Source organism: Aplidium turbinatum, chromosome 11 (assembly GCF_918807975.1).
Source record: "Aplidium turbinatum chromosome 11, kaAplTurb1.1, whole genome shotgun sequence".
NCBI lineage: Eukaryota > Metazoa > Chordata > Ascidiacea > Aplousobranchia > Polyclinidae > Aplidium > Aplidium turbinatum.
The window spans coordinates 14,874,368-14,946,438 of record NC_137482.1 but is presented as its reverse complement, the minus strand read 5'-3'; the positions used below and the strand labels follow the sequence as shown (position 1 = coordinate 14,946,438).

Genomic DNA, 72,071 nt, shown 5'->3' with positions numbered 1-72,071 from the left:
ACTTATGACTTAAATTTGGTACTACCCATTACTCGAAATCGATCACTGGGTAGAGGCAATTATACTTATCGTGAAATTTTTTCCCCAGAGAAACAACAGCAAGTGCGGGGGGAGGTGGAGTCGAACATGCAGGCTCTCGACTGCTAGCCCAACGCGCTAACCACTCGGCCACTGCTGCCGACTAAGTTGGCAGCTAGTTGGCTTTTTAGGGGTTAGGGTTAGAAAGTAGTCATTTCATTGACGTGGGTTCGATTCTCACAACTGCTATTGCTCTTTTTTCTTCTGTAGGCTAATTATACCAAATAAAGTTCAAAACAAAGATTAACTCTCTGGCTAAGTGCGAGAAAGGTCACAATTGGACGGTAGCCTCTTATAGGGGAGATGCAGGACCTATTATACAGAAGGACCTATTATACAGCGCTGTATTTTCTTTACTTCAAAATGAATGTTTTCGGTTTTTATGGTTTTGGATCGAGATTTTAGTCCAACTTAGTTATATGAAGTTTCGTGTGATAAAAGCTTTCGGTTCAAGAGAAACACAGGCTTTTCCATTTTTGGGTCAAAATGTAAATTTTTGGAAGTTCAGCAATAACGCGATAAATTTTGTTATTAAAGCTCTTTGCAAAAGTTTGCATTTATTTACGGTTGTGTGGTGATTAACCTAGGTTGTCACAAAATTTCAGAGTGATTGCTTGTGTAGATACTTTTGTATTAACTAAGAAATAAAAATGATTCCTTGAAGGACCTATTATACAGTAACGTCCAGGACCTATTATACAATGAGTTAAGGCACTTGAAGAATTAACTTTTGTATGTTTTAAAATTAAGCCTTACTTTTCTAGCAACATTATATTACACGTAAGCTCCAAAAGTCATTTCAACAAAAATAGTGAATTTTGGCCGTGGCGGAAAAGAGTTTAACACCCCCCTTATGAAGACGCCTCTCCCCCAATTAAGAGCTATTGATGTAATGCTAATCAATCTTACTTTGGCAATTAAAGTGTTTATAAACACTAAGTATTATTATTTCACATTTTTATGTTCTTGTTTTTACTGTGAAAGTGAAAAAACATGTTTTGTTTTTCAATGTTCGCTTGTGTATAATAGGTCCTGCAGGGGCAGGACCTATTATACACTCTTCAAAAAAGTTTGTATAAGCTCTAACTTCACAAAAATAAATCCGATTATCAAGATATTTATACAGTCAATAACCATTGACCTTGGCCGTATTCTGTAAAAAAATTGTCTAATTTTGATATGAGCTGAAAAAATGAGAGCAAAAAAGAAAAAAATGTATAATAGGTCCTGCATCTCCCCTAACATGTTCTGATTGGTTGGCGGTGTCATTCTAGTCATTTGCAGTGGCAGAATTTTTTCTTGTTAGAGTGGCTACCAAGCAAACTAAGTTAAAACACAGTGTAAACGCCTGGCTCGTAGTTCAGGGTTGCCAAACCAAAAATCATATTGAAATGAAATATACTGTATATTCATATTGATAAAAAATTCAAAATGTGCTAACAGCGAAAATTTTTTTTTCAAAATTTGATCAATAAAATATCACAAAACCTTTTCAAAGCCAAATGAGTGGGGGGGGGGATTTTGCATTGACCACCCCCCACTCCAATTAGTGGGGGGTGATCACCCCCCTTGGATAGAGCCCATGCTATTTCATAGGCCTTCGTGTAATAACCTGTGGCCCTTAAGTTTAAAAAACTAAATACTGAACGTCTTGCCAGACATAAATTTTGCCGGTGTTTCCTGAATGATGCAGTGTTCGTGGTTGGTCAAGTGGAATGATTTCTGGATGTCTACATGTATGAGTTTATTGCAGAAAACAAATCTTCAAACCATCAGGACGCATTTACTCAAAAGGTTGCTATCGAAAAATGTCTAGCTAACAGAACGTGGTGAACTGAACCAAATCATGACTCGTAACATAAATTAAACTGACACCACAACTGAACTGGTATCATAACTGCGAACAAAGCGCGGTGAACTGACTGAAAGATGCAACGACTTAATGACTGAAAAAAGTCATCACAATGAAATTCAACACTGGACGCGTTGGTTTAAGAGAAAACCCAGTACCGGTATGGTTGAAATGTTCCAAGCGATGCACTAAATCACGACGCACAAACGCACTGTCATATGCAGCAGATGCACAACACTAAAAAGACGTAAAACTACGTGTAGACTATATGTATCAACCCACTGATTGCAAGTATGCGCTAGCTAGCGTTTCAAATTCCTAATCATGACACACTTGACTTACCGTACCGTATAGCAAAACTACAGAGACAAGGGAACAAAACATACAGTAACACAAATTTCTCATATTACTGTGACATGCCACTACTACATAGCCTAGGTTACCAGCTAGCGGGGCCTATCCTTTTTGCATTGATTCAACGTTGCAGAGGTGACCAGGGGCACCGGAACGGTTTTTGAGCAGGATTATGAAAAAAGGGCGCTTTTGTTGCTGAATGGCCAATTTTTTTGTAAAGTTTTAAGATATAGCAATAATGCTCATCAATCAGCTCATCATCAAGTGATGATACAAGTGTCCGGTATACAAAGAACAATGGCACGGGAGGGCATCATGCTATGTTATGATGATGTAGGCTAATTAACCTACTGTGATACAGAATTTTGTGTCGTGGGCAGAAATGAAAGATTATAATCAGACTAACAGCTAATAGCTGAAATTGTCATATCGTATTGCAAAATGTGCATTAGCTTACATGACCTTAAAAGGGCACCATTGCCCCCCCCCCAGCTTTCGGCACCCCTGGAGGTGACGAATTTAGCTGGCTGGGATCTTATAATTATCGCTTTATCGACGTAACTTTACATCAAAGCACGCTTGATATCTGCAAGACATAACTTACCTGGGTATAATTTGATTTCCAACATATTGATAATGTTGTTTTTGCTTGTTTGTTTTATGTCATTGCTTGGTGTTGTCAAATTGTAACTATTTTGTGAGTCGCGCAAGGCCTGGTGCGTTGCGCTTGAAATGGCTTTGCCCGTGGTAGGATTTCTTTGTGTGGTTTTCTTTGCCTGCCTTGCTCTTCTTTGCTATGAGCTAAACGCATCAAGGTGTGTTCTCCTCAGGGCCCTCACGACCATCAGCACTCTTGATAATGCACCATGGCCGATCTTCATAGCAAATGTTTATTTAGCCTGCCTACAATTCTTGAAAATATCAGCTAAAGCTAAGTGGCCTGTTTTTTATTTTTGTTTGTAACATTTTCTTTTATTTCCCTTTATATCTTAAATTTTTCTGAAGGTGTTGCGAGTTGCGACCGTGCCAAATCCTTTCAACTTAATGACTTACTTCGGTCACAAGCACGTTAAAAACGTTCGCGTTTTGTCGCTTTTACCCTTTTCTCGACCTTTGCTATATTGAAGTGCATTGTTTTGCTGTGATGGTCAGAAATAAAAACAACTGAACTGAACACAATAATGTCTCAAAGAAAAAGTCGCAGGAGCTCGGCTACACTGTGTCTTGGTGCAGTTGACTCGATGACTTTATGTCTTTGCTTCTTCCAGCTGGTTATTGTATTGCTGTCCGCCCGATAGCGCAGTTGATCAGTGTGACTTCGTGAACAAAGAAGCTTCAAGATCAAGCGGCACTGGTTTGACTCTTGGGGTGCGCGCTTGAGCAACGCTTTTTAAGGACTGCTCTCCATTCAGCGGCATCTAGTGGATGGTGTTCCGGACAATTTTTAAATCAAACGCCACATAAAACCGTTCAGGTCTACTGAATCTTGGCGTCTGACGTAATGGACTCCCAGCCAGCAAGCCCATATGGGCCCCATATACTATTTTAATGGGCTTGTGGGCATGTGGGTTTTTTTGTTTTTGCCATATGCGCCCAATATGGGCTTTCTTGCAGAATGTGTTGCTAAATGACAAGGTGGAATATAAAACTTCCAATCTTCAAATGCGTGATCATATAAATGCATTTTAAGAAATTTAGCCACATAAAATTATTGATCATGGGCTAAGCATGAAATATTGATGGGCTTCCCACTTTGTTTATGGGCAGACCATGGGCTGCCCACTTTGTTTATGGGCAGACCATGGGCTGCCCACATTTTTTATGGGCAGAACATGGGCAGCCCACATTTTTTATGGGCAGATCATGGGCTACCCACATTTTTCATGGGCAGGCCATGGGCTGCCCACATTTTTTATGGGCAGACCATGGGCTGCCCACATTTTTTATGGGCAGACCATGGGCTACCCACATTTTTCATGGGCAGGCCATGGGCTGCCCACATTTTTTATGGGCAGACCATGGACTGCCCACATTTTTTATGGGCAGACCATGGGCTACCCACACAGTGATTCAAAGGTTTGTGGGCAACCCATACTAATATGATATACACCTCGATCAGCATTTGTCTAGACTTTGAGATTTTTTAGTTGTCTCAAACGACTTTTGTTGATCTTTTAAACAAACACAAAATGAAATTGAACAAGCAAAATTACTGGAGGCACCTTGCTATGCATTGCGCAAAGCTCACTGCTTGCAGTTGGAGCACTTTGGCAAGGTTAGCAGTAGTACTATTTTTTGTGCTTACGTACCACAAATAGGAAAATGTCACATGGAGCTATATACCTACTCGTGCGTTGATGATCAAAATAAAACACATCGTGTGCACTGTCTGCAGTTGGCGCTCTTGGCTTACGCCGATTGAGCACTTTACTGGGGGCACCTTGCTATGCATTGCGCAAAGTTCACTGCTTGCAGTTTGGCACTTTGGCATCTGTCTGCAGTTATATACCTGATATACATATGGGCAGCCTGTATTAGATTTATGGGTTACATATGGGCAGCCCATATTAGATTTGTGGGTTGAGTGTGAGCAACCCACATGAAACCCATAAATGAATATGGGCAGCCTATATGGGGGCAATGTGATGCCCGCGGACACAATGTGTATGGGCCCCATATGGGCATCTCACATGGGGCCCGTACATCAGCCCATATGGGTCCCCATGTGGGGCCCATATAAGCTTGCTGGCTGGGAGCTATTGCTAGAAATTAGCAAAGATTGCATCACCTCTGGTCACACCTGTTGAAACATTACATCATCGTTAAATCTTGAATTACGAGATATGGTGTAAGCCAAAGCCAACAGGTGTTGGAATAGCTTCATAATGCTTATCATGATTACGTCACAGTAGCTGCCTACGTGTGTTTGAAATATTGCAATCTATTCTCGTCCTTTTAAAATTGTTGCTTGAAAGGTTGGTCGCATATTTAACCGTTTTGCATAGTGCTTGCCAGCTGGACGAAATTTCCGTCTTTATCTCAGTAATTTGTATTGTAATGACAAGTTTTAGTGGAGTACGGTGTTACGTCGCAATTTCGACAGCCTTGAGGCTAATTTTACAGAAATACAATTCTTGAATAGACGTTTTCAGAGGAGTGTTTCTTTTCGGTCATTGCATAGCCTACAGACGAACGGATCCGAGAATCTTATGCTACAATTTTCCCACGAAGAGATTATGGTTTACCGCTGTGACCAGATGGAATAATTCCCCGGCCACAACATTTCAACAATCGGAAACTTCACTCCGTCAATCTCGGTAGCTGATCCTGCGTCAGTGGTTCAACCTGGTTCAACGACTCTATAAGTATGCGAAACTGCCAGGATTAAGTTCACAAAGAAGCTTTCCCAGCCCGAGGATAAAGATTCAATTATGTGGCCTATTTCAATGTGATTCGCAATAGGAACAAAATAAAGCGTAACTAATATTATATTATAAAGTTTATGATTATTGTATTTTTTTTTTAATCCATGCAGGTCACTTAACTGATTTTTTCCTCTTTTTCTAAATCCATAACCTCGTAAGGTCGCTCATGTCAATTTGACGGAATGAAACAAACTAAAATTATTTTTCAGAAAATTGTATTTTGGTTATTTGGGAGTGCTTGCAACGAACCTCCGCTCATGGTTTGAATCCACTGCTTTTTTCTAGTTTGTTAAGTCATGGTTAGCAATCCGTTGCCGCTAAATTTATTTTGCATTTTTTTTTGTCGTGCCGCTGTTTTTCACGGTTCCAAGCGGGAAAAAGAAGTTACTATTTTCACTTCGAATCATGTTTTTTTTTGAAGGAAAGAAAACAGGCAAGCTCCCTAGGTCCAGCGGATTTTTTGTTATTTATATTATTGGCAGGGAATTGCCTCCTTAGTTTGTTGGCGATCATATTTGTTTTGATTGTGGCATATAAAGTAGTCTAACTTTTTTTGTTGCAATGAGAGATGTTACAATATATAGATATGATATCAGTTTGCTGACCATCAAAGTGGATGAGTATGAGACTTATTTTAACAGTTGTTTATTAGCCTGCATGTGTCATAAACTAGCCTAAATATGTATGGTATCCCTGATGGTACCGTAGTTGTTCTGTTATGGTTTGAAAAAATATTTTTTACTGAACACTGTTTACACTAGGTATTATCTCTAATAGAAACTTTTTCCGGATTTTGATTAGAAAAAAAAGTTACGGTATTTTTCATGAAAATCGGCACAAAATTTCCATATTATATAAATTTTTGGCCGTGCAACTGTTACCAAATATTTTGGAATGATATCAGCAGATACATTAATAGCAACAATAATATTATTTGTTTTTTATAATGGCAATCATTATCATTTTTGTCATGACAATGATAAGAAACTTGAGTTTAATAACGAATTTTTTTCAGATCTGATTACTATTAATACTCTATTCCTATACCTCTATATTTTGATTTACCAACTACCGTGTAACAAAGGAACTTGCAATGGAGACATGTAGAAGTGCATCAAATACCAAGGTTTTACATGGGTGCAACCTAGTTCGTACCTTGAACCATTCGTACAGTCAGTTCGTACCCTGAAAAGATTGAGAAAAAAAATTAGAAAAAGCCGAAGTCGCTGATCGCAGTTTAATAGCACAAACCCAAAGTCGCTGATCGGAGTTTGGAAACTGCGGAAAAATGTAACTGCAAAAATGAAACTGCGATCAGCGAGGGTTAGAGCATAGATTACTCTATGGTTACAGCTAGGGTAAGTGGAAACTGCGGAAAAATGTTTGCGGAAACTGCGATCAGCGAGGGTTAGAGCATAGATTACTCTATGGTTACAGCTAGGGTAAGTGGAAACTGCGGAAAAATGTTTGCGGAAACTGCGATCAGCGAGGGTTAGAGCATAGATTACCGGTACTCTATGGTTAGGGTAAAGGTTAGCGGAAACTGTGGAAAAATGTTTGCGGAAACTGCAATCAGCGAGGGTTAGAGTTAAAGTATAGATTACTTTATGATTAGAATTAGGGTAAGGGTTAACGAAAACTGCGGAAAAAAATTTGCGGAAACTGCGATCAGCGAGGGTTAGAGCATAGATTACTCTATGGTTTGAGTTAGCGGAAACTGCGGAAAATTTTTTGCGGAAACTGCGATCAGCGGACTTCGGTTTTGAGCTATTTTTTCTCTCGATCATTTCAGGGGGAAAATTTTAAAATGATTGCGGAAACTGCGATCAGCGACTTCGGCTTTTTTTAATTTTTTTTCTTGATCTTTTCAAGGTACGAACTGACGGTCCGAACTGTTCATGGTACGAACTAGGTTGCATCCGTTTTACACAGTGGTCATAGCTTCACCAGTATTGAAAGTTTTCCTCCCGGAATACTGCCAACAAATAGGCAAGTTATAAAACGAATTCTTCACTGGAAGAATTTTAGAATAGAAGATGCCGCGAGAGTGATTGCCAAAGAACTGTATGACAGATGGATCTGGTGTAATGTGTATCCACTTCAAATCATAACCATTACAAAGAAGATTAAGGCTATATATAGTTACTTTGTTTAGTTTGCTTGATCGCTGATCAAAAAAGAAGCAGGGTGATACATTCTTGGATAGGGAGTCCCAGTTTATGCAGGATGCCGACCAACTTTTTGATATGTACTGCACTACTGCAGTGATGCTGTGCAATGTAGAAAGATGCACCACATTAGATTTACTTGACCATCGTCGCCTTCATAGCGCAGCCACTTGAATTTTTTTTCTTTGATCCACTTTTCGATTGTTGCAATACTGCACACGTGTTTTTGAGTATTAATAACCGTAGCGGTGACTTTATTATTTTTATCCACTGCCGTAGAGCAAGTAGGTTCATCGCCCTCATTCTTACTTTCATAATTTTCCCTGGGCCTTTTCTTTCTTACTGTAATACCAAAACTTAACAAATTTTGCTGCATCTTGCTGTAATAGACTACTTATTAGGCTTGCGCAAAATCTCGAAAAAACTTTTTTTTCTTTTAAATTTTTCGTCAGTTTGGAATATTGTTCCTTTTGGTAAATGTATCTCCAACACCAAATTTCACAAAAAAATATTAACGTTTGACCCTGGTTCACCTGGTTTGAATTTTTTCAAAATATCGAGTTTTTGCTTATCCCTGAAACTGCTCACTCGCTATCTTCTAATGCACTCTAGCATCTTAATGGACACAATAAGAGGCAGTAACACAAACTTGTAGCAAGCAAAGTGGTTTAATTAGTAACTTCATGAACACTGACACGTGTATTACTCTCAAAATGTCGAATTCTACCACATTTCAGACATGATTTTCTTTGTGCACCCTTCACGTAGTAAATATCTACTGTATTCAGTTTCTTGAATCATTTGACGATGTTTATCGGTTTTCATAGGCCAACAAAACTTTTTTTTATATAAAGGCAGGACATGTGAGAGTCATTTTAAGGTATTTCGAGGCCCCTGATTCTGAAAATGCACTAATTTTTCTCGAATTGGCTTTAGTTTTTGAGTTACAGCGAAAAAAAATTTTTTTTCGCAATTTTGAGCCCCTCTCGATTTAACGTCGTGTCGTTTACTGCATAGACAAAACTGGAAGTAATCCCAGGCACATTTCTGAGTTGTATAAACGCTATTTGGAACCAATCACGTTGATTACAACCCAAACAAACAGCTATTTAACGTTTACTGGCCTAGTAACAATCAAAATATGATGTGAAGTAAGCCTGAGGATACAAGATGTAGAATATATAACTTGTGTTTTGCATTAATATATTTGTTGACTTCAACAGTCTCAGACTTACTAAGTAAGCTACTAAGTACAAACAAAATGCATACATTGTTTTGCTTACCGTAACAAACTAGACAAATAAGCAAAACAAAGCTATCGATGAACAAACGCAACTCTTAGCCTACTGAGCAACACCCATCAAGGTACGAAGGCCATTTATATAATTACAGAATACAAAGTTATGTTCTTCATTAAAGTAGCTGCTTAGAATTTTATCCTTGCTGCGGAAGAACGTAATCTTGGCCTTGGAGTCAAGAATGCCATGTTGATCGAGATGTGGAGCCAACATTGCAGCTACCACTTTTGATAACTAAATCTTTAACTACTGCAGTATGTGGTAGACTGGTAGTAATGGTTTTGAGAAAAAACTTGACCTTGCTCCAAAACATTACTAAAGGTATTGAGGTTACTCTCAGTCATGCCCGTTTTCCTATTGTTTCAAGAAAATCACCACTTGAAACTAGAGAGGGCAAACAAGAAACAGCAACGTCCAATCGTCCATGCAATGACTGCCTTGCACACTCCATGTAAACATGATGTTCCAATTTCCTTCGAACATCCTCACCGTGCAGAAGTATCAATTTTCATGGTGATTCCACGGCTCTCTTTATGCCATGGCACTCTGAACTTCTTAGCCTTGAGCCCAGAAACGGGTTTGAGTGCAATGTTTGCATACTGTAGGAGGAACCCAGGACTTATCTTGATCACCCAGCTTCATGTCAAAGTAATAATAATAATGCTTGTTTTTATGTAGCGCTGTATCTATCGCAGAATGCGTTGGTCCTCTGGGTTGCCTCATGCAGCAAAATATATCTGGTTTGTTTGTACAGCATCCTACTTGTCAAAGGCATATTTTATTAGCCTATAGACCAGAAAAAAACTTCTTGCAGCAAAGACTTGGCCTTAGCAAAGGCTTAGAATAAAACTTCATTTGTACAAGTATCCAGTTCAGTAGAACTACCTTTTCAATATAAAGCTGCATTCATAAGCACATGACTTTCGGGATATTTTTCTTGTGATGTAGGCCTACTGATTCACAACTGTTTTCATTGTGTATTTATGTCTCCCTTACGTTAAACACAGTTCATTTCAACCTTTGCTTGCGTTTTGAACTTTCGTGCAATATGAACCAATTGAACTAGACAAGTGCAATTATGACATCATAATGGTAAACAGGGCTGAAAATAAGTAATTTGCTAATTGAAAGCTTTTGAGAAACGATTTTAAAAATATTTTCATTGTCGAATATCTCGAAAACTAGAGCCAATTCGAAAAAACTAAGTGCATTTTCGGAATCAGGGGCCTTGAAATACTCTAAAATGACTCTCATGTTTTGTGCCAAAATTTTTTTGTTGGTCTATGTTATAGATTCACTGATTGCGAAAAGACTGTAAAATCAACTAAAATGACACTAAAAGCATGCACTATTAGTGACTCTCAGACTTGGAGTAGGGTGAAGATGTTCCACGTGGAAGTTAACAGAGGAACTGACGTCAAAATCACGTGATCAAATTTTGAGAAATCCTCTCTTCAGATACTACTAAACCACTTCGAAATTTACTAAGTTTTCAGAAAAAGTCAGAATTTCTCCTTGGGTGAACCAGGGTCAAAGGTCAAAACCCAACAAAAATTTTTGGTTTACAAATATCAGTGAGCAAAATGGAACGTTATTCCAAACTGACAAAAATTTTAAAGAATATCAAGGAAAATGAGCCACCCTACTACTCATATAATCTAATTTTGTAACCAACCTTTGTAACTAATTTTGCATCAATATTACTCGGAGATCAAAGCCAGAGATTGTGACTTAAGACTTGAACTAAGCTGCGCGGGATTAGTGTAGAAGTAGGCTACTGGTACTCCCATTGATTCTTACCAAAGAAATCACCTTTGTGACGCGGATTCAATGTTGTTAATCGTTGAAGCAACGTAAAAATCAAAAGCTTTCCTGCTTGAATTGAAGCTAAGGGATACAGTATCGGATACAGTAACAGCAACTAAGGGATACAGTTAGAGATGTGCCGATATATCGGTATCGGTGATATCGGCCATTTTTTTAGTATCGGCAAAATTTGGCCGATACTAAACACGTAAAAAAGGCGTTTGCTGCGGATTTTCTACAGAAGCAAAGGTATAATTTTTTTTAAAGTAGTAACTAACGTCACATTGATGTAGAAAAATAACAACCTGTTCAAATTTTTGATACGTCACACTCCCATGACTTCTTGCGCGCACGTTTTAACATTGGTTGCTTACAGTGATTCTTTCACTTAAACAAAACGTTTTGTTTCAGCAGTTTTGCGTTGTTCGATTCTTAAGTTGTGTAAGGAGACTCAATTTCTCCAATATTTATCATTTGTGTTTCTTTTTTACTCTCAGCAGAGTAGGCCTATAAAACTTGTAAAAGTTTTTCGTCCATACAACGTCATGAATTAAATTATATCTCAAATCGGCATAATGATGTGACATCATCTAAACGTAACAGAAATAGCAAGAGCAAGTATCACTATAAAAAAAAAGCACAAACATGTGACGCAAATAGGCAACATCAAAAGACATAGATGTTTTCTTTGACTTGTCAGCAGCAAGTAGTGATAACTGTGGCTGTGGGAGTTCGTTGCGCAATGCGCAGCCTACTTACTCTGAGATTATTTAAGCTTGATGAGTTTATTACAACGAAAGGTGGAAATTAAATCACAAACTGATAGAACCAGCTTACTAAAAACAACCAAGTTACATGGGTTTTTTAAACGTTTAGCAACGTAAAAACGATGCAAAATTATACATTTTTGGTACCTGGGTAGTCTTGGCCTGGCAACATTTTCTCAACCAAACGACAAGCGCCCTTAGGAGTAGGAACTTAAACATACTGATATCCAATTGAACGAACCACGAACCATCAGATGTTAGGTTGTCCGTCCAATTGTGACCATTTCAGCATTCAGCCAGAGAGTTAATTATTACTTTAAACTTTTTTTGGTAATTACACAACAAACAAGAGCAATAGCAGTGGTGGGAAGTTGCATTTTTCCTTTGTTCCGAGAAACGCAACCTTGATGACGTCATGAACAGCGTAGCTTCTGATTGGTTGATGGTTCGTGGTTCAATGGGATATCAGTATGTTAAAGTGCCTACCGCCCTTAGGTTGCACATTACTTGTCGAATAGTTTTTGTACGACTACACAAATGACTTGGTTTACATTTTACATCTTATTATCAATTATGATAGCCTATTTGGAGAGTTTGCGCAAACCCTTCATTAATTTTTCAGAAACCCCAATTATGATGTAATGTTTCTTCCCTTATACCCCAGTCCTCAATCACGGTGGCCTTTCATTACTAAAACCTACTATTATGACACAACATTGAGTTGGGATTGGATTCTTGAATCTTCAAGTGCCAAGGACTTCCAAATCCGTCCATTGTCACTCATAATGACGTAATATTGCTCCTTTGGCACCTAATGTTGCCCATTTGAAGTTCCCCTTGCTGCTCTATAAATTTCCAAAGTTGGTTGGTTTTGTGGCGTATTTTGGAATTTATTTATTGTAAGCGTCAAACTTGAACACAACTAATTTTGAATTTTAGGAGATTTTTTGGTTTTAGACTAATTTGTCACTGTGTCAGCCGCGGTGGTACTGTGTCAGCCGCGGTGTCAGCCTCTCCCGTACTTGTTACCTTGCCGTGGTGGGGAGGCTTGAGTACCTCAAGGATCCTGTGGGCTATACCGACGGGGGCTCGTAGCCCCTGGCAGGTCTAACCATGTTGGACAGGTGAGAGGTCAGACAAAAGACAGTACAACAACAGACGGAGCCCGTCAGCCTTGGACGGTAGTTCGTCTAGGGGAAGGCAAACCCTGATTCAAAAACCTCCGCTGTCTTGCGGCTACATCCAGTCCTGGAAAAGGCTACGGGAGTCAACCCAGACAGAAAATCCGGAGTGGAGTACGTGAGGCGGTCGACTGTCAAACTCTGACATCCTTCCAGCAATTCCTGCAGCCAAACCGTCGCCGAGTGTCACGCTTTGCGTTCCCTCGGACCACGCCGGAGAGGCAGGGAGGGGGGTCCTGTTGTGTTTTTGGGCAGCGCAAGACCTCCATACAGCTACCGCCCGCTTTAAGCCGGGCAGCCCCCGGCCAGTTAGGTGCTGACCCGTCACGACTTACCTGCTTCATTGGGTGTGTGGAGCTTAGAGTCTTACTCGATAGGTGGGTTGTATGCCATACACCAGACAACAAAGTAAGAAATGACAGAAGTAAACAGAAAACTCCAGCCATTTGTATTGCAAGCTGGAATGTACGAACTATGCGTACTGGTCTATCCGACGACTTAAGAGATATACAGGACTTTCGTAAGACTGCAGTGATCGATCGCGAACTCTACAGATTGAACATTGATATAGCTGCTTTGCAAGGAACAAGACTTCCTGACAGTGGGTCCCTAAAGGAGGACTCCTATACGGTACCTTCTTCTGGAAAGGGAAAGCAAGGGATGAAACCAGAGAACATGGGGTTGGCTTTGCCGTTAGAAATACCATGCTGCACATGATAGAACCCCCTACGGGAGGCACAGAAAGAATCCTTACACTGCGCCTTTCCACGCATGAAGGTCCTGCAAACCTCGTGTGTGTGTATGCGCCAACACTGCAGGCCAAGGATCAGTTCTATGAGCAATTAGACAAGGCTGTTCAGGAAATCTCAGCATCAGAGCACATCTTCGTCTTGGGGGACTTCAACGTCAGGGTGGGGGCAGACAATGAGTTTTGGCAAAATGTGCTGGATCACCATGGGATTGGCAAAATGAACGACAACGGGCAAAGGCTCCTCGAGCTTTGCTGCTACCACAACCTTTGTGTAACAAACACTTTCTTCCAAAACAAGGCTATCCATAAAGCATCCTGGCGACACCCCAGATCACAACGATGGCACCAGTTGGATCTAGTCATCACACGACGTACCTCTTTAAACAGTGTCTGCAACACAAGATCACACCACAGTGCTTCTTTTTGGCATATTATGCCAATTCAAAGCTTTTTTTAATAGTTTTATGCAAATAAGGTAAAACTTAGCATTTGATATAATTACTTGCAAATATCAAAATTGCTTCTTTTTATAACACTAAGGGATCGGCCAAAATATCGATATCGGCCAAAATATTGGTATCGGTACATCTCTAGATACAGTAACTTTTTTGAGATGCTCGCTAGAATGCGCGGAAAATTATATCTTGCAACAATTGTACATGCTATGCAATGACGATTTGTATCGCTAGCTCCTGTGTTATTTCTCGGCAGACAAATATGACCGATCTAGATGGTACTTCTCGCGGACTTCACATGCTGTGACGGCAAACATGACCGCCGTGAATTTCGAGGCCTGCATGGATCAAAGAATTTTTTCAATTTGATCCAGAGAATCTTCAAGGTTTCCAACAGGAAAGTAAGAGAGATTGTGTTGAAAGTTATGCAGAGAAATGCCTTTTTTGCACATCCAGAGAATGTCATACTTGCAATGTTGGGTGATAGTGATGAGGAAATCCGTAGACTTGCTGTAAGTAAAGTACAGGCATTACGTGGAAAGATACCCTCATTTGATATTCCAAATTGAAATTTTGAAGGTGGGAATATTGATCGTAAAGAGGAAGATTTTGGTGCAGAAGCTGCTTCTGTGCCTAGAAGTAGTAACATTCGATTATACCATCTGCCTGAAGTAAATCTCAATGCAAAGGCATACTACAAAATGGTAAATTTAAATTCAACAGACGTCCAAGAACCACCGGCCATCAAGATCTTGACTGATGCCAACTTTGAAAAAATCAGAAGTGATCAGCTGATTCTAGATCACCCATGCCACAACCAAGCCGTTGAAAGACACATCAAGTTGATTACCAAAGCATCAGCACAGGTAGCTGGCTTTGAACGAGGAGATGGTCTCATTCGCCAGAAAATCAAGTCCCGCAAGTTGATGAAAAAATGTGACACAAAAAAGCAGTTTGTTTAAGAGTCATTGTCGAGTATGATAGGCTAATCTTATACAATATAATTTGCTGGTTGTAATTAGCAAATGGGCGTTTTTTTAATTTGTTTTGATTCGAAAAGCATTTCAAATGCCTCTCTCCCCTGCAGTACATCAAGCACCTAATAAAATAGATTTTACTGGAAATAACACCTAAGTGACCACTGACCAGGCTCTGCACCTAAATGTCCTGAAGCTACAGTGTGTGCAACTATTTGGCAGGCACCTAACTGTCTGCACCTAAAAGACGTGCTCCGATTCAGGTATTGAAGTTGTTGACTTGCAAGAAATCGTTTTCGTTAGGACCATAAAAATGTCCCTGAGTTGCATGAAACGCCTAGTTATCCACTGTCAAGTTAGCTAAGCTGTGCTTGGACAAAACCATGGTCTCTTGTGAGGACCAGGAAAAAACTGTCAGATTGAGTAAAGTAATAATAAATATGCCATTTTTTGATGTATATACTTGATCAAATCAAGTATTTGTATTTGCAGATATTTTATTCTTTCATAATCTGAGTTTTGACTTTTACAAAATTTATTTAAATAACGTTCTTGAACGGTGTTCTTTAAACTAAGTTTTGTACAAATTTGAAACATGTTTTATGCTCACTTTGTATTGAGCAAACGTGGTCCACTTGCTCGGATATGGCTTGCTGCACATTGGGACAAGAAACTTACAAAAGCTCATGTGTTTGAAACTGACTTAGAAGATAGTGTCAAGACTATCATTAGCCCACAGGTTAGTCCTAGCTTTTGTGTTTGTCAATCGTCATATATATAATTTGCAGATATTTTGTGACTTAGAATTGTGTCTATAGACCAGTATTTTCAACCTTTGTTGATAGACCAGTATTTTCAACCTTCTTTGTCCCATATTAGAAAACTTTTTGCGTTAAACATATTGATCAAATAATGAATGAAAGGTGAGAAAAATCAAAACTGTAGTTAGTAAAAGAATAAATTCAACTACCGGTACAGTACACTGACTGTCTGTTCCTTTTCAGTGTTGTACCTGAAATTGTTTTATTGTTTCTGTGAGGTGTAACTCATAAAATGTAAACTACCAGTAAACAATTAGACTAAGATTTCAGTTTCACAAAACTATTGCACATGAACCAACAAACATGTGGACTTTTTTGCTATTATTGTTGAGCAATTGAGCCTTACTACAATCATACAATAGCAATGTTATCACTTGGCTGTTTTGAAGAACACCTTGACCTGCTTCCACAGCACACTCGCTGTGTCTTACAAGGAATATAAAACAGTGGTTGCAAATCGTTCCAACTTTTTAATGATTAAAAATATATTTGACACTAGTGTTAGCAGACGATTTTAGAAAAAAACTGGCACAAATGCAAAAGAGGAAAAAATGGCACAATGACATTTCCTTTCTTACTGAATTCGGAGATCAAGGAGATACCTCATTGTTTTGTGACTTTAATCAAATCAAGAAAAAAAATTAAGCTGCAAGCAAACTAAATTATTACAAAAAAAATGTGCAACTTGATGACAAACACATTGTATTGTGACATTGAATGGCTATGCAAAATAAAATGTTGAACATATATCTAATAACTGTTCACATGTCCATCCAGAATGGCCGACTGTTCATATAATTTACACTAAGCATTTCCAAAGCGAATACTGTGACTGGCACCAGACAAGAACTGTGCAATTGTCTTGCGCCCCACAATGTAGCCTTCACAGAGGTTCTTCAATCGTTGTTGTTCTTCAACATAGATCAACATTGTTGGTTCTGGGTAGCTGTTGACATGTGCCTGATGCGTATTCCAGACCTCAAGAGGGTGATGAGGAAATATATGATGCAAGTTGACCGTGGCATCATCTTGATGACATCGACGGTCTGGGCGGTAGGTGCCAATGATATAGGTTGCGTCAAAGTAACATAGGAATGGCAAGGCATCGGGTGGACACTGGACACCGGTCATGAAGATAGGCTAGGCCATCACATAAATCATCCACTGGAAGTAGGGCCAAAGAATCCATCTCACCACAGAACTGTCTAAAGTCCTCATTGTTTTTGTAAATGTGGGTGGTGACAAGGTCTTTTCTTTTTTTGATTAAAGTCGCAAAACAATGAGGTATCTCCTTGATTTCCACTGTTAGGTATGTCACACCTTAGATGATAAGTAACAAAACAACGCATTGTTTATTGTAATTTGTGTGCTTGCTGCTTAATTTCTTTTCTTTATTTGATTAAAATCACAACACAATGAGGTGTCTCCTTGATCTCCAAATTCAGCAAAGAAGGAAATGTCATTGTGCCCATTTTTTCCCCTAATTGCATTTGAGCTATTTTTTCCTGTGCCATTATTTTCGTGCCATTTTTTTCTGCCATTTTTCCTGTGCCATTATTTCATTCCCGTGCACCGTTAGCAGACAAGTTATGGTCATTAAGACCTTCGGTAAAAGTCATGAAGTTATGTAAAAACAAAGTTTAAATTTATTGGTAACCCAACCAATAGCCTTTAGTCAGTATTATAGAATATTTTATTTAAACATAATGATTTACCTCTCTGTTATGACAGTAGTTATTGTGTTACTTACTATTGAACTATTATATGTATATATATATGTTTTACGTCAGGTCAAGATGGCTCTCCGCACATCTGGTCATCTCCTTCTGGGAGTTGTGCGCATCTACAACCGCAAAGCAAAGTACTTGCTCACTGATTGTAATGAAGCGTTTGTGAAAATAAAAATGGCTTTCAGGTAAGTGCTTTGTGGCTACATTGCCAATAACACTATTAAATTGCAAGCACTCCATGAAACTGTTTTTGCTTTAGAAATTTAAAATACAACTCACAAAATGTATTCCACGTATGCTACAATTGGCATCATGGCGTATTCATTTGGTAAGTTTTATGAAAATACCGTAATGCCTTGTTATGTACAATTCGATAAAGAATTTTAAAATCTCCTGCATGGTTTTAAAATAAGTCTACTTTGCTTTCAGACCAGGTGTTGTGGATTTACCAGAAGAAAACAGAGAAGCACAGCACAATCAAATCTATCTCGTGGAAGAATTTCATAATTTTGACACACCATTGCCAGACATCACGTACGCGCAAGTTGCTTAGCTGAATGTAGCCTAACAATTCATCAGTTACATTGTTTCAAAAATTATCTTCGTAAACAAAACGTTGAATCAGTTCAAAACTGAGGCTATAGTATTGATTGAGCAGTAAAGTTTTTTTGCAGAGACTTCGACATTAACCGCCAATTGACTTTGAATCAGTCACGCATCGATGAGATCACAATGCCAGAAGAAGTTCCCACAGCTGTGAGGTTGGATGAAGGATTTGGAGGTTGTATGATAACTAATCCCTTTGTTTTTTCTTCACTTCTCTGTTAAAAATATAGTACATCTCGTGAATTCTAGCAGCAAGTATAATAATGACTATGAAACGAATTAAAAAATGTTGTTTGATTAATTTTGTGATTGCATCAACTTTAAATGTTTAGTTCGGCATGTGCGTATTTTACAAAGGCCCTTTGCTTTAAAGTTTAATCGATGCATGTGTCACTAGGTGGCATGATGGAGTTTGGAAAAGAAGCAGAAGACAGATACTCAGCCGGGGACTTGCAAAATATGTTTTATAAAGAAGACGACGACGGCAGTGAGTTAATTAGAAAATGAGTGTTGATACGAAAACTACTAAATTAACTTTCTGCAATACATTGCTCGGAATGCTCAGTTGCTCACTGATGGTTTTGTTTTAAATCAGTTATATTTGCACCATTTAACTTGCATCCGTTTAATTTAGAAGGAGGAAGCAAAAATGTCGGGTTTGGAATGGACTCATCTGGGATGAAAGAAGGATTCAGTGCGGGAATGGGAGATGAAGGGATATTAGGTTGGTGCTAGAAATAAGTGAAATCTTACCAGAGTAGTTTAAGCACGGCAAAGTGCAGTGTCGTTTGCTAGGTTCCTAATGTGTGCTTGTGAGAAAGTCTTAACCATAACAAATTCTCAATCAAAACAAATGGTGTGTTTCTTGTACAGTTTAATTCCTTATAATATATTTCTCAACTTTTTTATTCGGTATTGAGCCTCCTATTTTGCTTATTCGTGTTGTGTTTAATTTTTTACAAAAAAGTTCAATGCAAGCGAAATGTAACTGTATAGCCGTAAAACCCAATTCAGCATGATATATAAATGTCGAAAAATTCAGTTGACTATACAGCGCACTATGTATATTGCAGTGATAGGAACAAGTTTCTGTCAACATTCTTTTCTTTATATAGGAGGAAGCTTTATGCAGGGTCCTGGCTTGTTTGGAGAGGGGCAAGATGGAGGTTTGTTCGGGGAGAGATCGCCAAGAAAAGCAGTTGAGGAAGAAATCAATCGTAAGAGAATCTTTGCTTCTTTCAGTTAATAATGCACTTTGTCACCGTGAATTATAAAAAAATGTTTTATTTTCCTCGATCTTAGTGCTTATCCCTTATTACTCAAGGATATATGCTAAAGGGTGTTCATGGTGACGTTCTTATCATTACAGCTATGGAGAACGCAGAAGGAGCCATGGATAACCAAATAATGTCTCCAGCTCCTCCTCAGCAACCTCTTCAGATCGATGAAGAAGCAACTTTGAAAGAGAACGTACCAGAAGGATTTATGAATCAACCAGTTAGTCATTTTAAATTGTTATTAACTCACTTCTATTATTGTAAAGTAGCAATTTCTCCGAATTGCTGTTTGGAGAATCATTTCCAATTTCAAAATAGCCTCACAAAAGCTTCACCATCCAGAAGTTAGATGCCAGTCATTGACGCTCATCAAGTATCAATTTCTTTTTTGGTGGTTATGAAGTTTTAAAAATTTCAACTAAATGTTTTCAGATTGAGCAAATTGCAATGATGGATCAACAACCGATGGAAGTCGATCAACATCAAGTAGCTCAACATCAGGAAAACGTTGATCAACAACAACAACAACAGCAGGAGGATGTGACCAACCGGACGGAGGTTGTGGAGGATACAACCAGCAAGGATCAAACGACGTTGGTGGCAAACGAAGAAGAGGCTTTTGCTCTTGAACCTCTCGATGTTACAGGCGAGTATAGATCCAGACCAGTGCCCGTTGTTTTAAATGTTCATCATGACAGTTGACATGAAGCATCTAAAAATATAATTGTCATTGATCGAAGCAATATTTTGTGATTTAACGTTTATTGTTTTAGCCAGTCAGGTTATTTGTATTGGAGACTGATTCTTTCAATACTGAATTCAATTCTTCTACTTTGTTTGTTGTGAAGTGCGCATCTCACGTCAACCATGTTGTGCAGGTGTGCGTGACTTGCGCATGCGTCGAAAACGTAAGCTAATCGTTGATCACGTCATGGAGTTGGACGGACAGACCATGCGTGACCAGTTGAAAGATTTTAACGACATCGTTACCACACTCGACATGGCGCCACCGACCAAACGGCTCATGCAATGGAAGGAGATGGGAGGGGTGGAAAAGTTATTCTCCTTACCCAGCAGGACAGCAGGCGACGATATTAACAAGGTTTGATCGGTGAAAGTCGTTTTAAATGTGGTTTGATATTGTTTTAATCAAGTCATAAACCATTATTTATCATTACTTAAACGTTTCCTAGATTCGGCTGTTAAAGGAATATAAATTTTATCATTTTAACACAAGGTATTTTTTATTCTTTTTCAGTTATTCGGCTCCAACCTCCACCATTCAATTCCCAGCGATCTTCTTGATGTAACTGGAACACAGCTTCACCAACAGTTTGGCGAGGTTTCCAATGAACAAGAGGTAACCGGCTCACGTTGCTCTCGTATCTTCATGACGTTTCTGTTGGTGTTCGATTGACTCAGCATTGTCAGCCATCGAAAGATGGAAATCTCGATCTTTTTTGATTCAGTAGCCGCTTTTCAAAAACTTAACAGTCTGCAGCACGAAATGAATACTTTGTCACCTCGAACAGATCAGCTTAAATTTTTGACGGTTTTACATAAAAAGAAGCCGTTTAACTGGGATATCTATTATTTAAAGGCTTTTTCAAAAGACCTTTGGCCGACTACTGCCAGCAACCCCTATATAACCTACACCTGCCACAAGCACGAATTCTTGTTTATCTTACGTTTTACTATTTTTGTCAGAATAAAAAATTCTCGTCCAAACCGACCATTTTATTCGAAGTTTTGTTTTTCCAGATTTCCGCTGTCCCGGATGTTCGTGACGACAACATGGTCAACGACATGAGGATCGACCCTCACTCGCACACGACGGTCGACCCCACAGAGAGTGTCCTCATGCAAGACAAAGACCCTTCCATGAACCAAGCCAACATGCCGGTTTGTACAACAACGCCTTTTGTTTTTTTGGTTGTATTCAACTGGCATTAACGTATAAACGGTTTGGATGCATCAATTTATTGAAATTCACATGTGAAAAGAATGATAGGTCGACAGCAGCTTTTACATAGCGCACTGTCGTTTGCAAGAAGGTTAAGTTCTGAAGCGCGATAGTTATTGGTTAGTGCAGTTTGAGTCTGGTTAACCAGTTTGAGCAGTTATTTTTAACAAAAATTATGAAACGGATGGGCTATATAGACTACCGCCTTATGCACTTTAAAACATTTGCAAGTTACAAATATGCTCATGTGCTGAATCATCTGCTTCACAAGATGATGTGCATCATCAGTTTCCTGTCATTTCCAGGCCGCTTACAACTCTGACGATGACTACGAGGCCTACAGTGTGGGCCCGCAAAGTGTTGGCTCCAGCGTTGGAGATCGGCCTGGTCCACAGAATATTGGAGGCCAGACGCCTCATCCAAACCCCCTTCCCGAAAATACGATGCTTTCGGGGTTGGACGTCCCCGCAACTGACATGCCAAGCTTGAACGAGACTGGAATGAGCGAGTTTCCCATGCTGCCAAGTCCAGGTGCATGTTGCTTCATTGCATTTGTTTAGATGCCAAAATGTATTTCAAGAAAAAAAGTTCTTGCTTTTAAAACTAAGTTTAAATTTTTGTTGTGGTTTTCGGAAAGAGTTTCAACTGTTTATGTTTTGGTAAAAAGCTAGTGCTAGCCTCTAGCCTCAATAACAGTGAATTTGATAATTCTACTTCTGTTTCTCCGCTGTTGGTAATTGATTGCTTCATCCGCAGAAGGAGAGTCGTTTGCCGATGACGTCGATGATCTGCGATGGAACAAACGCACGCAACATTTGCTGCATTCACTGCAAGTAAGTATCGATCACTTGCAGGGTTTATAGCTGGATTTTCATTCAGGTCTCGTTCCAAAAAAGTTTTCTTTTTGTATAAGGTGTGCCTTTTAATAGCATAAAGTCAATACCGGTACACTATTCTTGAACTCCATTCAGTGTTGCCAAATGTGTATGTGCTGCACATTATTTTCAATCAAGGATTTTTGAACCTGAAAAGTTACATCTGGTCAAAAAACAGAGCCTAAAATGTAGATACTAAACTCATGTTTTGGAAACTAAACTGTCTGTCTTCAGTGCTATTAAATGAATAGCGTTATTTTAGCATTTATATTATTAATAATTCTAAACAGCACTAAAGATGAAGACAGTTTAAATTTCGAAACGCTTGCTGAGCAATAATGTGAACATAGGTTTAGTTATTAGGCTGCCGCATCTATATTTTGGGCTCTTTATTTTTTGATTAGGCTAACCAATAACCATGCGTTCTAACCATTTTGCTTCCTGAAAGTTTAGTTCATCAATTAATATACCACCTCTTTGACCAGAATGAAAGCTAAATCTTTGTATTTGAACGGTTAGTTTTAACCAAAAATTTTCATTCAATCAAATCCGTTCACGCAAAACTTCACTTTTCTCAGCGCTCTTTCAAGCATGAGCAAGAAGTTTCCCTATTCCAAATGACCGAAGGAATAACGAGGAAGCAAGCGGTCTCCAAGTTCTATTCCCTGCTGGTTCTCGCAAAGCAGGAAGCCACCCACCTTGTGCAAAGCCAAACATTTGGAGACGTCTACATTAGCCAAGGACCGAAGTTTGAGTCGATTCTAATGTGATGTTGCTGCTAGCGGTTGAACAAGAATTCGGTTTAGAATTGAGGATTTTTGGCGCCACGCAACTCTTTAGGGCTGATCGGCATCACCGATATCGATGACACTGATTTGCTGCCGACTGGCGTTGGAAGTGATTGTACATGCGGCAGCTGACTTCACCCGTTGTTGGTTTAGATGACACGTCATTGCAATTCGTTTTGATAGTTGTTTATGTTACGTTCAATGTTTAGTGCAAGAATTTTAACCTTTTATTTGCATTATCAGCACCACAATTTGTGTATTTGTATTATCTTGTAGTTGTAGTGGCCTCCGAAAAGACGATTTCACAGTAAAACAGTGGTTCCCACTCCCTTTATAGTTACTGACCTCTTTCCAAGAATTGGCATGTCTGCTAGCCCCTCCTAACGATACTCCTAAGAGTGACCAAAATGACGCTTTTTTCCTTAATCACTTTTAAATGTGAATGGATTTTAGTACTTTTCCTCTTGGAAGCAATGCATTTAACCACCCAGGTTGGGGACCACTGGCCTTAAAATGGCCCACTTTGTTTGAACTGATTCTTATTGGGAGTTGACATCACCTCAGTTTGCAAAATCAGATCCGTTTTACGTTGATCCAACTTCTGCAGACGTTAAATCAATGTGAAAAGGACTGATTTTGCTGCTGGGACGTTAATAGAGAAACAAACAAACAAACCAACGCAATTCCAAGTTAACACTGAAAGTGATTTTTCTTACAATTTGACAGTTGTCTCGTGTAGATTTTGCTTTAACAACAGGTTGCTAAGGATCTCGATGGTCCGTTGTTTTTATCACTAACAGTCACTCTGCTTTCTTGTACAGGTTTGTAGTGTTGTATATTGAAATAGCTATTTTTATACAAATAAGGGAGAAGTGTCTCAGAGTGCAACGCAAACCAGTGGTTGACATGAAATTTTGCTGCAGCTTTCTTGATAATTGGCGAAACCGTTTCGCCTTTATGGAAAAATTGTAAAATACAAGATTATGAAGAAAGGACAAAAAAAAAGAATTCATCCTCCTCCGAGCCTTCAATGTCGTACTATTGTGATATCAGAAAAGCATGCGACCAATGTGCGTTATTTTGTGAAGTACGGTAACCAAAATATCTTAACTCTGATGTAATAACTAAATGGTCAAAATCCACGTTTAGTGGCCTGGTACGGTGTCTGATTTCAGTTGCAGTGGTAACGATGCACATCGGGATATCGTGCAAACGTATAACGTGTGGATCACATACTATACTCTCACAAGTTTTTTTTTATGAATTTGTCATTTACAATTTAACGTAAACGTTTGTTTGTATTTGGGATAACCACTTGGCAACTCTAGTACAACAAGCAGATTTTCCAAGCTGAAAATAATTATAATACTGCTCTTGAGATTTTTTTAGATATTGTTAAATTGTGACACAGTCCGCCGGTGGGTATGACGACATATGTTTGCAATTTGCTTAGCCTCTTATTTTGGAGTTATCAACCGATTGCTTTGTCCGACAACCTCTATGTACCAGAGCTGTGTAGGACAATTTCAATGTTATTTACCGACCTTGCGGTGCTAAAGGTGCACATCTGCAACTGCCGTCAAGATGAGCTCAAAACCAATGGCAGATCAGTGATCACGTGACGTCTGCACCGCGTTCATAGAAACTACCACACTGCCAACAGCTAGTTGCTATCAACTGTACATACATCGAAATGAAATTTTCAAGCGTTTTGTTTGTATATTCGCATTCGATATTGATGTTCAGTAAATACAACATCGCAGCAAAACATGTGGTACGTCATGAAAACATCATTTGCGTCATTACATGGGAAGGTCTTCAGTCTTCACTGCCAACTATAATTATAGGAAACATTTGAAACGAAATGCAGTTCAACAAGAGGCTGTGCTTCAGTATTATTGTCATCGCAATACTCATTGGATCCGATGAAGACTGCCAGTTGGTGCTATACATATATTCCGACCCACAGGAGCAAGAACAGTATTCCAAATCCGTTAAAAACTGATCCGACAAACGCCATCAGCAATTCCTTTTGAAAGTCTCTCGTATATTTGGTTGATGTGACCTAAGAAGTTACAAGATTAATTCACACTCTTGTTATCTTTCAATATACATCAGTACAACAAAACCTTTACACGTTTTAAATTTCTAGTGTTGGTTGCAAAAACACTCCAAATGGTTAGACTACTTGGCATATGACAACTTGGGTTATCAGTTGCCGAGTTAAACTTTCCAACAGCTTCTGAGAAAATCCTAAGCTGGCTTTAATTTTGGTTAGTAGCAGCCCAGTTTTAATTTGGTGATGTTACTGACTACCGAGGCTGGCCAAATTCACCTTCAAGTGCCGCAATCTCTTTCACACCCTGCCTCCACATCGATCTGTCTAACGCGTCCTCTCTTGTCAAGCCCACCTTGCTACTTTCCTCCTCAACTTGCCTTTTCCACGTTTTCTTGGGTCTTCCTTGTTTTCTACGACCCATAACTCCAGCATTCTTCTCAAAACATCATCTTCATCCCTTCTTAAAACATGCCCATACCACCTCACTCCTTCGCCAACCTATTCTCATTTAACTCAAGCAAGTTCATCAGTTCTTCAGTATTCCTTTTGTCCGTCAGCTTCACACCACCCTCACCATTGCTCTCTCATTTCTACTTAAAATTGTCAATTCGTTTTCCCGGAACCCTGGTGTACACCACTACACCAACCTTCACTGAAAACTCGTCTGAGAGCAGATCCAACGCAAACTCTCACCCTTGCACCATCATGAAGACTCATCACTGCTTGCACGAGTGCCTCTGGTATTTCTTTTTTTCTCAGTGCCCATTCCATCACTCTTCTTGGAATTCTATCAAACGCCTTTTCCATGTCCACAAAACCTGGGTTTTTTTCGGTCATTTATCTGTCATTGACCAATTTTTTAGCAAAATGTCCAAAAAAAATACTGTATAGGGTCATTTCATTATAATTTTAAGAGAATTCATGATTTTTTCCACGGGGTTCTTTAATATTCATTATTTTTTTATATGTTAATCAGTGCAAAAAATGATGAACAATAAAAAAAAAATTTTTGAAATTTGTTGAGTGGTTTTCGAGATATAGTCGTTGGAAGTTTTCACCACTAGGTGGCGATTTTATGACCGAGTGAGGTGGTCCAGCAAGTCTTTTTGTTAATATATGATATGTTAGTGACATTTTAAAGTGTAAATATATGTATCCTCCTATTTTTGGGGTCAAGGAATCCAATTCTGAGGTCTAAAATGCATTTAGATCAACCCAAGTGGGTCTAAATAGCATTTCAAAATCAATTTCCAGACTTTGCATATGCCGAACTTCTGGAGCCCTTTTTGGCATGTTTGGAAAAGTTTGGGAATTTATTTTTTTTTTAATCATGATCTATTAATCCTATTCTATTAGGAAATACATGATTTATAATTTAGTATTGACCATAGAGAAAGTTAAGAGTCTTACAAGTAATCTTGTAAATTTCATGCAAAATTTATACAAGTATCATATAATTAACAGATGGATTACTTTTTAACATTGTTAAGAAATAATTTTTTTTTTATTAACTTATCAAATTTATAGGCTATTGCATGAATGATGTACCTGATGCCTTATTCACTATTTAATCATTAATTAAATTATTGTGACAGTATATATAATATTGTATTTTTCTAGAATTTAAGTCTTACATGATACATGAATTAATTTATATATAATATATATTCTGTTATTCTGTATTAAATTGTGTTGCAAACGTCAGTTTGAGGAAGATGGAACCCTGCAGTCTTGGAGTTATATTGGACGATGAAAATTGTCACAAAATGAGCTATGTGAGGAAAATGGAATTAAAAGCATTTGCCGAGTATGGGGATAGTGACAAAAAATTAATTTTGTGGAGATCTGAACTCAGATACACTCACAAAGAGTCAGACCTATCAACAATTTGTCTCCATCATGAAAAATTATTTCTTGGAATTGTCTTCGAAAGAAAGTTTTCTAAATGTTGTAATATACTTAATGCACACAAAAACAAAGCAAAAGGAACCCACAAAATATCAATAAAAATTGCTGAAAAAATGGAACAGAAAAACTTATTTGTCATACCAGGATGGAGAATGTGTGCGTCTTGTTACAAGACCATTTCAGCACTGGAAATACCACGTGTAGCTTCATCAGATGATGACAAGAGCATAACCTCAGACGATTCAGTGGATGCTGAATACTCCAGTGAATTGAAAAAGATAGTCAGTAAGGCTAAGGTTAACAATACGTTGGATGCACTTGACTTATCACCAATGCATAGCTCACATGGTCTCTCAAAACGCCGTAGAACAGATCAAGGGATAGAAAAAATAAACACAGTTAAGAAGAAGCTAGGGGATTTGTACAGTGGATTGCTTGAGGTAGAAGAGATTTCAATGGAGGAAGATAGTGTCATTAACATGAAAGAACTTGCCCTGTTGAAGAAAAAGGCTGCTGCACATGATAGATTAAATGAACTGATAAGAGATAAATTACAAGCCACCAAATCTTACAATGAGCAAAAACACATTCTCACATTAATACCGGAAAACTGGACAATTTCTGAAGCTGCAATTTATTTTAAAGTTTCTGAATATCTAATCAGAGAAGCAAATTTATTACGAAAAGAGCATGGCATACTGGGACATCCAACACGCAAAACAAGGTTTGGAATTGATGATGAAACGGTGAAAGCTGTATTGAAGTTTTACCAAGATGATGAGAATAGCAGGATAATGCCTGGAAAAAAAGACTGTGTTAGCATTGGTAAAAATATCTATGAACAAAAACGTTTGCTTCTTTGCAATGTGAAGGAACTGCATGCCAAATTTTTGGAAAAGCATCCCTTCAAACAAATAGGAATTACCAATTTTTTTTCCCTGAGACCAAAGTGGTGTGTTAATGTTTCGTCCAGTGGAACGCATTCAGTATGTGTATGTGTACATCATCAGAATGCTTTGCTATTAGCTAATGCTGCACACACATCAGGTAACGATGACTACAAGTCCTTAATGGCAAAGATAGTGTGTAATGTTGATAATAGAGTTTGCATGATGCATCGGTGTGACAACTGCCCTGGAAAGGAATGTCTTCGAGAATATTTGGAACAGGTCACACCACTTGCCAAAGATTCTGATGAAGAACAAGAGATTAAGTTCCAAAGGTGGCAATCAACAGACAGATGTAGCCTTGATACACTAATTCTGCCTCGTTCTAACTTCCTTGATTCATTAGTGACTGCAATAGATGACTTAACTTCCCATTCGTTTCTGGCAAAATGCCAAGCAAGATTTCTCAAAAAACAGAAGGAGGAACTTGATGACAAATCTGTAATTCTTTTGTTAGATTTTGCTGAAAATTATCAATTTGTGATACAAGATGAAATACAATCGTATCACTGGAATCAAAGTCAGTGTACACTACATCCGGTGGCTATGTATTATTTGGAAAATGGTGAGATTAAACAACAATCCCTGTGTATTATATCTGATGATTTGGATCATGATGTCGTATTTGTGTATCAATTGATGGAGAAATTGTCAACTTATGTTGCCACGCAATTTCATAACAAGGTCAAAGTTCTGAAATATTTCTCTGATGGATGTGGTGGACAGTACAAAAACTATAAAAATATGATGAATCTCTGTTTTCACAAATCAGATTTCAAAGTTGAGGCAACTTGGAGCTTTTTTGCCACAAGTCACGGCAAATCTCCTTGTGATGGGATAGGAGGTACTGTTAAGCGTACGGCCGCCAGAGCAAGTTTACAACGTCCATGTCATAACCAAATTTTAACTGCAGAATCATTGTTTAAATACTGCAAATCACACATGACAGGAATAACTTTCTTTTTCTTTGAGCATTTTACTTTGAAAAAACAACGTATTGTAATGGCCAAGCGTTTTGAACTTGGATCAACAATTCCTGGTACCCGTTCCTTTCATCATTTTCAACCCCTTTCTTGTTCTTCTATTGGATACAAGAGAACAAGTGAGGATGAACATTTTGCTGGAGTGCACACATTTAATGCTGTACCAAATGTTATTAATATATTGGATACAAATGTCAATGATTATGTTGCTTGTAAGTTTGATGGTCAATGGTGGATAGGTCTTGTTGACGAAATTAATCAAGAAGAAATGGATGCACACGTTATGTTCATGCATCCACCTGGACCAAGTTTAGATTTCAAATGGCCGACTGATAAAGATCAATGTTGGGTTCCATTTACAGAAATTATCTGCATAATTTCAATACCATTTGCAGCAACTTCAACAGGACGTACCTTTCGAATCAGTGACAGTGACCGGAGTAACATTGTTGCTAATTTTGATTAATTTGCACCTTGTCAAAATAATAACAATTTCTTCATTTGTCTGTTTGAACCGGGACCTTGTATTAGTTATTTGTTTCAAGATCATTGATTTACAGTGGCTTACAGCTACAGGTATGAAACTCATTATGACAATAGTAAAATGTTTTAACATTTCATATTCAGCTGTGTGCTTTTTAAGATAGCAGAAATGAAAATAAGACATTATTTGTATTTTCGGTTAGTATTTGATGACCGCTATTTACACAAAACCTTGGTATTATCACAATAATTTAATTAATGATTAAATATTGAATAAGGCATCAGGTACATCATTCATGCAATAGCCTATAAATTTGATGAGTTAATAAAAAAAAATTATTTCTTAACAATGTTAAAAAGTAATCCATCTGTTAATTATACAGTATGATATAAATTTTGCATGAAATTTACAAGATTACTTGTAAGACTCTTAACTTTCTCTATGGTCAATACTAAATTATAAATCATGTATTTCCTAATAGAATAGGATTAATAGATCATGATTAAAAAAAAAATAAATTCCCAAACTTTTCCAAACATGCCAAAAAGGGCTCCAGAAGTTTGGCATATGCAAAGTCTGGAAATTGATTTTGAAATGCTATTTAGACCCACTTAGGTTGATCTAAATGCATTTTAGACCTCAGAATTGGATTCCTTGACCCCAAAAATAGGGAGATACATATATTTACACTTCAAAATGTCACTAACATATCATATATTAACAAAAAGACTTGCTGGATCACCTCGCTCGGTCATAAAATCGCCACCTAGTGGTGAAAACTTCCAACGACTATATCTCGAAAACCACTCAACAAATTTCAAAATTTTTTTTTTTATTGTTCATCATTTTTCACACTGATTAGCATATATAAAAAAGAGAAATTTTTGAGGACCCTGTATTTTCTCTCTTAAAATTATAATGAAATGACCCTATAGTCAATTCGGTCAAAATGTCCAAAAAAAAAAAAAACAACGTTTTTCAGCGAAACTTAATGTTGTAGCAAGTCAGGAAGTGCAAATTTTGGTTTGTATCATATCAGCTACTTGAAAGGAACTATTTTCATCAGAAAAAATGACCGAATTATTTTCAAGTCATTTTGGACAAATGACCGAAAAGTCTCAGCAAAAAAAAAACCAGCACAAAACACATGTACACGTTCTTTCTCTTGTATCAACATTCTTCTTGCAACCTTCTCAAAATAAAAATAGCATCTGTCGTTTCCTTCCCAGGCATAAATATACATGGCATCTTGTCCAGCTTCACGACAGATCTTATTCTATTCTAACACCCTTTCCACTACCTTCAGTGCATGCATGCTCCAACAGTTTTATTTCCCTATATGACCCATAATCCATTACATCACCCTTTTCCTTGAAGATGGGTATCACGACGCTTGCCTTCCATTAGAACATTTAATTTGTTGTGCTACAAACACCTGGAACAATATAAACTGCAGGTTTCAGAGTAGAAAATCTAGGTGGAAGTGAACAAATTATAAAGCCGACAATGTGGTTGAATGTAGCGGACATAGTTAGGGGACGTCTGTAGCGGACGTAGGATTGTCTGAACATCCGCCCATATCTAGCTGTAAATGCTACAGCAACATCCCGAGTACCAGCTTGGTAGTGGGGATGATACTTAAGAAAAGTAACGAACTTCCAGATTGAAAACGTCGCAACCAAATAATGCCTTGATCACAAATAGAACGAATTGAACTGATTCAAAACATAAACAACACTAAACTATAACCATAACTAAATCGACACTGTGACTTCCAGGAAAAAGAATCCGTGGTGAGCTTACTAAAATAACACACCACCCAATTGACAGACCAAAACCATATCTATACAGACTTTGTTTTAGCACTGAGCGGTTGATTTTAATGAAGCTCAGTGTGATTTAGAATGCTTCAAGCAATGTGGCAGATGTACAACACCCAAATGCTAGTGTTTCAAATTCCTAACAAACACAGATTTCACAATGGCACTGAGATGCAAGGAAACATAAGAAAAAGCCGCAGGCCTTTAAGAAAACGCCCAAATTCTAGCCAGCGTTTCAAATTCCTAACATACACAGATTTCACAACGACAATAAGACGCAACGGAACTTGGGAAAAGCCACAGGCGCTACATTGAATATTGTTGCAAGACTTCACATAAACATTTAATATTTCTATGGAAGTCCTTAAGAATATTACGGTACTCACAAAAGGAAGCAGTCTGCAGCTTTCCTGTTCAGTCATCATGACATCCTGACTTGTTAATCAGTTTCACTCAATCACTTGCAAAACTGTCATTTGCTTAGTTAGCACTTGCTCATTTGCTAGATTGATAACTGCTGATTTATGAAAGACTCATGTCATTCAATAATATTATAAAAAAAAACTGTTTTGAAGACATCAACACTGTGGTCATTCTATGCATGAAAATACATGCACAATTTATTGTTGGTTTAGAAGTATTATATATATACTGATTTTGTTAAACATGATTGCACTGCATTTTGTACAACTGAAGCAGTACAGTGCATTCCAAATTGTGACCCAATCGATATCATATGGTACCATGACAATATCAAGATTGATACATCACTGCTCCATTATGCATGATAGATGTACTTACTTCATATACAAAAAACCATGCAGTAAAGAAAAGTCCAATCCCCAAAAGTACTAATGTAAGATGTGGATAAATAGCAGGGTTGACTGGTGAGACATAACGGCTCATAGTTGACAAATCCAACACTGCATCCTGAAAATGGTTTGCAAAGTGAATACAAAGATTTTACAGATTCTTAGTATGTTCGATTCACATTATTATAAGGTGTCAAGTATGTTGCAAAACGAAATGACACAAAATCTACAATGATTGCTCAATGCTCAAGAAACATGAATTATGGCAGCATAGAAGTTTGAAATTGATGAAGCTTTACTACTGTTGCTCTATGCACCCAGAGATACGCAAAACTATTGATATAAACTATTACTTTTCTAGTACTTAAAGTTTTTCCATCCCATTATAGAATAAAACCTGCACAATGAATTCTAATCACAATGCAAACGCCACTCTCTGTGATCAGGCCTAGGATGCCACTTCTGTAAAATATATTCTGTTTCTGGGCGTTTTGAGAAATGTTTGCATGATTAGCAGCAGTCAAATTTTCAAATCACATCTTTGAAACACTATTGGCTTACCATTTTTGTTGAATTTGTGTTATATCTCAACTTTTCAAAAGTAGCAAAAAATTTTTTTACTCAGAAAACAGATTTTCACTAAAAGCGTTCACGCTTGACCGCATACGTGTGTTGTTGACGTTGCAGCGCCTTATTTTCTGGTAACCAGTTAACTATTGTTTGTTATTTTTGCTGTTGGGGAGTACTTCGGAAGTTCAGTTCAGTTCTTTTTTATTTCTGACCATCATATCAAAAAAAATACACGTCAACATAGCAAAGGTCGAGAAAAAGGTAGAAGCGAACACAACAAAACTTATTCCATGAAAGACGATTTAAAATTGAACATTTGTTTGTTTGTTTGTTTGTTTGTTTATCTTTATCCTGCATTGCGGGAAAGCGGACTTGAGCGCTATGCATCGGTGTACGCCTTCCGACATACACCTGACCCACGCTGCAGCCGACGGCAATGTCTGTTTTCCGGTTGTCTACTTTACTTATGACTTAAATTTGGTACTACCCATTACTCGAAATCGATCACTAGGTAGAGGCAATTATCGTAAAGTTTCTTGCCCAGAGAAACAACAGCAAGTGCAGGTGGCTGGAGTCGAACATGCAGGCTCTCGACTGCGAGACCAACGCGCTAACCACTCGGCCACGGCTGCCGAGTGGTTAGCGCGTTGGTCTCGCAGTTACATAATTCTCAAGTGATAACCTTAATTCGAAAAAAATCAAGACAAGTAAATTTAGCATAAAAAAAGTTTTGAAAAACAATTTTAGAAGCCATGATAAAAAATAAATAAATCCGTCAGGTTCGGAAACTTATATAAAATATTGTTGGTTTGTTTGAATCATTATCCTTAGGCTGAAAAATTCTTTGATATGTTATTCCTGACAGTTTTCATACTTGTATATACTTAGAACCACTAACACAGTCCAGGTTGCCAAGATTGTCAGAGCGAAGTTTTTGTATGTTGAAGTGTTGTTGTGTGTGAACTATTCCATCCAAACGGTGATACTGAATGGAGATCGATCTTTAAAATTTTTTGCTCAAATGCACACCTCTAGACAGGGATTCCTTTAGAGCTGAATCAAATCTGCTTGATTTGAGGTTTCTTCGTGCACAAAGTCGATTCTTAACCAACTGAACTATCGGGGCGGACAATATTGTCAAAGCTTTTGCCACCGTAAACGCAGTATCTTATTCCAACATAAATATTCATCTCATATTTTTATCAGCACTAAAATAGATTCCAAGTAAAACCTAACCAGTTGAGTTAGCAATGTGTTTACTTCAAAATATTGCATAGTTTCTTTGTTTTTGAGGGACACATAAAATTTCCAACCCTTAACCTGTTAAGCGTCACCAGTGTTGGGCGCGATCAGGGATATCTAAAACAACGGGATTGCTGACTTTGCAAATTTCGATAAAGCGATGGACACTAGAAGGGTCAGCGCTGTTAACGCCCGAAAATGAAAAAGGCGAAAGCGCGTGTCAATTACGCTGTTGAGAAGTCGCCTTTTCTAGATATCCCTGCTGTGAAGCTAAAATAAGGTCTTGAAAGTGGGCACTCCTAGGCATCTTCCCTAGCAACGCCCATAGCAACAACTAATGGCTGACCTTGTCTATATCTTAAGATAATCATTTTAAAGCAAACTTTTGCTGTTAGTCATCCAAGACTATTGAGTATTGAACACAGCTTTAGTTTTCATATTTAATTGATTATTGCATCACTTTTGGGCAAGTTTTAGTCATCAAAAACAGGAAATAAAAAAAACACGAAAAGAAGTAAGAAAATTCAATTTCGTGGTATTGCTAAACAAAGAAAGTTTTATAAGGTTGGTTGTAAGTCTAACAATGGTGGTAAACTTGATGAACTGTTACTGTAACACAAGAGTAACCTTTCCGGTACACCAGAAAGCCATCCAACAACAGAAGATCAAAGCCCTTTTTGCCAACCTTCTACTTCAGCAAAAAAAAATTAGGAAAACAAGACAGTATCAAAATCTCTGCATATTCAGAAATCTGCCAAATACTCGACAAGTTTTGACTTGACAAATCAAGAAAAAGAAGCTTTGACACATCCAAGGCCAGGAGAAAAACATTAAAAGCACTTAAGAAAAAATTACAAACCCAAGCAGAGGCAAAAAAGGGTCTACTTATGATAAAGGAGGCTTTAAGGTGTTGAAAATGTTTATTGTTGTTTTTCGTAAAATGTGATTTTTGACCAAGTACCAAATTTTAATCCGAAATTATCTCTTTCATTTATTTGACAATCGCTTTCAAATTTTTAACACTATCAGACAGAGTAAACATGCAAAGCCTCTCGTCAAAGAATTTTGGAAATTTTGTCCATGATGCTGTCGGTACCCATTTGTTTCATGTCCAAGGATCAAAAATTTTTGAAAAAATGCAACAATTCGAATAACTTTTTATTTTCTTAAAATATCTTTATTTCCTTCGATAGAGCTTCAGTCTTGATACTTATAAACATTCTGTTAAAATTTAATTCAAATCCAGTAAGTGGTATTAAAAATATTTGTGTTTAAAATTTGTATATTTTTACCACTTGGTGGCGGTTTGGGGAAAAACGGCCACGTTTTCAAATTTTGTTTGCTTTTTTTAAATTATTTCATCTTCAAGCATCATTTTAAAAACAAGAAATGGGTTGTATGTTGAGAAATCCACATTTTAGTTTGTGCAGTAATGATGCAGTAACCCTCCTATTGTCAGTGTTGTACGTTGACGCCGTCAATTTGACGGCGTCATTTGACGGCGTCAACTTTTTGTTGACGCTAAGGCTAGCGCCGTCAATTTATTTTTCAGTTGACGGAAGTGATAGCGCCGTCAATTATTTTGCCGATTTTAAGCGTCAAGCGCTAAGCGTCATTTTTTGTTTTCATGGAAAATCTCGTTTCACAATAAGAGTTTCACAATGTATTCTGGCCAGCGCGACTCATCCGAATTACCGGCTTTTGCGTTGGTTGGAATGGCTCCCTGGAATACATGCGGAAAAAGTTCGCCAAATGGTGAGCACCCATGTATTGAGAACGAGGGATCACAGACAAAAAGCGAAAAATCCATGAATGGCATCGCGGACGTTGAATATACTTTATTTCAAGAGCTCTATGCCCCTGAAAAGAGCGATGTTGGTGGAGTGGACCTCGTTAAAAGAATTATACATGCTAAACATGCTAAACAACCCACTAAACGTTTTCAACTTGTTTTGGAAATACAACCCACCAATACCAACCAGCGCTGCTGTGGAACGCATGTTTTCACTTGGAAAGGACAATATGCGCAGGTGCACCGGAAGCCGGGGGGGGGGGGGGGGGGGAGTAGGGGGAGCGGATGCCCACCTGCCCTCAAATTTCTGTGGATGGGGAGGGAAGAGGGGGCAATGGTGCCCTTTTAAGGTCATGTAAGCTACTGCACGCTTTGCAATATAACAATTTATGCTATTCGCTTTTAGCCTAATTATAATGTTCTATTTTTGCCTCAAAATAATAATCACGACACAAAATTCTCCATCACAATAAGTTATATTACATCATTATAAAATAGCATGATGCCCTTCCGTGCCATTGTTCTTTGTATAGCGGACACTTGTATCATTACTCGATAATGAGCTGATAGATGAGCATTATCACTATATCTTATCTTAAAACTTACAAAAAAAATGGGCTTTTCAGCAACAAAAGTGCCCTTTTTTCATACTCCTTCCCCTCCAGTCAAAAATCGCTCCGGCGCCCCTGAATATGCGTCCCAAACGCAGCAGATTATCAGACAAAGGTTTGAAATGCTTGTTTTTCTGCAAGGAAATAACTAATAGGCTGAGCAGCTAATTACAATACAGTCTCAAAACATAATACTTGCTCTTTATTTATAGCTATTGTTAGCATGAACTTGGTTGAAATATTTCCATTTTATGACACGCTGGCAAAAAATAGCGCTAGAAATTAGCGCTGACGCTGACGCCGTCAATTTCTTTCAGAGCTTACGCAGTCCTTTACGCCGTAAAGTTTTTAGGCAATTCGCGCTGACGCTGACGCCGTCAAATTATTTCAATGACGCGTACAACACTGCAGCAATCCCGTTGTTCTAGATATCCCTGGGCGCGATAACTCATTTTTCAGTTAAGCGATAATCGATAAACGAAAAATGCCTAAAGCGATAACGATAAACGATAAATCAAAAAAAAGTTAAGCGATAACGATAAACGATAAATTATCGCCGATAATGTCCGATAACGATAATTTTTTTTTTCTCGATTAGCGCTGCCCCACCCCATGCAGCACGAACTGTTTTCATCAACATGACGAAAAATCGAACATAATGTACTGTAAAGGGACAAAACTTTTTGGAAGTTATGCATGAATAGAATCGCAACAGCGGCAGTAGGTATCGAATCTTCAACCTCTTGATCCAGAATCAAACCACTGAGGTAACCGCCATGCTTATAATTATATTATAATTAGATATTAGTTGGATGCTTTTATCAATTGAGTTACACTGCCGCTTACGTGCAGTAGGCAAAATAATTAAATCAAATGAAAATACCATAAAAAATTCCAAACTTTGTATTTTGCTTTCTGCTTAAAGGGCTGTTTCCAGCAAAGTCAGCAATAATTGAAAAAATTCCAAAAAACGCAAAATGGTTGAAAATTTATCAGTAATCTTAAGGGTTATTGGTAGTAAAAATGTGCATACTGTGAAATCCATCAAGCTTGTCAAATTAGGCGTGTTTGTTCAAGAACAATAACATAATTATCGTAATTTACTGATAATTTCAGATAATTTTTGTTGTTTTCTTTGTGAACACCATCATTAAAGCAATGGCAGAACGCTGAGTTGTTGAGATAAGAATTACAATATAGGCACTGTATTATTAGCGGGAATAAAAATATTTGATTAAGCGTTGGCTATGTCGCATAGGTAAATCGTCGTCGTATCCAGGCTTACGCCCGGTGGTTGAAGATTTTGATTAAGTGGACGGAAGGCAAGGAAGCCAATCTTCATGTCCACCTTCAGGCATGCCTTTAAGTGTCCTGCGAAAGACAGTGTCTTGCCCTTTCGATTGCCGTTCCAGCGCTCTCACCACTCGTCTATGCAGCATAGGTAAATGAGAAAGGTTATACTGTATTTAGCATAATTTTACCACGCAACTCGATGCGCCTATTGTCATGCAAAAACTACTACAAGATGCAAAAAGTGTGATGTCGGTTTGCATGTCAAATGCTTCAAGCAATATCATATTCTGCAATGACTTGTTTTAGTGATGGTGGCGCGAAAGACCATGTTTCCGATGTAAAAGCGGCCTCGTATTGCGACACTTTCATAAACCACTTGCCAATTTCTTTCGCTTCGCTTCAAAGGAATCTGTACCGCCTGTGCGCTTACATTTTAATTGTAAAATTCACTCGCGATTGCCGATTGCAGCAAAACAACAAGAGACTTGTTGCATGCATTTCATTGCATTGCAATTTGCAACTATAAAAATTATTGTGTTGTCAGGGCCGTCGCTGCAGGGGGCGTGCCCCTCCCATGACAACGACCTGTGCACACACACTTTAGACACTGAAGAAGAACTGGTTTTAATTTTAGTTTCATTAACTAGGTGGCTAGTAAAAATATTACTTTTCATGTTCTTTACGCTTGTGTGTTGATCCGAAATAAAATTTATTGGCGATTAATTATCGGCGATAATCAAATATTGCCTTTGGCGATAACGATAAACGATAACTGAAAAAATAATTAAGCGATAACGATAAGCGATAAAAATTTATCGCCGATAATTATCGCCGATAATGCCCATCACTGAGCGTCACCAACTGCATAAGCCGTTTACAGTTGTTCACTTAGAACTGGCACCAACGGCATATGCCGTTTTCAGACTTGAGCTGTTTACAATGATCTGTCAGCCACGACATATTACGTTTCTCGCACAGAAAAGAGAAGTGATGAAAAAAGGAAACTCTCTGGAAACTCTGTGATCAATCTAGCGTGAAAAAGCGTCATAGCAACAATGCAACTGCAAATGCAGTTTGGCAGAGGTGCTTGTACGGCCTAGCAGGGGTGGAACCAGCAAGTAACCTTTGAGGGGGGATTTCAACAAAAACAATTATGTAGGTCTACATTAATCCGACTTTGCAAATTCGCCTTGATTAAAGTTACTCTTCTGTGTTTTAGGAGGGGGGGGGACGATCGCTCCCCCTGGATCTGCCATAGTGTACACTGTTGATCCGTTTTTAGACTAATAATAAACTGTGCCACAACAATGTTCAACGTTTTTATTTATTTATGATTGTTTAACATAAAACAACAACAATTCGTCATTCTGCAAGAAAAAACTGCTATTGTAAGCACACAAACCAGTCTCTGCGCGTTGCAGGGTTGCCAGGTAATGCTGAAGGAATTCAGACAGTATCAGTCTGAAATTCGGACATTTTAGAAAAAATGATAAAAATTGTTTTATTTATCATCCAGCACTTCACTGTTTTCGCAGAAAAATGAAACATTGGCACATAACCATTAAGCACATCCAGAATGTGACAGAACAGAGAAAGCAAAAGGCGATTATTAGCCTACCCTAGCCTACATCCTTTAGCAATTTACACAACAATGCACAAAACTGCGTTGTTGTGCATAAAAGTTGCGTTGTTGTGCATAAACTGCATAAAACTGACATAAGCTTTATAGAACACAAGACATGGCAGAACTCCAATTCCTATTGCATACTTTCGATGTTTATTGCTAAATTTTCAATTTCTTCTTGGGTTGAGTAGCCTACATCTCTCATGTGCAGAGAACCTTTCATTCATCTCTTTAGCATTTAGACAAGAGCATTTCTTGGCAAAATAAATAAAGTAAGATCGATTTCATTTAGTTTCTGGTGTTTGTCTTTGTAAAATGTGAATGACAGCATGAAGAAAAGCCGCACGATTGTAGCAATTAATGCAGGGACAGACAGGCAAGAAAAAACATAAAACTCAAAATAGCCTTTCGTTGCACCCTTTGATTTGCTGATACCCAGAAAACAATCTGCACGGAACTGGTGCTAGGAATACGAACTGAACCAAAAAACTTTTCAGAGGTCATAAAAATTCAGCCAAATTAGGACACAAGCTAAATGTCCGAATGATTTGATAGCTGTCAGACACAGTAAATGAAATGAGGCCAATTTATCGATTTTAGTCCGAAATTTAGGCCATCTGGTAACCCTGACGCGGTGCACGATAATTGGCAAAAAAGATGACAATACGAAAGCAACTTCATTTAATCATTTCCCAGGAGTGACGCTTAACAGGTTAAGTTTACTGCTGAAAGCAAATAGGCTACCGGTAACAAATTTGACGTAACAATTTTTGTGCGGTAAGAGCTTTTAAGGCATAAACCTATCAAAACATGGTTTAAGTGGCTACCGTCCAATTGTGCCCCTTCTAACACTCAGCCAGAGAGTTAATCAGTGCTTTGAACATTGTTTGGTAATTACAGAATAAAAAAGAGTTATGACAGGGGTGGGAATTGAACCCACGTCATCGTGGCTATGGGATGGCGCAGCGGGTAAGGCGCTCGCTTTCCAATCATGCAATCCTGCTTCGATTCCCCGCTTATGCTGGTTGTTGACAAACACCGCTCACCTCTACCCAAGGTGTAATAAATTGGGAGGGCGTAGTTGCTGAAGTAAAGGCGGCCGAGAGAAAGGAACTGGCCACCCTACTCTCGTTAGTGCCGAAGGCTTAGTATAATAAGAACCTTATCTTCTCATCTCCTGATGGTTGTATTGAAGTATGGGACTCACCTTTAATTATCTGTGTTTCATATAGCCTTCTAACAAGGCTGCCATGATGAAATATTAGACAAACAGCAATTTTTCTATGAATAGACCGCATACAAATTTCGCAAAATCCATGTAGGAACTGGGACCAATGGTCTGGTCAGTGGTTCCGAGCGGCTTGGAAGCAAATTTATCATTTCATTGTAACAAAAGATCCAAACATTAATTTTACAACGCAATAATGCATGGTAATCCAAGACGTCAAGTGATAAGTCATGCAAATTCACAAATGCTGTCGTCGTTAACCAAATAACGCTTTCGCACGCATTGTAAGATTTTGGTTTATGAAGTAAAGCAGGCTACAGAAGCCTATTTGAATATTAAATTTTCTTGTTCGCTTGCCTGCGAGAACTTTTGTTCACAGAATACGAGCATTTGTTAAAAACCCGTTTTGGTTGCTTCAACTGGCAGAGTCTGTACTCGATGATTCTAACATCATAACGAGACAAACTTTGTCGCTTGTAAGCCAAAGCTGGTCTCATAACCTTTAGCATAATCAGAAATTGTTCACAACTTGTCTTTAAACGTTTTCAGTATCTTTTATTAACACGTGAAAGTGTTGTAATCATACAATTGCACCCAAAACATTACAACTGTTTGGCGTTCTATAAATACACGAAAAACCATGTAAGGTTACATAAGATTACTGTTTTTTAATGAAGACATAACGCCTTGGCCAAACAACTAGTGACATATTGCAGGCCAGTGAGCACAGAGTAAAAATCTATAAGCACATAGAATAAATTTTTGTACGTGAAGTTTGCAGCTGCACGAATTAGAGAAAAGAAAATGGAAGCAGCCTCTGATAAAATATTCTTCAAACTATATTTCCCTCAAAGCCAATAAATCTAAAGTTTTTTGGCCGAGGCTGTTCAATGTTTATACATGGCAAAATCAACTCTGCAAAAGAGCTTAATTTTATACAGTAGATGTCACAGCAGAAAGACAAAAGAGAACTTGATTCCAACCCCGTAATTATCTTCCATTTCATCGAAATTGAATTGGACTGACGCGCAGTCCGACACAGTCCTTCCCGATCTCTGTACATTTTGTGACCCGGCAAATTTGACCCTTGTATTCGGGAACGTAGCAAGCTCCGCTGAGTGGACACTTTTCAACAGGTTTTCCTCTGAAAACAACAAATAAAATTATGTCAAAAAAGGAATCATTAAAGCTGGCCATTATAATACACTTGTAGCAAACAAGGATTAAGTTAAAAATCAGCAAAAAATGTGGAAAAAAAATTAAGAAACGTGTTACTTGCAAAACATAAATACATCAGAAAATAACAAAATGTCATCGTCTTACCTATAAATTGGAACGTAAGTAGCGGCGCATATGTCGAAGGGGTTGTGTGCATCGTAAACGAGCTCTTGCGTGTCGCGCGGGTTTTTGTCACAAGCAGCTATGATCTTCCTGGTCTGGGCGGCCACGTCAGGCTTCGGGCCAAGCTCGAGAAGTCGACGGGCGAAACTGGCTGCGCTCTGGGGGGGAAAACACAAAATTGACGTTGTGAATTCTGTTGATAGCTTTTTGCTGCAGTTGGTATTCCTTTTTCACAGTAGTGAACAAATGGACAAAAGTAGTTTCCATTCCTTCTCAATTAAACCTTCCAATTGACATTTTAGACTGTATCGTATTTGAAAATAACCAAATGAGAACCACCTGTGATTTTCCGCAAAAGTAAGTTAAAATAATAAAATTCAACCTTGGTCAAGTCATATCTCCGTAGATAACAAACCTTTTTAAACCATGTCAATTTGTTTTTCGATATCTCAAACATGTAAAGTAAACCTATTACAAAAAGTGCTAAAGTATTAAAATAATCATACTTTCAATCTACAGTACATAATATAGATACGACTGGTCGGTGAACTTATAAATTAGCCTCCTTTTTTATAGTGTATTTCAATCGATTAATTAGCGCTAGCGAGATGTAGGCCTAGTTGTTTGAATGAACTACCTTGTAATTTTTGATCTTGAAAAAGAGATTCTGCGCCGTTCTCAAGGCAAGCACCAGATGGACAGGCTGCCACTGGCAGTGGGTTAGGTAGGCAGCCATCTCGCATATGCGCTTCTGCTCCTCCAAGTTAGCCTTGGGAAGCCGCTTTCGTTCCTGTTCCATTGACAAGCCAACGAGATATTCACGGCAGATGGAAATAAGCTGTTGGGCCTGCACAAAAGATACGCAAATCAGTTATGAACTCGAAAGCATGCGCATTAGATGTGGCTAAATGTCCACGCAACCAAATCAAGCGACCGCTGTGCAATGCGCAATTGTGCACGCAATCACCACCTTTTGAATTGTTAAACCACCTGTCAAAGCTTTGATAGTATTTACTTCATTGTTCCAAAAGAATATATTGAATTTCATCACAAGGCTAGAGAAAGATTTATTTTCAATTCAATACATAAATAAATCCAAAACAAAAGTTGAAACAAATCTGTACCTCGCTAATTTCTTGTTTGTTGTCGACAACCAGCAGCGGCACAGACAACAAGATGGTCCGGAACTTCACAATGGCGTCTTCAAACTTGCCTTGAGTGGTCAGCTTATAAGCATCCTGCAAACGCATCGTGAAGTTATTTCCATGAAACCACAACAATAGTCACAGCATCAAAGAAGCGATCGAACCTGTAGTCGGGATGCCAACGTAGCCAAGGACAGTCCAACGTGAGGAAGGCCACTTTTGGCGCCGGCCTCTCTCCAGTTTCGGTGTGGGAAGGCGTATATCGGTGGCAGGGAAGGTAAGCCGGTGTAAGCTGATCGAGAGCGGGCGTAGGTGTGAGTGAACAAATCTTTGTAAGGTTCAAAGTTGACGACCCCGACTTGATCATGTAGAAGCTGGAAGAAAATCGGGATTACAATGCGACTGTTTACAAGTGGAAACGGATTTTTCGAAAATTGACCATATCGTTGTCAAACCGACATTTCATTTGCAAACCGATGTGATACTCCACTCACCCTGAAAGCTGTTTCGTAGGAACCGGACATGACGTGATCGACCGGAAGTTGGGAGTTATTGCACCACACTTGTGTTTGCGGTGTTCCTGAAATGGACGTCGAAGTATGAAGACCGAAGAATAAGTGAAAAACATTTCCTCAACTTTTTGAAGACTAAAATCGCAAAATAAAAGGAAACATGATATAAAAGATGTTTCGACAGATGTGCTACCTTTTGTGGGAGGAACAAAGTATCCTTCTCCTTCCCCACCAACATCTGCTGCAACATCAAGGTCTGCTGGAAGATCGAGATCATCATCGTCAACGTCCCATCCACCGCCTTCTTCATCACCATCCACAGCGTCAGCAAACTCGTCGTCCTCAACTATAGCTCCTTCCTCATCCAGCACGATATCCACGTCCTCTCCCCAACCTCCAGCATCTATGTCCAAGTCGACATCGGCAGCAAGCCCTCCTCCACTCGGACCCTTCATACGATTTTCTTGAAAGAATCCTAAGATGTAAATAATAAACAAAATGCCTGAGATGGGTTGGGACTTATTTTTTGCCAATTAGCCATGATAGCAAGGAACGGTTCTTTCCTTCGATGTTCAAGACACGGAAGTACAATGCACCCAATTGCTTGCGCAGAGTGTGCTGTGTTTTAAAATTTATGAAATCTTTTTACAATTTAAATGTTTCTGCATGATCGGTTCTCATACGAAGCCACCGGGCTCTCAAGCTTTCCAGTAATTAAAATTTCTGGGAAAAATTTTGACCTAAAGTAGAATATGTTTTTGTTAATGGTAAGTCTATGATCCAAGCTACTTATCGTTTCTAAGTGAAAAGAAAATGCAAACGTCTGTGGGTAAAGGGGAGCCTAGAAATCAACGAAAACCAACTTTCGGTACAAACCTTTGCTGACTGTGAGAAGGGGCCAGTTCTCTTCACATTGTTTGATGGGTGGGGGCGGTTGAAGCAGAGTGGCGCCTTCGGGGGTGTCAGGAGAGTTTTCATCTCGAAGCTGATCTGCCTCCTCATGGAGTCCATGAGTGGCAGCGGTGAGGTATGCCAAGGACTTCTGGCCACATCCTTTCAAAACCTTCACCCGCTCAGCAACGTCACCGAGATACAAAGCAGCTTGGTAATGACCGGATGTGTCCTTGCGAATTTCCGCTAAATATAAAAAGATGTTTTATCAACTTTGGTTACTTTGCACAACGCAAAGCAACAAGCATGCCATTAACACGTTAGGCTTGATTATTTTTATTACTATTAGTAATCTTACAAACCTATTTTCATCATTTTTCTCAGCTTCTCCAAATTTCCAGTGAGCAAGTATAAGAAAGACAACTTGTCAAAGTTCTTGGTACGTTGGTAGGCCATCTCGACCACCTGATGATTGCCGGTGACAAGCGCCACCTCTCCAAGAGCCTCCCAACACTGCTTGTCATCTAAAGCTTTAGCTGCCGCCAATGCAACCTGAAGTAAAAAAGTTGTTTAAAAACTCACGTTCGCCTGCGATTTGTGTGTGAATTTGCGTCACAATTTAATGCACAGCCAAAACAAAGATACGCAACAAAGCAGAAAGTGGCCTCGCCTAACCTCAGTTCTCACATATAGAGAACATAATCAGCACAACTTATTGTGCTCAACACTATAGGCGAAAGCAACTTTACGGTGCCGAAAATTTTAATCATACAAAGGTAGCCTAATAAGCTTCTGAACTTGACCGCTTTCATGCAGCTTAAAAGATAAATATGGTTTAGTTCCATTTTTTTTTATTCGATTTGGTTGAAAGAAAAAAACAGGTAAACTTTGTGACAAAAAAAAACACATTAAAATCAAGATCTTAAGGTGCAAAGAGGACGACGCTTACTTCGATGTCTCCACATTCCAGCGCCAGAATAAATCTGGTTTTGTCATCCTTGACAAAGTGCAGGGCAACCTCTGGGTAGCCTTTCTGCTGCAGGTAAGCGATGATCGATTGACCAACCAGTTTTGTGTTTCGAACCATGTGAAGAACTTCGTCATACTTCCGGTTTACGAGCGCCATCTAACAGACACGAGAAATAAGTATCAGAAGTTTTTTATGGTTAGTTTAAAATTCAAATTCAAGATACATGAGAAACTACTGCTACTAAAAACTACTACAAAAGTTGAAAAAATAAAAGCTTGATTTGACATAGCACTTTAGCAAGGTTTTTAATACATGCTTGTAGCCGTATTTAAAACTAAAGCAATACAGGTTTCGCTGTTCAGATATGAATTCACTCATTGACACGACCGACCAGACAGTAGAGTTCCTGACTTTTTCCCATAGATTTCTTTCCTACATTGTAACTTTTTATCTTCTTGTTGAACGATAGGCATACGAAGTCCAGCAACGTAATTAAATTTAACATATTTAAGTTTATTAACGTATTATAGTTTATTATCGTACATATCACATCATGTGATCTGTTTGACGCCGTTAGCAGTGACCTTTGAGATTCTCATGTTTATTGTTGAGCTAGTCAGAAGCACTGTGCAGTTTTTGTTTTTTTCCTGTTGATAAATTTAATATCTAACTATTGTATTTTGTTTAGATGTAAAAGTACTGTATGTTATTCCTGAAGAGGACATCTTGTGAAACGTTCGTAATTTGTTTCTATGTAGTTTCCATTTTTGACTTCTGTAAATATTATAATAATAATTTAAATACGTTAAAAAAAAGTTGATTACGTTGCTGGGCTTCATGTACCTATGATTCAACAAGACAAACTCTCTACCGAAGCTCTTTTATCTTTTTATTGATGTTTAAAGTACTGCAAATCATCCAAAAATTCCAGAGAGTCCTCCGTGCTAAGTTATGAGAAAATTTTGAGCATGGAAAGATTTACAGTCTTCAAAACAACGTCACTACCTTGAACTTGAACTCGGTTGGATCGATTGCAAGTACTCTTGGTTTGGTCTCCCTGTCCAGACAATAGACGTTCGTACCACGGACCCTTGTGATGTAGATAGGAAGAGCCAGGGTCCGGATGATTCCATGGTCGCTGAGGATAGAAAAAGTGATAAGACACTTGATTGACAAGTCAGCTTATGATGAGTAGAAATAAATTGTAACATGTCAGATAGCAAATCAACATATTTTTACATTGATTTGCTGTCTGGGATGTTATCTTTTGCACAGCAATGACGGTTATTAACGACCCGCTGTTTATATTTACACAATCAGGACAGTATGAACTTGCTTTTTTCATTGTTTTAACCTCGAAACGACGTAAAAACAGTAATTATTCTGACCGAAATTTTCTTTTTAAGGCTCAACATACCCGTTGGTGAGCGCGTATTTGATGTGATTCGACGTTGTATAGATAAAAACACCACTTTCTTCCCAGGCGCCAGACTTGACTTTCACGTTCTCGTGCACTGTGGCCAGTTGCTCCAGCTTTCGGTTGCAAATGACGATATTGTGCTTGGCCATCAACGCAACGTGGGACATGTCGTTGGACCAGACCACGTACTTCACTTTCTGTATCTTGACTGAAGCCAAGGCTCTGTTGAAAGCAACAATTGACATTGATTCAACGTCTGCAGACGTAAATGTAAAAATGACGAATTTTGCTGTCCAGGAAGACGGCATGGAATCTATTTTAGGCCAGGGAGTCTCAAAGAAGAGTACTAGTTCTTCTTGTCAGAGCGCGAGACAATCAGAGATTGCGACAAGAGGCCTCACCAAATCACTAATGAGCTGACACGCTCAACCCGTGACGTCACAAAGCCGAGAGATACTTATTATTTCTGGACGATACGTTTTCACTCATGAGTAGGTAGATTTTTCAAAAACGGGTACTTACTGAGAAATACATCACTCTGTGTACAGTATAGTTTGAAAAAGCAAATCACAAATGAAAAAATAACTTTTTCTGGCACACTCTGCACTTACCATTACATACTATACGGTTCCATGACAACAATTAATAATATTTCTTTAAAAAAACACGAAATAGTTCGATATTTTTTTGCACAGCAAAAATGAATCGATACATGACATCAACAATCCTAAGATTCAACATTCCTTAATGTGACGACCAAAAAAGTCTTCCAACAAAACATTTTATGAAGATGAACTGGTCAACAATCAAATGATCAAACCTTTTCTGCTGGACGTCATAGAGAGTGATGGCAGCTGCAGTCCTGAGCAACAAGGAACCGGCACCAGCGTAGAAGATTTCGTCCACGGAAGGGAATTGGATCTTTTTTGTGATTTCATTCTTGATGTTCTTTATCACGATGGTATGCGTGCGATCGAGCACTGCGAACCTGTTCCTTGCAACCCACACAGCAGAGAGACCAGATGAGCGTTTTCCCTCGGGAGCTGAAGAGAAATTTAAAGACGGCTGTAAATATGGAACTTTGCAAGGGAATTTTATTGAATTGAAAGTAATTATATAGACAGTAGACACACGGTGAAAAGCAAGAGGATTACCATCGGGATTGGAGGAGTCTGTTGACTTCGGAACCATGTAGAGATCGTAGTGAGAATTATCGATGTTGGAAGCTCTCGAAGTGACCAAAACAGCGTTTTCAGATGGATTGTATGACAAGGAATACACCTTTGTCTTTGAAGCGCTGTATAAATCAATGATTGTTAATTAGTTTTTCCAAAGAGACAGAATAGACCGTCAACAAAGGTCCATACGAAGAATTTTTTCTGGAGACCGGACATTTTCTTTCACTCAATTGTAAAAAAAAACTGAAAATTTCTAAACCAGCAAAAAAACACAATGTACATACACACTGTTACACAGTACACACTAAGCCTTGGTGAACGCGTTTACAAAGACAGTATGATGATGGCTATCATCGTAAGAAAAAAAATACGGTATACCTCCTCAGTTGCATAACGACGACAGTATGATGATGGCTATCATCGTAAGAAAAAAAATACGGTATACCTCCTCAGTTGCATAACGACGACAGTATGATGATGGCTATCATCGTAAGAAAAAAAATACGGTATACCTCCTCAGTTGCATAACGACGACAGTATGATGATGGCTATCATCGTAAGAAAAAAAATACGGTATACCTCCTCAGTTGCATAACGACGACAGTATGATGATGGCTATCATCGTAAGAAAAAAAATACGGTATACCTCTTCAGTTGCATAACGACGACAGTATGATGATGGCTATCATCGTAAGAAAAAAAATACGGTATACCTCCTCAGTTGCATAACGACGACAGTATGATGATGGCTATCATCGTAAGAAAAAAAATACGGTATACCTCCTCAGTTGCATAACGACGACAGTATGATGATGGCTATCATCGTAAGAAAAAAAATACGGTATACCTCCTCAGTTGCATAACGACGTTGTCCCTGCTGGTGGTGAAATCCAACTTGCGCAAATATTTCTCTTTGACGTAGTAAAGAAAGTTTGCGTTGGTGGCAAATGCGGGTCGTTCGCGTTCCAGTTTGAAGATGACCATCCCGTTGTCGTGGCCGGCAGCAAATAAGTTCAAGGTCGGATGACATGCCAGTATCCAGAACCTAATGAACAAAATTGATAGGTTTGCATAATTGTTGCTGTATATTGCGGATGACGTCATTGAAACTTTGTAACTTTTCACTAAATTTAAACTTTTTGAACCATAGGCAGTGGGCACACAAAATTTAAACTTTGCATACCTCATGTTATTGGAGAAATAATCATATTTTAATAACATCTATCCGTCTATCACTACTATAGAATCTACACCATATCAGCACTCTATGGACAGTAAATTGTTGTGAATATGAAAATTTATTGTTGAAAGTGACAAGAAATCGTTAAATTTGTTACTGACCGATCGTGGTCGCGCCTGAAGGAGTGCACGCTCGTCCGCTTTCCCATGTCCCAGACTCGGATTGATTTGTCCTCGGAACAGCTCAGAATGAGCTCGAGTCGTGGATGAAATGCACAGCAGGTGACATTGTGGTAGTGACCGCGACAGGAGTCAACCTCCCAAGCCTTGGACTCGTTCATCCTCCACATCTTCACAAGTCTGTCGTCTGCAGCCGTCACCACGAGAGGCATCGATGGATGGAAGCAAGCCCAGTTCACTCCACGGTCATGTCCCTACAAAGAAGGTCTCAATTTATGAAGGTTATATGGACTATTACGTTCGATCCCGATGTTTTGGGGTAAAGACCGGGCTTCTTTGAAGCAAAATGTAGAGAGGATATTCAAATGTAACATTTAAATGCACAAATTACTTTCAGAGATCAAAAACTACACTCGCTGTTGAGTTATTTAAAAATACAGAAGAACAAAGTCTCTGTCACACATACTTAGCACAAAAGGACCGATGTGTACCGTTTTGTATCTTTGTGACCAATGCATATCCTAGAAGTTAACGAACAAGCTCAGTCTCTGTACATTGTGGAGTCCAGCAATGCTATAATCATACCTCAAGAACGTGCTTCACAATGACGTCAGTGCCACCAAATAACTCGATGGATCCTGGGCCACCAAAGTTTGGATTTCTAGGGTTGTCGTCCCCAGAGCCAGCTGATAGATTTTTTTTCCTCAAACCTGTTAAGCATGAAAATGAATGAATAAGCAGCTATATGCCTACTGTATCAAACGATATCCAAAAGATGTACAGATAGAGCTTGCTTGACAAATGTTATTCTACAATACGGTACCGCATTAGACCAAATGTTGATTGAAAAATGGATCTTTTCATAAATGGGAACTGTGCAAGAAAAATTTACATGGTTTACAGTGAAAGATGTACCTAGTGGAAAAGTGACACAAGAATCCTCAAAATAAACCTACCGGAGATATCCCACACTCGAACAGTCAGATCGAGAGAAGCAGAAACTACAAGATCTTCTGTTGGATGAAACTGCGCCGACATGACGTATTGGTTGTGGCCGGTCATGACCGCGACACACGAGCGTGACTGCCAATTCCATATGCGGACAGTCTGTAAAATGCATCATTAAAGCAAGAGCATTGTGCTGGCAAACTCCACAATACAGAATTGTAGATGATACTTGGATTTCACTAATATAACAAATTATTAAAATACAAACAGTGTCATATAATTTCTTACGTTTTTTTTTTTTTTATAAATACCTGATCATCAGATGCGCTCAATATCCATGGATACTCGTGGTGAAAGATAACAGAACGAATGTAATCAATATGACCCAGCAGCGTAAACAAGCACCTTCTCAACTTGTAATTCCAAATCTAGTTATCAATGAATAAAGTCATTATGTCTCCTTATCAAAGGAAACATACAACAAAAATTAAACATGCTCTATGTCACTACTATTTTGGTAAATAACTCAAATGGAAATGATCCAGCTTGAAACATTAACCTTATAAAACAACAATTTCTTTATGTGAACATCCATCAATCAAAGCAACTGGTATAGAGATAACTTGTCTTTTTTTTTTAATATATACAATGCTACCTTTATCTTATAGTCATCGCCACCAGAAACAAAGAGCGGCTGCTGGTTGTGGAAGCATACGCCTCGTACAGGACCTAACAATGCAATAATTTTTTTGTTTGAATTCAAATAGCTTCCAAATTCAAAACAGCAAAAAAACCTTTAACTTTGGTTAAACTGGCTTTAGCTTCAAGGTTAAAAACTTTTGGTTTGATTGAGCTTTGGCTAAATAAAACAATGACGGTGATTAACTTATTATTAATTTAACAAAATATTCCAATAAAAGCAATCCAGTGGAAAAAGCAACAATAATGCCAAAAACAGTTTGGGTTGTTAACTCCAACAAACTTTGCTTAAGTTCAAATGACACTTGAAAGTCCAAGTTCTGGATTATTAACTTTTTGTGGCTTTCTATTAACTTCAATGTCATATTCATAAAGTTTTGTAGCTGAATGTTATTGAAACTGCATAATATTGCAAACAACTAAAAGTAAAGAGCTGTTTAGAAGGTTTTGCTAACTTCATAATTCACAATATTATATTGTTTGAAATCAAGTTTGCAACCTTGTTACAACAGACAGCGATTGTCGGCTGATCAACAGACAGACACATCCGGAAACAACAAAATCATTAGTCAAAGTGTATATGTTACTTTACCATCATGCTCTTCAAACTTGTCAATAAGTGTACACATGCGATAATCCCACAGCTGAATGCATCCATTATGAAGAGAGGCAAGTATCCAAGGCCTGATAGGGTGGAAGGAAAGATCTATAAAACAGTTGGTTGAATTGTTAGAAATCAAATGGCTGAAGCAGGAAATTCACTGACAAAATACACCATGGTTTCCCTTAGCTACTAACATTCATGAATAGTGTAGCACAATACATTATAACAATAATATATTTGATGTTGTAAGCAGCAAGGTGCTTATTCATCATTCCAATTTTCATACAGTAATGCGGTTGCTGTTGACTTATGTTAACAGCTTCACTTTCATAACTAATGATTGCTTTCCCACATAAATTAACATGGATACAAAATATAAAATTTTAGATATACTGTACATGAAAAATACATAATGCAATAACATTGTCATTTAATACAATACATAAACAAACACTTACTTTTCACACGAGCTGACTTAGTTTCAAATTTGGTGAGCATATTTAGTCAGTGCACATTTAACGACTTTAATCTACTCAAATATATGCGCTTAAACCACTGTATAAAAATAGGAAAAGGTTAGCAAATAAAAAAAAAAATACTAACAAAAAGAACATGGCAACAAGATTTTAAATCATAGAATCAGGGACTTTATACTTATGCAGTGGAGAAACTTAACATTCAATGCATAGGCATTTTTACCAAATACACATGAAAAACACACATGCTCTACAAGCAACAAGTATCTCCAATGCTCCCACACCTACAATAACAAATAGGCTGATCTATACTGTAGTATGGCATTGCATTCAGCCAGAACAAAAAGGCAAAAGCTATGGTTACCTTGTATGGTAGTTATAACCTCTGAGGCCATGATTACCTCATGCCACTTTAGCATGGTTCATGCACTCAAGCATATATTTTTACAAAATGTAAGTTTATGCATACATCATAAACTCAGCAACATTAGAAGAAAAAAAGCAAAAGCAAAAAGTTAAAAATAATACAATACATTGACAATTAACTGGAGCAGCTGACTTGAAAAATTAACATGTCTCTAGTAGTCTAGATGCTTCCTGTTGTCTGTTGTATTGCATCTGTGATCACAGTGTACTGTAGTCGCAATGGGCGCAAAATAAAAATGATCATTATATTAATAAAAAAACTGTGGTCCTATGGTACAGCACTTTGAACACAGGCTCTGTCTGTACCACTGTACCATGTAAGATGATGCAGAAAATGATGAATATCATACCAAGGTTATTAAGCCAGCTTTTTTCATTATTGAAGAAAAAGCAGTAAAAAAGGTGAGCTTTGTACTCAAGTAATGAAAATACTATAGCCCTGGGTTTTATGACTACCATGTATGGTAACTATAGCCAGTGTGTCAAAAAAGATTTCTATTCAGGATAACTAACTGCTTAGTGCTTAATGCTTTTGTACATAGCCATTGGCGCCGACTTACGGGGTGGCAGCCACTCCATTTAGGTTACATTACTTACTGCAAATAAATGCAATTTGAACGGACGTTTAAATACTTTTTTGATCATTGGTTTTCGCTTCAAGTCAACGTAAAGCAAGAGGTGAACCAATACAGTATTGCGAAGAAAACGATTGTTTTTGTCACAAGCATGATACTCGCGTAACATCAAGCAAGCTACGTGAAGATTACGCAACACGTGGCTACGAGTTTTTTCCTTGTTGTTGTTGCGATCGTTTTATTTGGTATATACTTGTCATAAGTCATTGTTACATTTGTTAGGTCTACAATGGGATTTATTAATCAATAAAATACGATCTTTCCATTGCCTCCCTCAAAAATCTTTTTTGAAAAATTTTAAACTGCTTATAATATCGCTATAAATTATGCCAGCTATAAATACTTGGAAATAAAATTATCTCGATGATTGATAGCTCCACCCCCTAAATGAATATCTATTTTCAAATTTCATTAAAAAATGCAATTTTCGAAACTTTTTGAGTTTTATTTAAAAAGTGCACTTAGTAACGTTCGTAGCAGTTTTAACGTTCTGCAAACTTACACGTTTACATGATTCTATTCGAGGAAAGCTACATCCCCTGCCAATTCCCAATGATAAAAGCAACCTTTTTCAATTATAATCAAGTGGGGCAAAAAAATGCAAAATTGACAAACTTTTGATTTTCTCACTGAAAAATGGGCCAAAAAGTCCAATTTTACCCTCTATTGATCAATATTGATACTCCATTGATGTATCCAAAAAATTGGAGCATTATGTTTATTCTTTTTATTTTTATCGAATATTTTGTGTTGTTTTTTTTCCCCCAGTGTTTGGGGCAATAAAAACCATGCACGGGGTAAAAAAAAACAATCAATTTTTACATTAAATTTTGTTTGTTAAAAGCAACACAAACAGAAGAAATAGTAATTAATGAAATTGTAACATCTTGTTTAAACGAAGAAGTTTATGCATTATGAAGTCCATATTTACTTAGGAACACAAGTTTTTCTTTTACTTCCTCTTCTTCGGCAAAACCAAAATATGATTGTGCACGTCCGGCAGCAGTTAACACTGCAGTTGAAAGGCCCCAAAAACAATTTTCAACGTTGAGGATATCTGTCCTCCTTTGTTGGCCAGTCCCAATGCACTGCATCTTCTGAAGTTGATTTGTTGTGCAAAAACTGAAATTCTCCTCATGTCTTCATCCATTTGTCTGTAAATTTCTCGCTCAGTCCTTTTTTTTCCATTTCTTCCTCCTCCTCCAGGTCCAGTAAATTTATTTCTTATCTTTGACTGCGTTCCTTTTCCTTCTCCTAGCTTTTCTCTTTTTTGCGGTTGTTCCATATGCTTTAAAGTTTTCAACTTGCTTTTAATATTATTCATTTGTTAAAATGCTTCCATTCATCTTCACTCTTCTTTTTATTTCTTGTCATTTGTATGTTGTCCCCTTGATTTTAACACACTTTCTAACAAAATCGATTCATCTTTTGGCACGTCATGCGAGTACTTTAGGATCAATATCTAATCAGAAATTATCCTGAAATGACGCTACAGTGCTCAATGAGACGACCTCAAAGCTAATCATATTGATAATGATGATTGAAGGGCAAGTCAAGTTAAAGCATTTTATTTGCCTCAACAAAATTTCCTATTTGCCTATATACGAAACATAATGCTACCAGGACTGGTTAAACTAACACTGAACTGAGACTTCTGAAACTGGTAAATGCTTACAAGAAGGTTAAGCTTTTGAATGGCTACTTGGCAGGAGTTCAACAAGTGGAATGGTATATAAATCAATTAACTACAAAGAACAACACAAAATGATTGGAGCATGAAACTTCACTTGCCCTGTCATGAATCATAAGCACATTAGGATTAACGTATTTACTAGAGATCAGGAAACTGAAACAATGCAAGTAAAACATTAAAATGTTAGTTTAATTCCTTATATAGCAACCAAAATCGTTGTAAAATGAAAGTTATTAAAGATGGGGTAAAAAAAACAAGCACAGGGAAAATAAAAACAACTGTTTTTTTGCCCCAACCATGGCCACCTAAAGATACGGCCGGATTTGTCACATTTTTGCAGAAATTTCCAGGTTTTTCTAACTTTGGGCGAACGTTTAAATAAATTTTTCTAAAAATTAGATTTTTACGCTTTCTTTATTCTTTTCCCCAGATGACACAATAGGTTTTAGCATCCTCACATGTTGAAAAACAAAGAAAATTTGATTTTGTAGATTTTAGTCAGACTGTTAATTTTCAATAACAGTCTGATTTTGCGTTTTTCAACTTAGTTTTTCTCAGTTGCTACTGCTTCCCCAAGGCAATAAAAAAGTTTTTTGTCATTAGGAAACCGCAAAAAGTAAAAACATCTCAAAAAATGTCAGTCAAGCACTAGCAGTAGCTGTAATCAAAATCTGCAAAATGTGACAAATCAGGCCGCATCTCCAGGTGGCCATGCCCCAACACATTGTGTAGTTTTGGAGTAAAAAAAGACAACATAGAATAGAATGAAAGGTTAACAGCAATCAAAATTGAAGTACTGGAGTACAATCACACTAAAATATCATGTAAATACACATAAAAAAATTGTGATTGACAACAATCGTTTTCGATCCACAAAAAGTTTAGTAAAGAGCAAAAAAAGTTTTTTTGGACAGTTTTTAGGTCAATTTAGTGATTTGCATAGTATGTGAAGATTACTTACTTCTAGACCTGTATTGTATGTTTAAAAACTACACCAATAAATGATGTCCCTAATCATGCAAAGCTTTTTTTAAAAAATCTTTCTTAGGGGGAGTTGGGGGGTTGTCCTTTTTTACCCCAAGTACCCCTATGTTTTTTTGCCCTAACTGACTATACTCAAGATTTTGCATTTTAAATTATTTTCCGATTTCAATTGAAGTGTACTGTCATCTACTTTATGCTTTAATTTCCACTTTGTTATCTACTTCATGCAGTAATATTGCATCACCGTGACAATGCGTGACAAACTGTGAGGCGGGAATTTATTGGTCTGACATAGGAGTTGCTTGTTACATCATAGAAAAAAATTACGAGAAGTCGTCCAGTAAAAGTTTTCGCCGACATTCCAGCTTTATTCAGCTTAAAACGTCTGAACGTAACGAAAGTGTGCCACTGCCAAAAGGCGTTAGCACGATCAGGGAGGTGGAAGAACCGAGCACGAGCAGGATAATCGCTATTGAAGAGAGAAGCTATCAAAAATCGTGAAACAGCGAATTCCCGTGGCTAGAATACGATAGATGCAAAGATAGAGCATTCTGTCCGATTTGCAACTATGTCGCAACTGCTTAATCTATTTGCAAGCAATGAAACAATTCATTAATGCTTCCAAACGTGGTCTGCATTGTGAAAATATACCTATCGTTGCCTTCCACCACTTGCGAGGCGGAGCGATCGTTTAGTGGACTCAGTCACATAATAACCTACTTGTGATTTACCATGACGCAACAGCGATTGAACCACGTCCTAATTTTAAATGTTTATCAAGCTGAAGCTTCATGGTTACAACTTGACCAGTTGATTAGCAGTTGGATTGACAGAGCTGCTGTTCGCAAAAACACTTTTGCCAAATGTTAAGTGTCAGAGCAGCAACGTAACAATCAAATTCACAACATACCTCCTGTGCTTTGTTTTAAAGTTGCTTTGTAAATTATCGAGCTACAAATCAGGTGTGATAAGACAATTGCATCTACAAAACACGCTTAGTAAAAATCAAACAAAAACATGGGAACAAGTCTTTTAGGCGCAGACAGTTAGGCGCCGGTCAAATAGGCGCGCACACTGTGGCGTCTGGATATTTAGGTGCGGAGCACTGTGGCGCCCGTTCATTTAGGAGCTATTCCTCGAAAACTCTGCAGATTGTATCAGCTTGGCAAGTAGGGCAATGCTTTTCACACAAAATGTTATATTGAACAGAAAAATATGTCATGGTTTCCGTGAGTGAAGCTGCTTAAACCGGCAATGCTTTTCACACAAAATGTTATATTGTACAGAAAAATATATTGTATTTTAATGAACGTGTTCGGCATTTATTTGTTGTTAGGTTTAATAACGAGCAAAGTCGCACCAATATGCTTACAACTTGTAGCTAGGGTTCATATGGGTTCATAGGGTTCATACGTTGTCTCATACGAACTCGCCACACTACCAATCAATCCCGAGTAGAAGTAATTGCGAAAGATTACAGATTAAGTAAAGTTCCATCTGGCTGCAACTTGTGTTCAGGATGCATTGCAAATGTCCTGTGGAGATGTGCTAATATCAAGAGTAGTAGAGCGTTGTCTCGCACCTCATCTCCACACGCGTATTAATAAAACAACATATTTTTCTGTTCAATATAACATTTTGTAGCATTGCCCTACTTGCCAAGCTTATACAATCTGCAGACTTTAGTACGAATAGCACCTAACTGAACGGGCGCCACAGTGCTCCGCACCTAAACATCCAGACGCCACAGTGTGCGCGCCTATTTGACCGGCGCCTAACTGTCTGCGCCTAAAAGACGTGGACCCAAAAACATGCAGTTTGAAAGTTTTTAGATTGCCATATTGTGCTATCCGCCACCCCGTGCAAAAATAAAAGTCGGCGCCTGTGTACATAGCCTATTCTGCAGGATAATGATGGCACTGCTAACAACAAGACTATATATCGTGCGCCTCAAGATTCACCACTTATGGCATGCTTATCCTTATAGTAACTTAAGCTACAGTTTTCCAACAATTAGGCTAGCCTGATCCTTTTTAAAGTGAATTAAGGATTGCATAAACAATGTTATAGAGCAGTGGTTCTTAAACTGGGGGGTAGAAAGATTCTCTAATGGCGGTGCAAAGTTGATAAGCCGTTGAAATCGTAGGCTAGGTATGCTATTGTACTGTACAAGTAGTGAACAGAAATGTTGGTAATACATTACCTTGTGTTACGATTATTCACTGGTGATGTGATCTAGTTATGACTTTAGCTCCCAGTGCTTATTCTTGTGGGTTTTTGTGTAGTCCATTGTTTGTCAACAATGGCTGTTTATGATGTTATTTTGCAAGACACAAGCTCAGAACAAACTTGACTGTGAACCAGACTTGCAATGTACATTGTCTTTAACTAAGCCAAAAATTAAACTGTTGCCTTCAAAAAAGCAGCTACATCATATTAATGCAAGGAAAAGTAGATTGTGGTCCACTTAATCCTTTGATTTATGTATACAATGGATACAGTTTATGCATACAGTTAGAAGGCGCCAGATGCAATTTGTAGATCATATTCACAACCATGGAGATTTGGAAAAATTAGCCCTATTGGAGATGATGCAGGGAAAAAGCAGAGGTCGACAAAGATTAACTTATTTAAACAGCTTGAATCAATGGGCCACAAGCACAACAGTCAAAACAAACAATTTTATACAAATGGCAAATGACAGAGCAGTTTGGAAGACCATGATCGCCAACGTCTGTATCAGATCAGGCACATAATCATCATCATACAATGGAAAATAGAATATAAAATTTGCTTTATAATCTAGAATTTATGTAGTTTGACTTTGATTTATCACTTTACAAGAAAACGAGGCAAAAAATTTTACAAGTAACATCAAGAGAGGCTCAGCCCAACAGTCAAAGAACCCATGTTATAGGCAGGACTTCTAAGTCAGGTGAAATAGGTTAGCCTACTGTACCATTCAAATACGCATTCATCAAAAATAAGTGTACAACAAAACACAGTTTTCTAAAAAATTGACATCTCATAATAATTGACATTTCAATGACAAAAATGGGAAATAACTTTCTTTCCACACAATCCCAACACAGGAAACACCAGTCATGTGAATATTATAGTACAGTAGCCTTGGCAGGTTCAGCATTGTGGTGAACCAAAAGTTTTCACCACAAATAGAAACAACTCCATTTTTTTTTATTTGTGATCATCACAGCGAAAACAAGGCGTCAATAAAGCAGAGGTCTAGAAAAATGTACAAGTGACAAATTCAATATTATTTTGCAATGCAATGAACTAAACATACCTAATCTATATTTATAAAGCATAAAAAGGTTTGGGGTACAAAAACTAAAATTTCTGCACTCAAATATTGCTTAGATCTCGGCCTAGTTTGGTTGTTGTAGCTTGTAAGCCTTCTTCCTTGGCCTATTAACAAATAACGCTCCCTACTACAGTGACACTGACACAGACACAGTCCTTAGACTCGGTACCGACATCGTGCGGACAGCACGAGGGTTAGCAAATGGTGACGTCACAACTGACGCGTCCCGACTAAACAGTGTTTCCAACATTGAACGTAATAAAAGAAAACAAAAAAAACGAAAAAACCGTTGGACGACCCCAAGAGCTATCGTCCTATTTCTCTCCTCTGTGTCCCCTACAAGATTCTTGAGCGGCTCATTATGACAGGCCTTGAACCAGTCATTGATCCGCAACTTCTCGCAGAACAAGCTGGCTTCCGCCATGGGCGTTGTACAACCGATCCAACAACTAAATTGACCAATGACATAGAGGATAGTTTCGAGAGGGGAAATAAAGCCGGTGTCATATTCAATCAATCGATCAATCAATCATTTTATTTTTCGTCATTAACGCGTCCGGGACGAAAAAAGATACTAACTACAAAAATCGATATAGCCTAAACCTACCAGCACGTTAACGAACGGGAAAAGGTGGCAAAACCTTGAAAGGTTTAAAACGTGCCTGAATTAGTAGACTGAACGGCTGCTTATGACACAGTGTGGCACCAAGGCCTAGTGCATAAACTCCTACAAAAAATTCCTGACAAACAACTTGTTCGCTTTCTCGCTAACATTATAGCAAACCGCTCATTTGTGTTGAAAACTAGCGACGGACAATCCAGTCGCCCCCGTCGTCTAAGGAATGGAGTTCCACAAGGATCTTGCTTAGCACCCATGCTATTCAATATTTATATTAGCAACATTCCCCAGACAAAGTCCACACAGTAGCCTACAGCTATGCAGACGATTTGGCCCAACTATATACAAACAAAAATTGGACCAAGGTAGAGGATGTCCTCAACTAGGATATGAAGCTGATCTCACAATACCTAAAGGATTGGAGACTAAAACTCAGCACAGCTAAAACCACCATCACACCTTTCCACCTCAACAACAAGGAAGCTGGCCGCCAGTTACGAGTCCCTCTAGATGGAACTTTTATCCGATATGACCACTGCCCTACATATCTGGGAGTGACCTTGCATCGGCAACTCACGTAGCCTATAAAAAAAACACTGTGACTTAGTTCGTGCCAAAGCATCTGCTAGAAACAACCTTCTCAGATGTTTAGTTGGGTCGACTTGGGGATCCAAAATCCCAACACGTCTGCGCAGTGGCGTAGCTAGGGAATGTGCCGCCCGGGGCGGATTCAGATTTTGCCGCCCCTTCAAGAAAAAGCATGTGAAAATGAAATGCGTTTATTTATCAGCACTGCAATACGCAACGTGCTATTTTCAATTTGCGGTGTAAAGTCAGACGAACGTACCATTATCAGTAGCGTAGCCAGGAATTGTGAAAGGGAGAGGTTTTGACGGCCGGCGGACGAAGCCCGACGGCGTACTCGCCGAAGGACACTTATCGGCGGGGGGTCTGGGGGGCCTCCCCCAGAAAATTTTGAAAAATTACTTTGAATTTGGTGCATTCTGAGAGCATTTTCAACAAAAATGTGGGTATAAATATTCCTGTAAAATGGTGCTGTCCGGTGGCATAGCAAAAGAATAAGATCATGTTTTCTTCGGCATTTTTCGAAAATAAAGCTGAAGTCTTTATGTTTTCTTGTTGCTAATTCCTGACTGAGATATTTGAATGTTTGGTATTGGCAAAACTAGCTCTTTTAATGCAGTTTTGTTTAAAATTAGGCAAACTTTTTTTAGAGACATAGGTTGATTGCTTTTTTTTGCGAAGTTATTACAGTTTTATTATTTATCAATTTTCTCCTTAGTTGATCCAAAAAACGATCTTATTACTTTTATGTTTTAAAGTTAACCCGAAGTTTAAAAAATGTAACGTCATAGACGTCATACATCTTAATGAGTGTCAGACAAAAAGCTTTGAGACAAAGAAGTTACTTTTATTCAAGTTTTGTATAACGAATCACCTGAATCGGGTATAGGCTGTAAAAGGTTAGTGCAATTTTTCACAGCTGTAGATATTGCGGTGTTTCCATCGACTGCACGAGTTAGCTGGATACCATGGATACTGAACAGTTGTAGAGCGGTCACACCCTGCTATATGAATGGTGAAAGGTCATTCGAATTATAAAGCATAATATGACACACAAGTTCTTACTCATTTTAAAAGATAAAGCACCAGAATTGCTTTAACATGTCGAATTAGTAGAATCATGCTTACAGCTAACAGCTATGAAAAATTCATCAACACAAGCAATAAGAATGCAAAAAATCATTGATACTGATGAAACTAAAGGGAAAAAGGAAGTCGACGAACCTTTTCACACATCTTGTTAATGACATCCTCAACAGTTGGGACCAATTTTCTATACAGATTAAGCAAAGCCAAACCATTTAATCGGTTTTCAGAGGTTGAATTTCTTAAATAAGTTTAAGTCTTCGAAGAGCAGAAAAAGATCTTTCATTGGTGCAAGTGGTAGGCTAACTGGAAGAGTAGCCAGAATGCGGAGTAAAATATTAATGTTTGGAAGCGTTGACTGAGGGCAAAATGGCAATGCACTTACAGCACTTTTTGGCAAGCTGGTTCGGGAAGAATTGAAAAGACATCGACACCACATATACGCAGTTCAGATATAATAGCAAGGGCGTTTATACACGGCAGATCTGCTTCGTAAAATTCAAAAAGTGATTCAGTTTTCTCCATTTAGTTTTTCTCAAAAGGGGGGGTTAAAACCCCCAACCCTCCCCCCCTTTGGCTACGCCACTGACCACTATAATTTAATAATATACTGAATGCAAAAGCACAAAAACTGCTGCAGAATTAAAATAATCAATTTGTAACCTTTTACAAGGCTACCCAAATTTGAAGAGCATGTTTCCGCCTCTGCTTAATAAAGGCTAGTAGGAATTTTGTAACGTATTAAAAACATAACGGCAGAAAAATTCATGAAAATTTGAAACGTTTTTAGATATTTAAGATGTTTTGACAGGGCCGGATTTAGCAGTAGGCAGAGTCAGGGGCGCCGGAACGATTTTTGACTGGGGGGGTAAGATTACGAAAAAAGGGCACTTTTGTTTACTAAAAAGGCAATTTTTTTTCAAGTTTTAAGATAAAATATAGCGATAATGATAATCCGGTATACAAAGAAGGGCACCATGCTATGTTATAGTGATGTAACCTACTGTCAAGCCTTAAAGCAGCCTGCGGCCATGGCCGCTAAGTAGTGCTTGAATGAACCGCCGGTGCTACCTCCTCAATCGGCCAAGTTTGGCCGCCGGTCTCTTCTAGCCAATTATTTAATTTCGCAATAGAATGATCGTGGATTAACTGTCGAACATATGTAGTATCAAAGAGTGACGCAAAATTAGGTCAGCGCGTCATAATCGCCACTGTTACATTGTGCGGGGAATATTTGTTATTGATGGAATATATCCATTATCCATCTGCGATCGCCAGCGCTGTAAGTCTTGTTTGTAATTCCCGACGTTTATTTTAACAAAGTCTTAATCCGAAGTGCTAATTTACATCGACTGGCAATATTGTCGTTTTTATGTCGATTCGATGTTGTCGGACATTGAACCGTTGTTAAAAAGGAGAACTTCACCCTCGATTTTAAACAATTAGTTCATTATACAATGACATTCATTGATGTATTCAAATAAACAGTGCAAATAACTTTTTTGTAAGGAATTGAAAATATAAATCATAGCGCACCATCGAAAAAATTTTTTTGGGGGGCGGCACTTTTCGTATCTACCTAGGGCAGCGCTTAGGCTAAATCCGGCCCTGTGTTTTGAACGTTGCCATTCTGTTTGCTTTTATTTTTCGTGTACTTTTGCATTATCAAAAAAAAAAACGTCCTGTCTGAAAGTGCCGCCCCCCAGACGTGCCGCCCGGGGCGGTCCGCCCCCCCGCCCCCCCTAGCTACGCCACTGCGTCTGCGCACTAGTGCCCTAGCGCTTGTGTAGGCCTACAGTGCTGCCGAATATGCTTCTCCAATCTGGTGCCGCAGCACACACGCAGAAAAAGTAGATATTGCCCTTAACGACACCATGCGCACAATCCCTGGATGCCTGCGTCCAACTCCCACAGACTTACTACCAGTGCTTTCAGGCATCGCCCCACCAAAACTACGCAGAGAGAATTCCACCGTACGGCTCGCATTAAAGGCAGAGTTCAATGATCGGCATCTCTTCCACAAGGTAATCCTTGACGCACAACAGCTCACACGTCAACGCCTGCTTTCCAGGCACCCTTTTTCTCGACACTTTGTGGCGTTTCATGAAGGTCACTTTGATCTGATGAAGTAATGGAGAGACCGCTGGGAAACCATCTCACGGCCCAACCAGTTCCAAGTCACACCAGACACTACGGTACCACTTGGCTCAGACCTGCCAAGAAAAGAATGGGTGAGTCTGAAACGCTTCCGTACTGGTGTTGGTCGCTTCAAGCACAATATGTTTACCTGGGGATTGTGTGACTCACCAGCCTGTGCTTGTGGTGACTGTCAAACAGCACAGCACATCATTAATCACTGTCCAGTGTTTCGACCTGCAGAACATGTGGATCTCATAGACCCTGATATGAAGACATTACTATGGTTACAACAATTGGGAGATGTTGCCTGAATTGCTGCCTCATAAGCAAGAAGAAGAAGAAGAAGAAGAAGAAGAAGAAGAAGAAGAAGAAGAAGAAGAAAAAGAAGAAGAAGAACGTAATAAATAGGGTTACTTAACTTCAGTAGGCCTATAGGCTACTTTGCATGCATGTGTTACTAATTCATGTGGAGATAAATTAAACGAAAGAAAAAAACACACGCACAGAACTAAGCATGGTAGCCTAAGTGTTAAAGCGTGCATTGCTGATGGGAAATTATTCCACCCAGTAGCCTAGGTGCCGCTGAATGGAGAGCAGCCCTTAGAATGCGTTGCTCAAGCGCACACCCCGTGAGTCAAACTAGTGGCGCTTGATCTTGATGCTGTTTCGTTCACAAAGTCACGCGCTAACCAACTGAGCGATGAGGTAGATTGAATGTTGGTGGCTTGAAGGTTTTAACGAGACCTATCTGTGTCCATCAGTGACGGTGACTTTTTTTTTTGGGTGTTTACTTTTTTCAACAGGCTTCAGAATAACACTACGTTTGCAGTTTGTTCAATAACTATTCAGATCATGTCAAAATAAACTGATGCAATATGATATAAAGAGTCACTGTAAAAATCAAGCATGTGTTTGATAGGTAGGCTACTTTCAAAACAAGTGAACATCCGAAAAATGGTCACCGTACGCGACTGGTGTTCGTCATAATTCAAAGTTAACCGTTTGACTTTGATAACTTCCGCACGCTTGATCACTGATCCAACATACAACAATCTAAATTCACATGGAAGTTTAAATTAAAATGAAAGATTTGTTTTTCATATCTTTACCCTGCATTGCGGGAAAGCGGATTTGAGCGCTATGCATCGGTGTAGGCTACCCTTCCGACGTACACCCAGGGGCGCCGGAACGATTTTTGACTGGGGGGGCAAGATTATAAAAAAAGGGCACTTTTGTTTACTAAAAGGCCAATTTTTTTTTTCAAGTTTTAAGATAAGATATAGCGATAATGCTAATCTATCAGCTCACTACAGTATTGAGTAATGATCTACAAGGGTCCGGTATACAAAGAAGGGCATCATGCTATGTTATACTGATGTAACCTACTGTCAAGCTTTAAAGCAGCCGGCGGCCATGGCCTCTAAGTAGTGCTTGAATGACCGCCGGTGCTACCTCCTCAATCGGCCAAGTTTGGCCGCCGGTCTCTTCTAGCCAATTATTTGATTTCGCAATAGAATGATCGTGGATTAACTGTCGCAAATATGTAGTATCAAAGAGTGACGCAGCATTAGGTCAGCACGTCATAATCACCACTGTTGTATTGTGCGGGAGCATTTGCTGTTGTATGGAATATATCCATCTGCGATCACCAGCGCTGTAAGTCTTGTTTGAAATTCCCGGCGTTTATTTTAACAAAGTCTTAATCCGAAAAGTGTAAAATTACATTGGCTGGCAATATTGTCGTTTTTATGTCGATTCGATGTTGTCGGACATTGAATCGTTGTTAAAAAGGAGAACTAGGTTAGTTGACATCCGAGGGGAAAACATTTTTCGATCATATTTTGCAAAAATTATGCTACTTTTAGTAATGTCCTTCACATTATTAAAATACTTATTTTATTACCTTGCCGTCATCGTCAACACACGTCGAAAGTTGTTTTTCGTTCCAAAAAAGAATTCTAGGGAATGGCGAACTTCTTTAAAATCAGCCACATTGGAGACACTTGTGCGAGTGTCGTTGGATGGTCCCGCAGTAGCCTACTGGATGACAATCCCGATAAAGCAGTTATTGCGTGGTGCAACGATTCTATTGTCGGACCGTCGGACGTCGCCCAGGCCCAGACTTCAACAACGCTAAGTGATCATTTTAGCATTGTTGCAAGTTTAATTATATTTACTTGTGTTATCGTGATTTTTTTTTCTATTTTGGCCTCCAAGCACGCAAATTTGGCCGCCGAGAAAGAGTTCCCGGTAGGCCACGATGGCTGCCAAAAAAAAAAACGAGTAGGCCTATTAAGGCCTGTAGGCTGCTGTGTTGCAAAATTTTGTGCCGTAAATATTATTTTGAGGCAAAAATGAAAGATTATAATTAGGCTAAAAGCGAATAGCAGAAAATTGTTATATTGCAAAATGTGCAGTAGCTTACATGACTTCAAAAGGGCACCATTGCCCCCCCTGCCCCCCCGCTTCCGGCGCCCCTGCGTACACCTGACCCACGCTGCAGCCGACGGCAATGACTCTGACTTAAACTTGGTACTACTACCCATTACTCGAAATCGATCACTGGGTAGAGGCAATTATCGTAAAGTTTCTTGCCCAGAGATACAACAGCAAGTGCGGGTGGCTGGAGTCAAACATTCAGGCTTTCGACTGCGAGCCCAACGCGCTAACCACTCGGCCACTGCTGCCGACTTTCGAAGAACAGTATTCAAAGAATCTTTAATAAAATGATTGAAGACCACCATATCTGAACTTGCAAAAAAATTGAAAATGAAAAACTTGAAATGCATGGGTTAGCGTAGAGGCGTAGACTATACTTGATAATAACTTAGATTAGCCTACAATATTAAATTTGTGAACTCAAATTTAAACTAAAAAAATCAGTTGAGTTTGCAACCTTATTGGCCCCAAGATAATAAGCCTGAATAAAAAAAAGAGCAAATACAGCATGCACCTCTTCCATAGGCTAAGCCTACGCCTAAGCAATGCTTATAGACTAGTTTACACAGAACAGTAGGCTAGCCTAATCAAAATACGCAGATAAATAAATTTAACCTCAACACAAGCGTCAAGGCATGTTCCTTAGCAAATTTCTTGCATCAATTTCCAGCCCGAAACCAACATTAGAAATGTTAGAGATTGTGATGATTTTGAAAAAATTCTCTCCTCTCCCATACGTAGGCTAAGTCTAAAGTAGACAAAGCGGCTGAAATATAGCAAAGTATTGCAATGGTTTGACTTAGATCGCAAATTATGAGTTAAACTGCTTTCCTTTTTGGAGAAATTCCTACCTTCTAGTATCTCCTTTAGTTGTGTTGTGCTTTTAGATAAGCCACTATGGTCACAGCGAGGTTTTCCTTTCCGTGTGCAGTTGCACACTGGGATACTTTGAAAGAAACCAATCTATTATTGTACGAAACTTGTAGCTTATAATTTTAGAAAAACAACTGAAACTATCTGAGGCAGTGGTGGACCCAGGTGGCGATCGCCCACTCCTCCCCTAAACCTCAGAAAAGTAACTTTATTCACGGTTGTAAGGTCGGATTAATGTATAAGTATACCTACCTAGGCTACAATTATTGTGTTTTGTTAAAATATTTTTATTTTTCCCCCACTTGCTGGTTCCCCTTCTGATCTGAGGATGCTTTGCAAAAGACAATGAAAAGTGATTTTGAAAACAAAACCTAGATTTAAAGCAAATGGATATGGTACTTTTTCGATATCGAATAACGTGACGTGCAGCAGTAGCCTACTTGAATATTCGATAGTTGTTGACTTCCAGACTTGTGTTGATGACTGATATGACAGACTCTCAAAAAAATGTTTTACATTGGTAGTTATGGTTAACAACAGTGTTTAAAAGTAAAGTTTTCAAACAGGAGTATCTCAAAACAAATTTATTCACAAAACAGCTTGTTAAGAAATCTTTGTAGGCTACAAGACATTCGGCGTGTTAATTGATACAATTATTTCACGTTTTACTTTAGTTTTGTTTTCAACAAACTGAAAAGGACGTTTTGGAATGTTAAGTATTTTCTATTCATTGATTCGTTTCCAGTTAACTTCTCAGCTTTGTATTTCAGTTGTAGCTTGTTTTGTCATCGAATTTCATCAACTGCACGTTAATGAAACGTGAAAAGACAGCAACTAGACCGATTCAGTTATAATCTTATTATCTACTAAACGACAAAACAAAAGATCGCAACGACTAACAACGAGAATCTTTTCTTTAAAACTTGTTGAGCATCTTGGCAATTACAATATTACGCATCACAAACCATTTCAGTCAGGTTGAGATAAACATTAAAAACGATACCAGTTCTCAGTTCACATTTCACAGGATGGTTTTTTTCTACTGTATAAATATCATGACATGGTATGTTGTAAGAAGGGTAAATTAATGGTTAAGATACTGTTGAATCTTTACTCAATAGCAGGAAGCCAGTTTGATATTGCAGCCTACAAGTTGATTAAACAATCATATTTTTTTCAAAAATTTATGATAGACAGGAAAGTTAATTTCTAAAAAAATTTGCCTAAAATTATCACCAACAAACAATAGCGTTGACAGGGGGTCTAGGAGGTAACCTAGGATCCGGGATGATTTTAAAGGCTCGTAACCTTTCCAAACGGCCCGGAAACTTGAAGAAACCACCGCGTATTTTGTAGGGGTATATATAACACAGGCCAACAAAAAAGATAAAAAAATTTGTGTCTGCAATGTAAGATGTGATTTGGGGTATATTGAGGCTGCTGACTTCAAAAATCACATCAGATTTCATCCATCACATCAGGTTTTTGAGATTTTTGCATGATACTTTTTCTCATAATATTGGGTTTTTGGCCGAATTTTCTCTTTTTGTTACCGTTTAATAAAGACCTTATGAGCCAAAAGTGTTTCAAAACTTGTCATATTCATGGAAATGATTTTATTTTGTAACATTTGGAGATGTATGATGACACCATGACCATTGGAGTGACCGACCTACCTTCAGAAGGTACACTAGTCAGAAGCCCCCCTAGCTAGATGGTCCACTGGTCAAACGAGTCACCTAGACCATCTGGCTAGTGGACCATCTGTCTATGGTAGACCATCTAACTTATGTACCTTCTGAGAACTTTCCATAAACCACCCCTTACAGGCAGGGTTACATTCACTTTCGCCTGAATGCTTAGTACCATTCTACTTTTTGATAGCCTATATAACATCGGTTTTATCTTTTTCGCTGAACGTGGAGATTTAAGCGCATGTGAAACTTGTCTATGACTCATTCTTATTTCAATTTTCATGTACTCAGATTTTTTCATATTCGCAAGGTGTTAATTCTGTTTGTGGTGTGAATAAGTATAGCAGAATGACATCTTCAAAAAAGTGTGAAAATGACCCTGATGTTCTTTGTTACATATGTAGCAGTTATAGGCTACTGTTCCTAACCAAAGGCAAACCATAATAAGTTTTGTGAAACAAGCATATCTTACATACTTTAAAATTCGCCTGGGTGATCAGGACAAATCATGGGCTCCACACATGCTGCATGTAAAACATGTGTGGAAAACCTAAGACGATAGATCAATGGAAATCTTAAATCCACTCACAACATTCACAAAAATCATGCAAGCGAAAGTTTGTCCAGAGTAACGTTTCCCAAATGTGCATGTGAATTTTCTTTTTTCTGTAGAATTGAACCTATTTTTATGTGTCTATTCTATTCAATTTCTTCAATTTTATTTTTCTTTGCTTGCGCAAACATAATAACGAATGACATTACAAACACGCAACTGTAGCACCAACAAAAGGAAAAGATGGCAAAACCAAAAGGTTTAAAATATGTATTGGGGATTTGCACAGCCATCAAACCTACTTCTTAACACGAAAAAAGTAACAATGTAGCCTACTATTGTAAAAAAAAATGACGTTGAACGTTTAGTGTTAGCAGATAAACTTTGAAGAACTAGGTTCAAGTTACCACACTTCAATACAATAAAAAAAATAAAATAAATAAAACAGGTCTTGAAATACCTCAATGTTTTCATTAATATTATGTTTGTATATCTTGTGTAGACTTTATCGTGATGAATTTAGACTTTATCACAGACCTTGTTGACAAAAAAGGGTTCAAATTCCATGAAACGCCATAGTCTACCAATACAGATCAGGAGTCGATTTTACCCATTTTTACCAAAACAGCACCCAGATATCATAAAATCCTGATGTGATACAAAAAATCTGATGTGATTTTTGAATTCAGCACCCAAAATATACCCTAGAATGACATTTACTATGCTGACACAAAAAGTGTGTTGGCTTGTGTAATGCGTTTTTCTTAAAGACTTTTCTGATTTGGGACTCAAAGGTTTTATTGGTACCGGGCCCAAATTATCCTCTCAACGGCCCTGCGTCAACAAATGTTAAAACAAGAAAAATGTTTCTCACAAAAGTATTTGAATAGCCCTCTTTGAAAGTGAAGAGGTTTTGTGCAAGGTATTCAATAGTCATATTCAATTGAGTATGAGCCTGCAGTAGGCAGTGATGCTTATTAACTTTTTGCATTATTGTAATTATAAGCTTACCGTACTGATTGTAGCAACAGCAATATTTGAAACATTCCTAACAATTAAAGATGTAATTGCAGAAACAGCTACTAAACTGAAATCGAAAGACTGAATGCTTGCTCTTCAATGTACGAAGGCAGCAGTCGAATGGCAAGAAAAAAATATGACTTATTCTTGAAAGTGGAAACAAAGATTGACTTTCTTGTCTTTTCGTTTGCTTATTCTATAACTGCCACCAAACATAGATCTGGTCGCAACGAACACAACTAGCTTAAGGTTTAAAGCTGGGGTCAAAAGATTGATGACCCCTGCATTAAAGCAAGCATTTTTTATCGTATAGGTTACAATAGCATTGCGATTAAATGCTGCTTTTTGATCACAAATTACTGTAAAATTTCTATGTTGTTCATTGTTGGAAATGTGTCTTTTGATTTCATAAAAAGATAATTAATCTTGCAATGATCACTTAAAAAACTTTTTCTTTCTGTTAGCCTACTGTACGGTATATCAATGCAACGCAAACTTCCAACATCGCAGCTACTGAACACATGCAGCTAGTCCAACCACCAACAACTTTTATGCCATTTTGAAATGACCTTAATCTAGTTGTTCAAAGTGATCCAAAGATTGTGTGAGCTTAATCATGAATGTTCTACTGCAGCTTTTGACAATGTGGCTAACCGTGGATATAGCACTGTGTACTAGCTTAATGTTGATATTTTTAAATCTTGCTTCTGCTGGTTCGGCATCATTACATCCGACATGCTACCCAGTAACATCGGGCATTTGTTCCGGTACCTCGAACATAATTTCATTGGATCATTTATCAGCAAAGAAATTTGGTTCAACTATTTCTAAGCGTGGGAGTTTGAAAGAGAAAGAGGGTAGAAAGGATGTTGATGTATTACCATGGCGTTATAACGTTACAACCTACCCGACTTTCGCAGACGACAAATCAGAAAAAGACGCTCTTTCGTCACTGAACGCCCTTCGTCCCCTCATATCAACAAAATGCTCAAAATTTATCGAACTGTTTTTGTGTTCTGTGCATTCTCCGGTTTGTACCAGCAAAGGAGTTGTCCCACCCTGCAGAGAATTGTGTGAAACTGTGAAAAATGACTGCAAAAAAGTAGCTGAAATGTTCAGCATAGAATGGCCAGAACGACTTCATTGTGATTATTTCCCATCTTCCAATCCAAAAAGAAATCGCGAAACAAGTTTAAGTTATGAAGCAATCCAAGACAAGACCCTTTTTATCAGCCGCCAAAGATCAGTTATGTGGATGGAGGCTTTACTGGATGACGGAAATGTACGTTTGATATTTTTTGTAACTGGCGTTGAACAATGTTTGCTATGCATTAAAATGTTTTTTCACTCACCGTGTAAATCGAGATAATAACTTTTTTTTATAAATCTACTCAAGTTTATTTCATTATTGTGCTGTATACTTATCGTATTCGATAGGCCTATGTATTTTCAACAACACTTCCGGTAGCCTGTAAAACTTTGTACTGCAGTAACTGTACAGTGTTGGGCGCGATAACTCATTTTTCAGTTAAGCAATAACGATAATCGATAAACGAAAAATGCCTAAAGCGATAACGATAAACGATAAATCAAAAAAAAGTTAAGCGATAACGATAAAATTATCGCCGATAACGATAATTTTTTTTTCTTGATTAGCGCTGCCCCATCGCATGCAGCACGAACTGTTTTCATCAACATGACGAAAAATCGAACATAATATAGGCTACTGTAAAGGGACAAACCTTTTTGTAGGTTAAGCATGAATAGAATCGCAACAGCGGCAGTGGGTATCGAACCTTCAACCTCTTGATCCAGAATCAAACCACTGAGCCTACTGAGGTAACCTCCGTGCTTATAGTTATACTTTCAGATATCAGTTGGATGCTTTTATCAATTGAGTTACACTGCCGCTCAC

General features: G+C 38.3%; 4 protein-coding genes across 4 annotated transcripts in view; 2 read left to right on the top strand and 2 right to left on the bottom strand.

Annotated features, from left to right (window-relative positions):
• The first annotated feature begins 15,612 nt into the window (after nucleotides 1–15,612).
• Nucleotides 15,613–25,236, top strand: LOC145779412 (double-strand-break repair protein rad21 homolog). The gene is made up of 15 exons (XM_082590998.1): nucleotides 15,613–15,851; nucleotides 17,724–17,848; nucleotides 18,093–18,197; nucleotides 18,338–18,444; nucleotides 18,667–18,756; nucleotides 18,904–18,993; nucleotides 19,385–19,486; nucleotides 19,639–19,766; nucleotides 19,979–20,192; nucleotides 20,425–20,648; nucleotides 20,805–20,906; nucleotides 21,308–21,448; nucleotides 21,815–22,040; nucleotides 22,266–22,342; nucleotides 22,963–25,236. The coding sequence occupies exons 1-15, from the start codon at nucleotides 15,708–15,710 to the stop codon at nucleotides 23,152–23,154; spliced, it is 2,067 nt and encodes a 688-aa protein (XP_082447124.1). The 5' UTR covers nucleotides 15,613–15,707; the 3' UTR covers nucleotides 23,155–25,236.
• Nucleotides 25,096–32,876, bottom strand: LOC145779414 (dolichyl-diphosphooligosaccharide--protein glycosyltransferase subunit TMEM258-like). The gene is made up of 3 exons (XM_082590999.1): nucleotides 32,747–32,876; nucleotides 32,175–32,303; nucleotides 25,096–25,237 (listed from the first exon to the last, which is right to left on the bottom strand). The coding sequence occupies exons 1-3, from the start codon at nucleotides 32,747–32,749 to the stop codon at nucleotides 25,118–25,120; spliced, it is 252 nt and encodes an 83-aa protein (XP_082447125.1). The 5' UTR covers nucleotides 32,750–32,876; the 3' UTR covers nucleotides 25,096–25,117.
• Nucleotides 32,877–41,085: 8,209 nt separating this feature from the next.
• LOC145779249 (coatomer subunit alpha-like) lies at nucleotides 41,086–52,169 on the bottom strand. Its single transcript, XM_082590788.1, has 22 exons — nucleotides 52,071–52,169; nucleotides 51,601–51,714; nucleotides 50,965–51,038; nucleotides 50,621–50,737; nucleotides 50,318–50,468; nucleotides 49,947–50,071; nucleotides 49,344–49,615; nucleotides 48,850–49,047; nucleotides 47,979–48,121; nucleotides 47,645–47,867; nucleotides 46,822–47,046; nucleotides 46,410–46,542; nucleotides 45,384–45,560; nucleotides 44,797–44,986; nucleotides 44,420–44,680; nucleotides 43,737–44,018; nucleotides 43,526–43,611; nucleotides 43,196–43,405; nucleotides 43,011–43,124; nucleotides 42,524–42,733; nucleotides 41,869–42,044; nucleotides 41,086–41,689 (listed from the first exon to the last, which is right to left on the bottom strand). The coding sequence occupies exons 1-22, from the start codon at nucleotides 52,108–52,110 to the stop codon at nucleotides 41,548–41,550; spliced, it is 3,663 nt and encodes a 1,220-aa protein (XP_082446914.1). The 5' UTR covers nucleotides 52,111–52,169; the 3' UTR covers nucleotides 41,086–41,547.
• An 18,603-nt stretch (nucleotides 52,170–70,772) lies between these two features.
• The window catches only part of LOC145780240 (frizzled-2-like), an 18,172-nt gene continuing 16,873 nt past the window's right edge, over nucleotides 70,773–72,071 (top strand). Inside the window, exon 1 of the mRNA XM_082591943.1 lies at nucleotides 70,773–71,438. Coding sequence (XP_082448069.1) covers nucleotides 70,773–71,438 — 666 coding nt within the window. The remainder of the gene's footprint in view (nucleotides 71,439–72,071) is intronic.

Excerpts from the sequence above, each read along its gene's own strand:
- LOC145779412 (XM_082590998.1), top strand. The coding sequence starts at position 15,708 with ATGTTTTATGCTCACTTTGTATTGAGCAAACGTGGTCCACTTGCTCGG. Across the intron at positions 18,994-19,384 it reads GGGAGATGAAGGGATATTAG|GAGGAAGCTTTATGCAGGGT; the intron begins GTTGGTGCTAGA and ends TTCTTTATATAG. Across the intron at positions 20,649-20,804 it reads CAGGCGACGATATTAACAAG|TTATTCGGCTCCAACCTCCA; the intron begins GTTTGATCGGTG and ends ATTCTTTTTCAG.
- LOC145779414 (XM_082590999.1), bottom strand. Across the intron at positions 25,238-32,174 it reads CATGGTTTTTTGTATATGAA|GTCACATCAACCAAATATAC; the intron begins GTAAGTACATCT and ends GTAACTTCTTAG.
- LOC145779249 (XM_082590788.1), bottom strand. The coding sequence starts at position 52,110 with ATGCTCACCAAATTTGAAACTAAGTCAGCTCGTGTGAAAA. Across the intron at positions 49,048-49,343 it reads TTCAGGCGCGACCACGATCG|GTTCTGGATACTGGCATGTC; the intron begins GTCAGTAACAAA and ends TTTGTTCATTAG. Across the intron at positions 47,868-47,978 it reads AGACTCCTCCAATCCCGATG|CTCCCGAGGGAAAACGCTCA; the intron begins GTAATCCTCTTG and ends ATTTCTCTTCAG.